General features: G+C 43.1%; 1 protein-coding gene across 5 annotated transcripts; it reads right to left on the reverse strand.

The window, feature by feature from the left end:
- Window positions 1-5,919: 5,919 nt before the first annotated feature.
- On the reverse strand, window positions 5,920-47,564 carry CSDE1 (cold shock domain containing E1). Of its 5 annotated transcripts, XM_075264135.1 has the most exons (22): window positions 47,457-47,564; window positions 38,758-39,139; window positions 28,676-28,804; window positions 27,943-28,138; window positions 26,598-26,707; window positions 26,340-26,432; window positions 25,326-25,423; window positions 24,215-24,299; window positions 23,483-23,611; window positions 23,234-23,359; window positions 22,942-23,154; window positions 21,995-22,135; window positions 21,613-21,774; window positions 15,745-15,852; window positions 12,052-12,227; window positions 11,825-11,937; window positions 11,507-11,626; window positions 10,951-11,037; window positions 9,633-9,811; window positions 7,418-7,581; window positions 7,064-7,196; window positions 5,920-6,893 (listed from the first exon to the last, which is right to left on the reverse strand). In XM_075264135.1, the coding sequence occupies exons 3-22, from the start codon at window positions 28,793-28,795 to the stop codon at window positions 6,846-6,848; spliced, it is 2,601 nt and encodes an 866-aa protein (XP_075120236.1). In that variant the 5' UTR covers window positions 28,796-28,804; window positions 38,758-39,139; window positions 47,457-47,564; the 3' UTR covers window positions 5,920-6,845. The 5 variants fall into 5 exon arrangements, with proteins under 5 accessions (XP_075120236.1, XP_075120238.1, XP_075120234.1 ...); XM_075264137.1 differs by lacking the exon at window positions 28,676-28,804; XM_075264133.1 differs by lacking the exons at window positions 38,758-39,139; window positions 47,457-47,564 and adding an exon at window positions 32,834-32,980.
- Window positions 47,565-72,089: the final 24,525 nt, after the last annotated feature.

A 72,089-nucleotide genomic window follows, 5' to 3' on the forward strand; every position in this document is an offset into this window, starting at 1 on the left:
ACTTAGAAGCCAGAGGGGACCCTACCCCTTTTTGCGGCTAACGTACTCACCATGTACTCCTTGACCCATGCTACCATATCACTAGTAACGGGTTCCTCCCGCAGAGGTCCCCTGCATTGCTGGCAGCGTGACCAGTCATAGCCTAGAGGCAAAAAATTACATTCAGGATACTCCCACCATTGGGAGAATTAGCAGACGAAAAACCACACCTACCATCAGGTAGTAGAACGTCACATTCCATGCAAGCCAGATGTCTCCTTTTAGAAGACTTCTTCCGTCTCACTTGGTCCCCAGGAGGGGTGGAAGAGGAAGACATGACAATAGAAAGACTAGCTTTCAGAGATACCTAGGCATGGAATACGGAAAAACATAAACGGAGTACATTCAAGGAACCATAAAGGAGACTCACCTAGCTTCAGTCAGACAACTTACCAAACTTCACAGAGTTTGCACCAAAACACAAGCAGTTGAAGCAGTAAAACACAAGCCACAACGTAGAACCAGCTAGGGGTTAAACTAGCAGGCAATGAAGCAAAGCAGCTATAACCCTTTTACAGCTCTGTGACCGGAAGGGGCGTGGCTTAACCAACAAATGTGAGCTCCGTTCCTTTGCCCTTGAGAGCACTCTTAACCCTTTAGGAGACGCTCCCTCCCAGAGCCAACCGACCTTTGGCACATACCTTACCCTCCTGTAGCCTCAGGTGTATTGTGCTGCTGTCTGCGTGGTCCCGGAGCGGCGAATGCCGAAACCGGAAGTTGCCGGTGTCACCCTATGACCGGCCGGCCGGAAACCTCCTAGACAGGGAAGGTTCCGCGCAACCGGAAGTTCCCCCTCATAGAGCCGTGCGCACAAGCCGGATGGGCTACGCACGGCTCCACAAGCCAGCAAGATGGGATGGCCGGGGAACACAGGAGGTAATACTGTGGGAGGGAGGCAGGGAAAACTGAAGTAATAAGGTAGTCTTAAACTTACCCTTCTTCTCCCTGCAGGATTTGTATTCACAAACCAGCTGGCAAAAGTGCTCACAGAAGATGACATAAACAGGTAAGTACTTGCAACTTCTTCCTTTACCTTTCTCTTTAGGAGGACACAGAGTCCTCCCCACCTGTCCGATCCTTTACACAGGACAGAAAAAAACACACAGGGGGGAGGTATCTGTGCCCTCTTAAAGGGAGCAAGCCATGTGAAATTAATACATGGCTAATTAAAACTCCGCCTGTCCTACCAGCACACAGGGGCACGAAATACCCCACATTGTGCCGCTGGTAAGGACGACAGGGAAATTGATTTCACACCTTTTCTCTTTATTCTCGCTTTTATGGCGGGTGAGGCGTCCCAGTCTCCCTCTCGCGTTCTTTCCTCACCCTTATCCCAAAGCCTGGTAAGGACCCTCTCGATTGTAGGAATTACAGGCCCATTTTACTTTTGAAAGCGGATCTTAAGCTGTTTACCAAGCTTCTTACGTCTAGAGTAAAAATGATGAAAATGAGGGTTCTCACGTCTAGACTGAACATGTCTCTCCCCTCCCTGGTCCATAAGGATCAGGATGTTTTTTGGGTTTTTTCCCCTGCCGTCAGCGTGGGGACAATACCAGAACTATTGATCTTATTGACCTGGCTTCCAGCTCTGGTTCAGAGCTCATGGTACTCAGCTTAGACACGGAAAAGGTGTTTGATCGCCTGGGCTGGACTTTCTTGTTTGAGGCCTCATTCGAGCCTTGTTCGACTCTCACTGTTTTCAGGGCCCTTGTCAGCTATTAAGAGCCTGTCATCATCCCCTTCGGCCACTGTTAAGCTCTCCACGCCACCTCTGCCCCATTTCGCTTACATAACAGCACTAGGCAGGGTTGTCCGTTGTGTCCTCTTTTATTTGTTCTTTGCGTTGAACCCCTGGCAGCAGCCATCAGTTTGAGCTCCGACATCTCATAGATTGTAAGCCCTTGCGGGCAGGGTCTTCTACCCCACTGTGCCAGTCGGTCACTGTTAGTTTTATATCTGCCTGCATAATTTGTGTACTGTATGTAACCCCCAAATGTAAAGCACCATGGAATTAATGGAACTATATAAACAATAATAATAATTTCCGGGGTTTGTGTGTGTGACCAGGAGTTTAAACTCTCACTGTCTGCGGATGATATTCTCCTCACCCTTACCAACACACGTCTCCCTCCCCAACCTCCATGCTCTCCTCTCTCGCCTTGGTGGCTTGCCTGGATACAAGGTTAATACCTCAAAGTCGGAAGCCTTACCTATACGTATTCCTCCTTCTAGTTTGGCTGGCCTTCAGGTACACATGGCAGTCCTCCTAGCTATGTACACTGCTCCAAAAAATAAAGTGAACACTCAAATAACATCTTAGATTTGAATGAGTGAAATATTCTCATTGAATGTGATGACAACAAAATCAAACAAAAGTCATCAGTGGAAATCCAATTTGGAGTCACCCCCAAAATGAAAGTGGAAAAACACACTACATTGTGATCCAACTTTGATGTAATGTCCTTAAAACATGTCAAAATGAGGTAGGTGTGTGTATGACCTCCCTACAATGCCTGGGCATGCTCCTCATGAGATTACGGATGCTCTCCTGAGGGATCTCCTCCCAGACCTGGACTAAAGCATCTGCCAACTCCCAGGTTAGACTGGGAAGACCAGAGACCCATGTAGCATCAGTGCCAAGCTACTTAAGACTTGCGGGGACCAGTTTTGTGGTATTATTACATGCATGTTCAATATGAGCCTGAAGCTGAGAATGGTAACAGGACTGTGGAAATCATCTTGTACCAGTTCCAAAACCATCTCATTCAACGGACCTTAACAGCTACAGACTAGTGGCCCTGACATAATACCTGATGAAGGTCTTGGAGAGATTGGTTCTCACACATCTCCACCCTCTAGTGAGCTCAGCTATGGACCCTTTCCAGTTTGCCTATCAGCTGGGCATTGGGATGGATGATGCCATCATCCACCTTTTACACAGAGCACTTTTTCACCTGGAGAAACCAGGGAACACTGAGAATAATGTTTTTGGATTTCTTCATTGTGTTTAACACTATACAGCGAGGGCTAAGAGACAAGCTGGCCCTTGCTGGCATGAACCACTACATCTCCACCTGGATACTAGACTACCTCACAAACCAACCTCAGTAGGTGAGAGCCCAGGACTGTGTGTCAGCCACTGTGATCTGCAGTACAGGGGCACCACAAGGTACAGTTCTTGCTCCTTTCCTCTTCACACTTACAGAAGTACTCTGATGGGGGCAACAGGGTGGCTCACTGGTTAGCACTGCAGAGCTTGAGTCTTGGGTTCAAATCCTGTCAGGAACATCTGCAAGGAGTTTGTATGTTCTACCTGTGTTTGCATGGATTTCCTCCCATACTCCAAAGACATATTGATAGGGGGAAAAAAATGTACATTGGAAGCCCTATATGGGGCTCACAACCTACATTAGAAAAAAACCCAAAAAAAGTATTCTGATAACTCTGCAATCGTAGGCCTCATCACTGACAGTGATGACAGGGAGTACAGAAAATTAAACCAGGACTTTGTGGATTGGTGCCCGCAGAATCACTTTAGGATTAATGCTGGGAAGACCAAGGAAATGGTGGTGGACTTTTGCAAGTGCAGTTATCCTCCAAAACCAGTGGACATCCAGGGCATGGGCATTGAGATAGTTAAGACCTATGAGTAACTCCTCATGAGTACCTGGGCTGATCATATGGATGCATTGTACAGAAAGGGCCATAGCAAGCTCTACGTGCTTAGGAGGCTGAGGGCCTTTTGAGTACAGGGGGCACTTCCTCGGGCCTTTCAACTTTTTTTTTTTTTTTTTAATGTAGATTGTGTGCCCCATATAAGGATCACAATGGACATTTTTTTTCCCCCATTGTAGAATGGGAGGAAATCCACGCAAACACGGGGAGAACGTACAAACTCCTTGCAGATGTTGTTCATGGCAGGATTCGAACCCAGGACTCCAGTGCTGCAAGGCTACAGTGCTAACCACTGAGCCACCGTGTTGCCCCTTTTTCAACTCTGTAGTGGCATCAGCTATCTACTTGGGAGTGGCCTGCTTAAGTAGTAAGGATTGGAATACACTCGACAAGCTCATTAGAAGGGCAGCTCCATCCTAGAGAGCCCTCTGGGCCCAGTACAGGTTGTGGGCGACAGAAGGATACTGTCCGTGGAGAGTTTCAGGCTGGAGAACAATTTCCACTCCCATCCCATGCATGAGACCATAACATTAGGCAGGACTGTCCGTAAGAGACTGCTTGACCCTGAGGGTCAGTTTGCACAGAATTTTTCTTGCAGATGGAAAAAAAAAAAAAAAAAAAATTTCTTCAGGAATTAAGAAACGGTATCTTGACAAGGTTTTTGGCACGACTGCTTTTTGACGCAGATTTTCTTCACATTGACTTAAGTTTGGTATATATATTGAGGAGTCATGGCACTTTTTTTTAGCTAGCAGTTTTCAGTTTTCAAAAAAACTGCTAGCAGAAAAACGAAAGCTAGCATTCTCCATAGACCACCAATGTATGGAGGTAGATTTTGAGGAGAAATCTGCTGTCAAAATGTGCCTCATTGCAAGTTTTTCTTCATGATGCCACCATTAATTATTCTGTATAGTGTACTGGGAAGCTGGAAAAAAATTCAGAATGGGGTGAATTTGAAGGAAAAAAAAAAAAATAAAAAAATGCATTTCTGCGACTTTCTTACGGGCTTCAGTTTTACAGCGTTCACTGTGCAACCAAAATGACAAGTCCCCTGTATTCTGTGTTTCGGTACGATTCCGGGGATACCAGATTTGTATGGTTTTATTTACGGAGACATTAGCGCCAGTTGTCTACTGCGTAAAGCAGTAGACACCCGGCGGCTATGGCGGCCGCCCAGCTCCCGGGCAGTCGCCATAGTTACATCCAGCATGTGCTGTACTAGTACGGCGGATGTCGGGAAAAGGTTAAGAATCTTTTTGCATTGTATACTTGGGATTGTAACTGTATGCCTAGGTGCTGGATTCTATGTACTTGTGCCAATAGCACTAAATAAGACCTCTAAACTCAAAGTTTAGAGGTCTGACCCTTTTCTTCACATAGGGTATGCATGCACAGTCCTCTTCACCTGGGTGTTCTGAAGATGGCCTAGACCAGGGGTAGGGAACCTTTGGCTCTCCAGCTGCTGTGAAACTACCACTCCCAGCATGCTCCATTCACTTCCATGGGAGTTCCCAGAACAGCAGAGCCCGTATGCATGCTGGGAGTTGTAGTTTTGCAACAGCTGGAGAGCCGTACGTTCCCTACCCCTGACCTAGACATACTCAGCTAGCCTTGAAGTCACATAGAAGTGAATCAAGAGCCACTTCTACACTCTACCATAGAAATAAGCAGTAGGCAACATCTGCTCTCATCAAGGGAACTCCCAAGTTGTTCTGACAATCACAAATTATGGAATGCTAACTTCACTTAAATTTGGGTTCTTAGTGCTTATTGCGCTAAAATGAAGACAAAATTTCAAAATTAATTGGTAAAACTTTATTCTATTTTTCATTTTTTTTTTTGCCATTAAACAGAATGAAAAAAAAGAAAACAAAAAAAAAAAAAAAATCAGAGCCAAGTCTTGTTTTTACAAATGTAAGAAGTTCCCAGAAAAACAAAAAAAAAAAAAAAAAAAAATGAAAAAAAAAATGAAAAAGCACCAACAGCTTTTCCAAGAACCCAGAAAAAAAAAAGAGAAAAAAAAAAATAATGAATAATAAAAAAAAAAAAAATTCTTGATCTTCCTGGTTTAAAATGTGTTGGAAATAAATTACTTCCTTACAGTAGGTGAAAGGGGAGAAAAAAAAAAAAAAAAAAGAAGCCGACCGAACATGGTTGAGTGAGCAGCAGGCTTCAAGTAGTGGCAGGTAAAAAAGGTATCAAGTGTTTATTCACCTTGATGCATATAGCAATGCAGCTAACAGTATGGTGAGTGGTTCCTGTAAACTTTAAGGAACAAGGAGGAGATAATGGGAAGGAGGGTGAGAATAGAAAATAACCACGCAGTTCAGGCACATTTTCTTCCTTTAGATTTCTATATTTCAAAGCTGCTGTGTCTCAGCAGCAAGAAAAAAAACAAAAAAAAAAAAACTGTGCGTTTTCAAAATATTTTTAAACTTCACACTGATGGCACATGTCACCTTTGTGGATATCTGCATTTCCAAAGTCACTTGCTTACAAAAACAAAAAGCAAATAAAATGCTTTAGAATCTAACAGCTTTCGTTCATACATTTGAATTAATAAAATATTCAAATCTGATATATAAAAAAAAGCAAACATTTGGCTGTTGTTAGATGAAGAAAATATGAGTGGCTGAATAGAATATATTCCACCGTTACTCTGTGGTCCTCTGATAGATGGGAAGGGGGAAAATAAAATCAAGTTTGAAACTATCGGAGGTAGAATATATACTACACAGTATCAAGTGCAGAGTTTTTAAAGAGTAAAGTCACAGATCATACTGGGTAGATTAGGGAAAGGAAAATAAATTTGTTGCTTTAAGATACAAAACTCAAATCAAGCTTAAGAAAAAAAAAATATTTTTTTTATAAGGCTCCAACTTAACTCCTCACTTGCAAGTGTGCATAATTTAAAAAAAAAAGGATTGGTTCAGGATTACCCTGACTTGACTGCAAGATGGAGATTTTTAAAACGGTTACAGAATATTTTATTTTCGGGCTGCAAAGAGACAAAAGATGTTGCTCTTCATAATATCCCTTGGTTTGATCATACTTGATTAGGTAATGTGCTTTACCGGATGGAAACATCAGAACAAGAAAAAAAACAAACAAAAAAACCCCCCGAAAGCAAATTAGTCGATGACACCAGCTTGACGGATCTTTCGCTCTATGCCAAATCCCTGTGAAGACAAAAGAAACCCAGTAAGTCAAATATTAAAACTTCAACACCCCACAAGGGGTGGGGAGAGACTTCAGATATCAAGTAGTATTAAGAATTGAAAGCATGTATATCAAAAAGCTGAAAATCCTGTTCCATCAACACAAAAAAAATAAAATAAAGAATACTTACCTTTGTGTTATCTGGGCCTCTGGGCTGACGCACAACCATGAGACGGGGTGCACTGGCATCATCCAACGTTATGCTCTTTAATCGACTCACTAACCTATCTGGGCGAGGAGCTGCCACCAATTCAGGGCCTTTACTGCAAAAAAAATAAAAAAAAATATTCAGGGAGTTAATTGTCGGCAAGTCATTTACATTACTATGAAACCCTGCACTTCCATAAGAGAGAGAGGCTGGAGTCCAAATTCCAAAGTGAACTACATCTGAATATGTGGATCAGTACATGCCTGGGATTGCTCACATCCGTCAAGTGGCATCTATAATTCTTGTACATTACACACAACATAAGAAGATACTTACCTTATTAGTGTAACGTTACAGCCACTGCACTTCCCAGTTCGCTGATTAAGAATAACCGAGAATTCCACTTCGTCCCCAGCCTGCAGCTCAACCCCATCCTGTATCTCTTTCACGTGGAAGAACAGTTTCTTGCTGTCACCAATTTCATAGTTAATAAACCCAAACTAAAAAAGAAAAAACCCCAAAAGGTTAAAGACGTTAAAAGCATTATTTGAATCCAAAATAAACTGAATTGCAAGATTAGACTAAAATGTGTCAATACGTAATACCATGCAACCAGTCATATGGCTAGGCTGGGTCTAGTCATCTCAAAGTCTTCAGCCTTTTGGTCATCCATAAGAGTATGCAAAACTTTAAAAAGGTACTGTGCAACTATTTAATGCTGCTGAGGCACACTCTCCTCACCCTGGGCCCTAGCCTACAATGGCGGCAGTTCCGTTTTTTTGTAGAGAGGTCACCTGTTTGACATCAACGACAAGAATGGGCTGCATTGGGCCTCCCATCACAAACACTAAGACTCAGGTCAGGACCTCTTCAGAAACAGAACATTATTTCAGGTATGTAGTTTGTACAGAGGTGATCACTGCAGCCATCTGGAGAACTGTATACAGACACTGAGCTGCCAGCACTGGAACTGGAGATGCAGGGTCAGGTGAATAATGGTTATGTTTAACCCCTTCCCGCCGATGGCATTTTTTGATTTTCGTTTTTGACTCCCCTCCTTCTAAACCCCATAACTTTTTTATTTCTCCGCTCCCAGAGCCATATGAGGTCTTAATTTTTGCGGGACAAATTTTTCTTGATGATGCTACCATTAATTATTCTATATAATGTACTGGGAAGCAGGAAAAAAAATTCAGAATGGGGTGGATTTGAAGAAAAAAATGCATTTCTGCGACTTTCTTACGGGCTTTGGTTTTATGGCGTTCACTGTGCAGCCAAATTGACATGTCCCCTATATTCTGTGTTTCGGTACGGTTCCAGGGATACCAAATTTATATGGTTTTATTTACATTTTGACCCCTAAAAAAATTTCCAAAACTGTGTTAAAAAAAATTTTTTTTTCTAAAAGTCGCCATATTCCGACGGCCGTAACTTTTTTTTATACGCAAGTGTACGGGGATGCATAGGGCGTCTATTTTTGCGGGGCCGGGTGTACTTTTTAGTTCTACCATTTTCGGGAAATGTTATTGCTTTGATCACTTTTTATTCAAATTTTTATCAGAATCAAAACAGTGAAAAAACGGCGGTTTGGCACTTTTGACTATTTTTCCCGCTACGGCGTTTACCGAACAGGAAAAATATTTTTATAGATTTGTAGAGCGGGCGATTTCAGACGCGGGGATACCTAACATGTATATGTTTCACAGTTTTTAACTACTTTTATATGTGTTCTAGGGAAAGGGGGGTGATTTGAACTTTTAATTCTTTTTATATTTTTTTAACTTTTTTTTTTTTTTTGCATTTATTAGACCCCCTAGGGGTGTTGAACCCCAGGGGGTCTGATCACTAATGCAATGCATTACAATGCTAATGCATTGCAAAAAAGCATCCTTTCTTTTGCAGGCTGCATAGACCAGCCTGCAAAAGAGAGGATCTGCAGACAAGCCTGGGAGCCTGTACAAGGCTCCCGGCTGTCATGGCAACGGGACGTCAGCCCTGGAGCCAAAATGGCCTTTGACCGCAGCGCCGGAGGGGTTAATGCCTCCGATCGGTCCGGGGATCGATCGGAGGCATTAGAGCCGGTTGTCTACAGCTTAAAGCAGTAGACACCCGGCGGCTATGGCAGCCGCCCGGCTCCCGGGCAGTCGCCATAGTTACAGACCCGACATGCGCCGTATTATTACGGCGCATGTCGGGAAGGGGTTAAGGGCCACTCAGAAACACTATTAAAAGTTGAGTTGGCCAACCCCTTTAAGGCCTGCTCGAGAAGACATTTTTTAGTAGAGCGACTGTTCAAGTGGCAGCTGCAGTCCACAAGTATGCAGGCACCTTATGACATTCCTTTGGATGCCAGACATCCCTTGACACGATCATTTTTGGACTACACAGATTTTAGTCTAAAAAGGTCCCATCCATATTTTGGCAGGGCTGACCATCTAATATATTTAGAGGTCTTCAGACTGGACCCTGACAAGATTATGCCAGGGGAAAGAAGAAATCAAGCAAACTATATTTGAAGAGCATTTAGAGGAGAAAGATAAATAGCACTCACTTGATCTTTTACACACTCAACAGTACCCCTGCGGAGCGGCTCAATGCCGCAGGCCATAGTCTGCCCATTCTGGCTCAGAACACATAGCTGGAACTTGACAGTTTCTCCTTTCTGCAGACAATCTGCTTTATTTACCATTCCCACGATGCCAAAGGGAAAAAGGCGTCCTTTCAAGCTACCTAAAATACAGTGTTAAAAGCATACAGATCACAAAGCGGTAGAATATTTGATCAGACAAAATAAGAAGAAGTTGTGCGTTGTGAAGCCTACATTATAAACCGAATCACAGTTAGCTTGTAGAGGTGACTTGAGTTTCGAAATATGCCTCTGTTCAGCTTTGCAGCCCAATTTTCATGTATACCATTTATTCATATGCAAGTGAAGGGAAAAGAGCATTGTCTTGGAGTCCAGAGCTGAGGCTTAAGTCCAGAAAAGTTAAGACAATGCACTAGTCCACTCCTAAGCATATAAAGCAAGTTACATAAAAGTGGGGCTCAAACTGAACAAAAGCAGAAACTGTAGAAAAAGACCATGTTATTTTCTGGGGAAAAAATGTCCTGAAAGCCATGGTAGAAACCAGTAAAGAATGCTGCATATATGAAATGCTGCAGTATTCCTTTAAGCAATATACACTTTTCCCCATTGTGTGAAAGGGGCTTTGTGAAACCTATTCACATACACTGTAGTTTGGAAATTTCTCTGGGCAGTGTACACAAAAATTTGCATCATGTGTACACATGGCCTAAGGCCGATGCCAAACGTGGCATAAACAGCAGAAAAACAAAACTAAAATAAAACAGCAGCGTTACTGTCACTGCAAAGTTGACAAGATTCTAGCAAATTCCATCCAAACATTGCAGTGTCTCCGCTGCGCGTAAATCTCTGCAATTTCCAAAACCATTGTTTTGGGGAAGGGGGGGGGGGGGGAGGAGAATGTCAATTATACCTACAGACAAAACACAGGCAGTTTCCTCTATAGGTATAATTGAAGCCTAAAGTCCGCAGAGGAGACTGAAAAGCACTGAAGAAAACCCATAATGCATTGCATTTGTCGTGGCCCGCTACGTGGCATGCATAAAGAGAACTACAATTTATTTCTTTAATCTTTAAAAGGACACTGACAAAAGACAATTTTTCAAAACTGACACGTCAGTTTATGTGGTAATAACCGAGATGGTTTAACTTGCCCAAACGATTGAAACTGTTCTGCTTAGCTAGTCAAACCAAAAGGGATTAGAGAAGAAAATTAATGTCATAGTATTTAAACCTTTAGTGCCATTTTATCTACTACAAAGTGCTATAAGTAGGAATTACAGACCTTGCTTGTTGGTTTCAGTGCTGGCTTCAGCTTCTGCTTCCTCAGCTTGTTGTGGAGTCTCCTCAGCAATCTTCTGTTTGTCCACAACTATAGAGTAGAAATTTTTTTTTTAAAATTTTTTTCCTGCCTGACTTTAGCAAGTGTAAAAGAAGCCTAATTTTTCAAAGCGTGAAGTACAGCCACAAAATGCTGCTTTAGCCTGCTTTGCAGATGACCGTATGAATGGTCAGTGTGCCATCTGAGGTTTTTCCCGAATAGTACACTGACCCATTCATTTCTACAGTATAGGCCCATACACATGACCGAGAATCACATCATAAAAGGTATTTGACAGAATATGCTGCATATGAAGTAGTATGAATGTAGAACTAGAGCTGTACGGAAACATGGAGATGCAAAATAGACCTTTATGAAAACTGCCTCTGTATATGGGGCCCATTGTATACAGCACTAAGACAGTAAAATACTTAAGTGTGAATGAGTCCTTGTTTCTGGAAAATATAAATGCCATTTCAACGTTTATAATTTGCAAGAGAGCTGTAAAACAGACACTTACCCTCTTCTATGAGCTCTATCATACCCTGGTATTCAGTCTGTGTTGGATCTACACTTCTTAAGGGTCGGACAACTTTACCCCAATATACTGTTGGATTTACTTCATCAGTTGATCCATTAACTAGTGATAAAGGAAAGAGACAAGGGGGAAGGGGTAGCAGGTGGGATAATGTTAGTCTATCAGCATGGTTTGGTCAAATTGGAAAAAATAAATCAATTTTAGAATGTAAATACAGTTTATTTGCAATTTGGAAGTGAATGATTGTATGTTTATTTATGACTATATTATCACCATTTCACACACCTATCCAGCTCTTACCTTGATGAACTCTAGTAACCCTCTCAGCGCTGACCTTGTTCCCCTTTCCTTTACACAAGCAGTAGTCAACCATATCCCCTAGCTCCAGCTTATCCACATCTCCAGTATACTCGCTGTATGTAGAAAGAGGGGAGAAAAAAAAAAAAAAAAAAAAAAAAAAAAAAAACACACTTTAGCATTTAGAATTTCAATTAAACATTAACTAAATTTACCATGTGAAAAATTACCTGTAGTGAAAAAAGATCTCCTTATCGTGATTTGCTGTTTCAATGAAACCAAAGTTATCTTTCAGTGTGGCCACATATCCATGAAATCTTTTACTGTTGGAATTTCGCCCAAGAACTTTTAAGTTAACTGCACTTTGCTGGCCGGTCCTTTTGGCCTCACAAATACTGAACTCCACCTGAAAACACAAGACGAACAGTCCTAAACATAATAGTCCAGAAAAACAGTCACCCACCCTCACTGCATGCTTTCAACCAAAGTGTAGACTTTGGTCTATACCAGGGGTAGGCAACCCCTGGCACACTTGTCATGCCAGCGAGATACGCCACACATGCCAAGACCTGCAGGAGTTGTGAGGCAGCGTCCCTTCACTGCTCTCAGAACGCTCCCCCTTCTTTGGCTGCCCTCTGTCCACCAAGGAGAGGAGAGTCCAGGAGGCGGAGCTAACCTTATACAGCACAAGGACTCTGCCTGCTGCATTCTGCACACAGGAGAAGGAGGGGAGCTAGCAAGCAAAAGTGAAAGTAAAAAAGGAAAATACCAGGCAGATGCTGGGATTACTATGCCTATTAATGTCAGGTATTTGGGGTTATTAATTTAGTTTTAGTAACTCCATGTGCCTCACATTAACCCCTTAAGGACACAGCCCAAAAGTATGTTAAGGACCAGGCCTATTTTTTTTCCAAATTGACATGTGTCACTTTAAATGGCAATAACTTTGAGACGCTTTAACTTACACAAGTGATTTTGAGATTGTTTTCTCGTAACACATGATACGTCATGTTAGTGGTAAACACTAATCAATATTTTTGTATTTACTTATTAAAAAAATAGGAAATTTGCTGGAAATTTGGAAAAAAATTGCAATTTTCAAAATGTGAAATTCTCTGCTTTTCAGGCAAATAACCATATCACCCAAATACATGAATAAATATTATCTACCATATCTCTGCTTTATATCGGTATCATCTTTTGATTGTCAATTTATTTTGGACGTTACAAGGCTTACAAGTGTAACAGCGATTTTCCAGATTTACAAGACATGTAACGGTTTGTTTTATACTTTTTTTTTAAAAAAAAAACTTTACATTTGTGCTGTAAGCACACTAGAACCAGCGATCAGAGAGGATCGCTGGTTCTATACTAACTATAGACTTGCAATACACATGTATTGCAGTCTATAGATGAAGCTAGCTATGCAGATGCATAGACTAGCTTCCTCTCGTCCCGATGGGGGGAGGGATTAAGGAGCAGCGTGTAGCTGTAAATTACAGCTAACAGACTCCTTATGCAGCCGGCAGCATGCTTTATAGCCGGCCAAACCCCATCATGTTTCTCACATTAACCCTTGTGTGCTTCACAAAAGGATTACAAATATGTGAGATATATGGAGGGACTAATAATGAAGTTACTTAATTATTACCTACATGCCTCTCACATATCAGTAACCCTTATGTGGGGCACACAAGGGTTAATGTGAGGGACATGATGTGGTTAACTGCTATTAATGTGAGGCACATGGAGTTACTAAATTGTAATGCACATGACCACCTTTTACACAATTGGGGATAATATTGTGGATTATTATATTTTAATGATCCTGTACATACGGCCATTGTTTTTATGGCTGTGTGTCTGGGTCAAAAATGAAGAGCTGAAAATTATGGAGCAGGTCCTAATGTAGAAGTCGGTGAAAACCACATCTGTGCTGTTTTTGTGCAGGAAGCCTAAGGGGAGCAGCACGCGACCATGTTTCACATGTGAAATCCGGTCCGTATGTCAGCCTGAGTTACTGGCTTGAACGTGCTGGACTCCTAGCAGTATAGTCATCTATGATACTAGGAGTCCCTGCCTCCCAGTGACATTATGCCCGTATCAATTACAGTATGGGACAATAAGTCACTGGTCGTGTGCTGCTCCCTAAGGGGAGCGTTTTCTTGCAGATTTTGCCAGAATTTTTTGAGCCTAAGCCAAGAATGACTACAAAAGAAATGGGAAATATTTAGGATCACCTTTGGCTCAAAAAACCACAGCAAAATCTGCAACATTTCTAAAAAAAACAAACAAAAACAAAACAAAAAAAATGCGTTTCTGCAATGTGGGAGCTTAGGTTGAGGCCCCACGTTGCCGAAACACAGCTTCTTTTGTGGCAGATTTTGCTGTGGTTTTTTTGAGCAAAAGCCAAGAATGGCTACACAGGGAATGGGAAATGTATAAGAAGACTCCCTTCTGCTGAGTCCAATCCTGGTTTTGGCTCAAAAAACCGCAACAAAATCTGCAGCAAAAGAAGCTGTGTTTCCACAACATGGTGCCTCAGCTTTTTAGGGTGTTTCTTTTAAGGTGGTGATACACTGTGTACCCAGAAGCAACTATAGCCAAATCTAGTCCCCAGGCAACAGTGCTGACACTTTGGTGTAAGTGTAACACCCATTAATTCCTGGTACTGTACTACAAGGAATTAAATGTGGCTGAAATTAATCTGCGTTTCACTTACAGAAAAGTGAAGGTACTGGCGTCCAGGGACTAGATGCAGCATCCAGGTACATTGTGTGTCTCCCCCTACAGGTGTTACCTCACTCTGCTACCAGTCACATTATCACTAATTGCGGATTACATATGTACTTTCATTGCTTCTAATGGAAAAGTACAGGTGTATCCAGGCAAATAGTGGTAAACTTACGTGGCTGGGAGCACAGTATGACAGCACCTATGTGTTACGGTTTGTGCTATATGACTTTAGTATAGGGATCATCATCCTTACAATTATTGCACGGCACTCTGAGGAACTCTGATTTTTTTTTAAATTTAAAAATTGTCACACCAAACAAAAAAGGTTGCCTACCCGTGATCTATACCATCAAGCAATTTGACACTTTATGAAACCCCAGTGTGCACCAGCAAGTCAGAATCACTCCATCTGAATTGTGAAACACTCCATTAACACCTTCCTGCCAGAGAATTTATTTTTTTTTTCACTCCCCATCTTTCAAAACTCATTACTTTATTTTTTCCATTATCAAAGCAGTATGAGAGCCTAATTTTGTGGGACAAATTGTTCTTTATGATGCCCCCATTTATTATTCTGTACAATGTACTGGAAACCTGGGGGGGGGGGGATTCTGAGTGGGTGGATTTAATTAAAGTGCATTTGTGAGACTTTTAGGGGCTTCATTTTTACGGTGCTCTCTGCAGCCAAAGTTACATGTTGTCTGTATTCTGTTTTAGTACTATTACAGGAATACCGAATTTATATTATTTTACTTACATTTCCTTAATTTCACCTGTAACTATTATATTTCTGTGTACGGGGATACATAACACTTTTTTTGTGTGGGGCCAGGTATACCTTTTATTTATGCCATTTTGGGGAATGTTTATTGCTTTGATCACTTTTTATTAAAATTTTTAAAAATCGGGCATAGTGAAAAACTGCGGTATGGAACACTTTGAAAAGTTATGAGATTTGGAAAGCTGGGAGTGAAAAATGAAAAAGGTTACCTGTGGGAAGGGGGTTAAACGTGCCACAGACTGGTGTAGATTGTGCTGGCATTTACACTACTTTTGAAAAAGCGATGAAGCCATTGCAAAACCACCATTTTAGACTTGATTAGTCTCAGCGACATCAAAAATTGGCATAACCAAACAAGAATTCCCCCATCACGTTTAAACGTGTAGTAAGAAGCCAAGAAACTTACTTTGTCTCCAGCTTGAGGAGCAGGTGAACCTTCCACATCTTTGAGGTGATAGGACACAGTAAGTCTGATCCCACAGTCTTCATAAGAGATGATTCCTTCTTCACCTTCCTATTAAGATCAAGACAATTCTTGAACAAGTTGTTACAAATTATCTTCCCTATTTTTTAGTCTGTTCACTTCCACAAAAAGAAATTAGTTTACTTAAAGGTTGATCAAAAACTTATATCAACAGGAAAGGTTCTAAGTGTCTGACTGGAGGTTTTTTTTTTTTTTTTTTCTTTCCCATCACAAATGTATTCAGACGTGTAGCTGAAGCTAAATGAAGGGTATTACCCAAGACATTGCTTTACATATAATCTTACACTATTTGCAAGATACAGCTAACACTATACTTATCGTTTATAGTTACTTGGTTGCCTAGTTTACAAGCCATGCTGCAGGTTACTGCATATTGCTTTAAGGGCTAGATAACACATGCACTGATTAAAATAAAGAAATAGATATCTTTCTTTATATATCTACATCATCTGTGTATGTAAATCCAGAGAGAACTTCTGTTTACAAAGCAGGAGCTTCTTGCTGTAATGAGCTGAAAATCAGGAAGTGGATGGGGAAGGAAACAGGATAGCAGAAATACTAAGACCAGAAAACCCCTTTAATTTTGAAGGGATTTATGATAGTGCTGATCTTAAAGGTAGGATAAAGTAATCACTCTCATACAAATCCCTTTGCCAGTTGATGGCCCATAAATTAAAAATTGTGCCAGAATCATTAAGCACCATCATGTTCCTAAACCTCTCAGCTACCCTTGATTTCCTGGCAGCATGTACTCCCTCCCGATGTGAGACTTACAGCCTATCTGCAGATACCCCGCACAGCATGGACAGGTCTACAGTCCTGGTTTTACCAGCACATTGTGCTGCACCCTGTACTACTCTCCTTAAGAGGGAGCGAGCTAATACGAGAAGCTCATCGTCACATAAAAAAACCATAGACCACGCACCCAAACTAAGCAGTGTCTAGTGCTCGATTGAATTCACGAGGTTTGCAACCATGTATGCTGGCCATAGTACATTTGGTATTGCTATACGTTTGAGGGTGAGATGATTACATGCTGGGTTTCCCCCCCCCCCCCTTTAGGAAATTTTATCCTTTTTAGACTATGGTGGAAATAACACCACTATCCCCATATGTGTTTTTGTTCTGCAGAATTAGTATTGCATTTAAAAAAAATTATATGAATGAGGTATCGCCGTAACTGTACCGACCCGCAGAATAAAGGTCACATTGCTTATACTGTACACTGCATGGCAAAAATTTAAGGTAAAATGCAATGCCAGAATTTTTTATTTTTTTTTAAATCAGCAAGAAAGAGGTAATAAAATGTATTCAATACGTTGTAGGCACCCCAAGATGGTGTCATTACAAAATGCATCTCATCCCGCAAACAAGCCCTTATATGGCCTCGTCTCCAGAAAAAAAGAAAAAATATATAGGATCTAGTAATGTGAAGACAAAAACCCGCAAAATCACCAGATCATTAGAACATAACTGGGTGTGGCAAGAAGGGAATATATAGGCTGTGTGAGCGGATACCAGGAGACACCCCAGATTTACAGCTTACGAGTGAAAAGACACCGGAAGTGGACCCCCCCCCCCCCCCCCCCCCCCAAATCATAGGAGCTACTGGGATATAGTAGGGAATTTGGTGTCTGCAAAGTTCTCCGTACAGTTTACATATTCCCTCTTCACCATCCGTTGTGCAGTCACGTCTGGGATACTAATACTCACGACACCCCCTGATAAATTCTTTGAGGGATGAAGTTTTCAAAATGAGGTCACTCCTTTGCAGAATGCACTTTTCTGGTACCTTACAGGCTCTACAAACATGACATGGCGTCCAGATACCAAACATCTGAACCTGTACTCCAAAAACCACATCGTGCTCCTTCCCTTCTGCATCCTGCTGTGTGCCCAAGCAGCAGTTTATACCCACATATATACAGTGGGGCAAAAAAGTATTTAGTCAGTCACCAATAGTGCAAGTTCCACCACTTAAAAAGTAATTTACATCATAGGTAGACCTCAACTAAGAGACAAAATGAGAAAACAAATCCAGAAAATCACATTGTCTGGTTTTGTAAGAATTTATTTGCAAATTATGGTGGAAAATAAGTATTTGGTCACCTACAAACAATCAAGATTTCTGGCTCTCACAGACCTGTAACTTCTTCTTTAAGAGTCTCCTCTTTCCTCCACTCATTACCTGTAGTAATGGCACCTGTTTAAACTTGTTATCAGTATAAAAAGACACCTGTGCACACCCTCAAACAGTCAGACTCCAAACTCCACTATGGTGAAGACCAAAGATCTGTCAAAGGATACCAGAAACAAAATTGTAGCCCTGCACCAGGCTGGGAAGACTGAATCTGCAATACGCAACCAGCTTGGATTGAAGAAATCAACTGTGGGAGCAATAATTAGAAAATGGAAGACATACAAAACCACTGATAATCTCCCTCGCTCTGGGGCTCCACGCAAAATCTCACCCCGTGGGGTCAAAATGATCACAAGAACGGTGAGCAAAAATCTCAGAACCACGCGGGGGGACATAGTGAATGAACTGCAGAGAGCTGGGACCAATGTAACAAAGCCTACCATCAGTAACACACTACGCCGCCAGGGACTCAGATCCTGCAGTGCCAGACGTGTCCCACTGCTTAAGCCAGTACATGTCCGGGCCAGTCTGAAGTTTGCTAGAGAGCATTTGGATGATCCAGAAGAGTATTGGGAGAATGTCCTATGGTCTGATGAAACCAAACTGGAACTGTTTGGTAGAAACACAACTTTTCGTGTTTGGAGGAAAAAGAATACCGAGTTGCATCCATCAAACACCATACCTACTGTAAAGCATGGGGGTGGAAACATCATGCTTTGGGGCTGTTTCTCTGCAAAGGGGCCAGGACGACTGATCCGGGTACATGAAAGAATGAATGGGCCATGTATCGTGAGATTTTGAGTGCAAACCTCCTTCCATCAGCAAGGGCATTGAAGATGAAACGTGGCTGGGTCTTTCAACACGACAATGATCCAAAGCACACCGCCAGGGCAACGAAGGAGTGGCTTTGTAAGAAGCATTTCAAGGTCCTGGAGTGGCCTAGCCAGTCTCAAGATCTCAACCCTATAGAAAACCTTTGGAGGAGTTGAAAGTCCGTGTTGCCAAGCGACAGCCCCAAAACATCACTGCTCTAGAGGAGATCTGCATGGAGGAATGGGCCAACATATCAACAACAGTGTGTGCCAACCTTGTGAAGACTTACAGAAAACGTTTGACCTCTGTCATTGCCAACAAAGGATATATAACAAAGTATTGAGATGAAATTTTGTTACTGACCAAATACTTATTTTCCACCATAATTTGCAAATAAATTCTTTCCAAATCTGACAATGTGATTTTCTGGATTTGTTTTCTCATTTTGTCTCTCATAGTTGAGGTCTACCTATGATGTAAATTACAGACGCCTCATCTTTTTAAGTGGTGGAACTTGCACTATTGGTCACTGACTAAATACTTTTTTGCCCCACTGTATGTGAAGGATAAGGAAATCTTTCTGCCAGACCACAGAAATTTCCTGCATTCTTAGTCATACTCACTAGCAACCAATTAAGATAAAACACTCCCCACTTGGATGGTTAGGGAAAATCTCAAGATACAAATAAAAAAAAAATTTATATATAAAATTTAGTTTGATGATTACTTTGAGATATTAGTAGGGAACAACTGAAAGGCTTCCATGCAAAAAATAATGCATGCTAGTAAAAGAGGACCCTTCATCACCTCTATTAAATGAAGTGCTTAGCATATATCTTAATAGGGGGACACACCAATGATTTCAGCGTAGTTGGAATTTTTTCTCTAGCCAACCACCATCCCTGAGTAACAAGCGCAGGTAGTTTTTGTGCCAGCTGCACTATTTAAAGAGGACATTTCATGTCCTTTGGCATACGTGGCTTTATATACTACTAGAAATTCAGCAGTCAGTTTATCCATTATGTGCCCCGGGTGAAGAACCATCGGTGCATTTTCCGATAGCTCTTCACTGTCAGAAGGGTGTTCCTGACAGTCTAACTTGGAACAAAGCCCCTCCTGACAGTACAGCGCTACAGACAGACTGTGAGGGGTGTTTCTTACTGCCTAGCAATGACGAACACAACACCCCCACCGATAGCTCTTCACCTGCTGCGGGTAGATTTTGCAGCGTATCATCTCCCTGTTGATTAGGCCTATTCATCTGGACCCAAAAACCCTTAAATTAACATCCTGTACCTGAAAACACACACTGCAAGTCTATTTGTACTACCATGTGGGCTGGATTTTCCAGAACATATTTTCCTGGCAGAATTTGTCCCAGAGAACAATAAATTCAGGCAATGACTGTGGTCCAGTATTCTGGAATGTTCATGCCCATGTGTAGGAGTTAGTATATTAAGAGGATTCACTGTAAGCATCTCCTAAGGGAACACCACTTAAAGGGGTATTCCCACAAACAGTTATTTTTAAATTTGAAGATAATTAAAAAAATGTTATAAGTAATTAAATATTTTGCAGTTTTAAAAGATTTTCTCTAAATATCTAGTGGTCACATTCTGTTGATCGGTTGCCAGTTGATACGACCATAAATCCAAGACTTTTCTAAAGTCAGAAAATCAGCCATGATTTCCTTATTGTAGCCGGGATATCTTCTGATACATGTAGTGTCTCTGCCTCATAACCCAGGTGCAATAAGAAAATCCTGACAAGTCCCAGACCACAGAAAGTTTCAGAAGTTGTGTCAAGGCAACTGGTCAAGACAACAGACTCACTAAAAGTTAAGAGAAAATCTTTAAAACTCTGTAGTTTTTAACTACTTATATTTGCAAAAATGCTTAACTTTTAATTATCTACAAATATAGATATTATATTCATGGGAAGGTCAGCAATATTTCACAAAGTCCGTCACCATGGGACTATTTTAGTTGTGCCCTTGCTAAGGACGCCTCCTGAGTATGACTGACCCCCCCCTCTCTCACTCAGATATCACATCCAGGGGATGAGATCAGTAAAGGGACTAGGCTAAAGCTGCCCCTGCCCACCGAGACTAACTAGCTTAATTTCCCTATGACTTTTTAGGCTTTCAATCATCTGCTGCAACAAAGGTTATAGAAGGCCAACAACAGGAAGGTCATTACTTGACCTTGCACATGGTGGGGCCAGTTTATCACGACAGGTTCTCTTTTAAATGTTACAAAATAAAGCACGGCAATTTAAAAAACACTTCATTAAAAGATTAACAATCTGACAATTAGAACTAATAAATATGAAAGCAGGCAAAAAAAAGGATCAAGTCCAATTACTAGACCAATATCCATTAAGATTTAACCCCTTCCCACCGACTGCATTTTTTTTTTTTTTTTCGAGGCTGCCATAGTTAAAACACCTGGCATCCGCTGTACTAGTACGGCAGATGTTGGGGAAAGGGTTAAAGGCAGCTTGTTACATACAAAAAAGGTAGTTTAGGCTATACTCTTCAAGAACACATCACACCATGCTAATAAAACTTACCTTCTCTTTTTTCTAAATTAAAACAAAAAAATAAAAAAATTACTTTTAAATTCTAACGGTAAAAATCCTGGATTTCATAGGTGCTCACATTAGGAGTTTACAGTTTTTTCCTGAAGGTTTGAGGGAAACCTTGGCCATAATGTTAGAGCACATGACTCTTACTGACTAACACACAAAAGGCCATAAATATGAACACAGTACAAAATGCTTTTTACTTTCCATCCACACTTCACTATTGAACATCGGACAGGGGGATGAAACGTTACCTTTTCCTTTCCTTTGTTAGGACTGCTTGACTTGGGGGCAGCAGTGGCTTCTTTATCCACAATGCCAACAAAACGATGATCAGACTGAGTGTGGAATGAAACTGTTCCTTTGGGGAGCCTTTTAATTCTGATAGCATGATTTCTCTGAGCAGAGAGCATGTCCTGTAACAAACAGGGTTACGGTTTAGGGCTAGTACCATTTACTCTAAAACAAGTATCAAGTTCTAACACACAAAGCTCTGCAGTTTGTACACCTTCAAACACTAGCAACATGCATATTGATCACAGGTTCGGAAACCACAAAACAATAAATTAATGAAGTCTATTTAGGTGCAGGACACAGGAGGATGAAAACCCGCGAGTGGGGGAAAACACTACTTACAGGGACAACAGTAAACTCCACTTCATCTGAAATATGAAGCTGGTTTCCATCCAGGACTTCACTGAAGTGAAAGAACATTCTGGCATCCCGATCAACGCATTTTATAAAACCAAACCCATCCCTCATTGCCGCAATCACACCCTGTGAAAGGGAAACGGCTGTATCAATGCAAGTCACCAGATTCTCAATCTCTTTAGCCTTATAGTCTGCATGGCCTTGTCCCTAGGTTGTCTGAATTGCTAAAACAATGGCACTACCACAGGAAAGATTGGTTCAAGGGGCCATCTTTACAGAAGTTTTTATTGCTTCAAAGCATCTAAAATGTTGTAAGTCTTGTTGTGTCTACAGTTCCCAAGGCAGCAGAAAGTACTTTAGATTCTGCAGTCACATCCACCTCCCCACAGCATATTCAACGGTCACCACTGATTTACAGTGATAAACTTACCTTTGCTATGCAGGTCACTTTTACATATCACTCAAAGTAATTTTTCTCCAAATGAGGCAGTTTGTGCACTGAGGGCGGGCCTTCAGGCCGGGGAGCATTGCTCTTGATGCTCAAGTAGGTTGGGTGAAAGCAGGAGGACCAACTCTCACTGCAAGTGTTGGCTCAAGCAGGAGCAAGGGGTCTGAGCAGCAAAGACAGTGCTCCAGGGAGCCGATGGCCTGCCTTATTTTCATAAGCCTTCAAAGTTGTTTTTCTCCAACATCTACATTACATGGTGGTAAGTTGAATACGCCTGGGCAAAGGTGGTAGATTCTCTTTAATTACCAATAAATTTGGTAGGTAATCATGAACTTTGACAGATTGCCATACACACACAAAGTCTGCAGAGAAGCTATAGCTGTAAAAATCCCACAAATAAAGTTGGATACTTAAATTTTTAAGTAATAAAAGCTACATGCAAAATTTTAAAAGTACATAAAGTTTAGTCATAAGCAATACCAACCATTTCTCTTGACTCATCTGTAAACTCGAAGGTATCTGGAAGAACCTCAATATTTGTGGCACGTTCCAATTTGTCCCGACGATCCGTTGAAATGTTGAAGCGCACATGATCGCCTTCTAAAAGGGTCACCTTGGATTTTGTATCTTTATCTCCAAAAGGAAGCTCTTTAGGGATCACAAAATCGACTTTTATACGTCCGGGTAAAGGATCATTCTGGAAAAGTTACATAGTTTTTTTTACTTTTCACTTGAAGAAGAAGGACAGAAAAATTAGTCATTATTCATACCCTTACCTGGTTTTTATTAGGTACTTTAGGGATTACTTTGGTAACCACTCCTTCAAAGTGTTCTATGCTGATATCTTCAAAAATAACAGTTCCTGGAGCTAGGAGCCTCACATCAGTTGCAACCTCTTTACCCTGCAAAGCAAAGCCCAGTTCAAGTGACTGTTTATGGAAACATAAATCAAAATAATTTTTAAAAAAATGTATTTTTTTTTTATTTTTTTTTAAACCTGAAAGTCAAAAGTTTCTACCACATACATTTCGATCCTTTATTGTGAACTCCACATCATCTCCAGGTTGTAAGGCTTCAAGGTCTCCCTTAAATTCACTGTAGTGAAAGAATATCTCCTTTACAACATCCCCCCTTTCAATGAACCCAAAGGCTTCCTGCAAAGAGCAAAGAAGTGTATATGTAAAAATACACAATACATACAATTTCAGATTTTTATTTTTAAGGGAGTCTTGTCAGCAGTATTAACACCTCAATGCCGCTGACAGATCTATAAATTCATTTGTAAAAGTATTGTTAGCGCATTGTTTTATGCTCCTGGAACGGAGACTGCAAGTACCTAAGGAGTCAGTCTCTTGTGCAGGGCAGCAGACTATAGAATGCATCCCAGGTCCTCACCTCTAGTGAGCAACTGCTCGAGAAATCTATCAACTTGACACCAAGACAATCACTCAGAATACAGTAAGGTCTGGGGAACATTCAGAAATTCAGGAATAGATTAAATCTCCATTTAACTAATGTGTTAAACACAAACTTGCCCATGGAGACTTGCAATTTCAGCAGCAGGAACATTAAACATGCATTTCTTGTTCTAATGCATGACCATACACCGGTAGATTTCCCTGCCCTTACAGCTGTCACCAGTTTTGAAGTAGAGGTGGGGTTTGGTGAAGGAGGTGGAGGTTGTTCAAGGGGGAATTGGATAGAGAGGATGTCAAGACTGCTAATAAACTCCTTTATATAAAAGCAATTCAACTTACCTTCATGGCACAGACCACACCCTGACAACGCATTTGCTTCCTTTTCATAAGCAGCATGATGTTACGAGCACTTACCGCACCAGTGCTAAATCCAAAAGAAAATGGGCATCAAAACAAGAACACAAAAAAAGCCAAAACAAAATCCACACATTAGGTTTTAGGGCTCGTTCACATCTGTGCCCGGTCTCTGTTCTGCAGGTTTCCATTTCCGGCACAAAACTGAGCAGGAGACCGAAACCTGCAGGACTCTTTCAAACCCATTCATTTGAATGAGTTTGAAAGACGTCCGGCCGTGAGCGCCGGTGAGCATTTTATGCTCTCTGCCGCGAAACCGTTTTTTTTTTTTTTTTTCCCTAAAAACCGGACACAGAGTCGGACATGCAGTACTCTGTGTCCGCCGGACCCGGTCTGACAGCTTTCTGTCTTCTGCATGCAGAAGACGGAAAGCTGAGAACGGACTCCGGGCGCTAGTGTGAACCTAGCATCAGCTATACACTAGTATTATTGATATTTATTCTTGTCAGAAAAATAGATGAGCTTTTTTCGATCAGTGGAAAACAATCTAAAGTAAAATGAGGATCTTTGCTCATGAAGTCAGTGCCTGCTAGAAGCCAAACTGAATTAAGGCTCCATGCCAAAGGGTTTCCTAAAATTGGGATGGGATCTAGAAGCCCGTTCAAGGCTGGGGCCCCACTTGGCATAAACACTGCAGCAAGAACTGCGTCATTTTACAGTCCCTGCAAGGTTGATGAGATAACTAGCAAATTCCATCCACACCTTGAAGAAGCAGACACTGCGATTTCCAAAACCATCGCATCATGTCAATTGTAACTATGGAAACACCAGCAGTTTCCCTTTAAGCATGATTGAAATAGAAAGTCTTCAGAAGACACCTGTGCGGACTTTGGGAAAAGTGCTGTGGGAAAAACTGCTATGCGTTGCCGCCATGGTTTCTCCCACAGCGCTTTCTTCTGCGGCACACTACATGGGGAGTTAGCCTATAAAAGGTATTCATTGAAAAAATAGGCCTATGCCCCTTTAAGAAGAGCACCCAACCACCACACAGAACAAGAAAATACTTATTTGCATTTTTACAAAGGGTAACACTTACTGTTTGTTAGTTTCAATAATAAAATTAATTTTGTCTCCAGTCTCAAGCTGAACATTACCATCCACATCTTCTGGGGTATAGGTTAGATAAAACACTTCCTGTAAGAGGGAAAGGGTTAATATTCAACCCTTACATAGGCATCCAAACAAGATAAGTGACCAATTACAGTGTAACTGCATTAAAGACACTTCATTTTTCTACCTTTTCAGCATATGTAGCGATACATGGGTGTGCAGTACCGACCTGTTTCGTGCTAATTTGGTGGCCCTCTAAGACATAAGAAAAACTACAACTGCCAAGCAAGACAGTTAGGATACATGCTCATGCCAGGTTTGCTCAGTTGCCATGGCTGGCACTGGCTACTGAATGTACATTTCTTTGCCTTCATTTTCGTTTTAATCTTTGATGTTGATCAAATGATTTTCCTTGTTTTAATGCGCACCTCCAATTATAAAGACAGCTTCTCATAAGTTCAAGTTAATACCAAAAACGGTGTCATTTCACTTAGTATCAATAATAGAACCCACATCTAAAAAAGGAGACTGTCAATCTCACAAAAAAATTTCCACTCTGCACAGTCTCTTGCCTTCTTCCCAAATGTTAACCACTTTCCTCAGTTTGATAAACGTGCTACAACTAAGATATATGTAAGTTTTTTTGTTTGTCCCCCCCACCTGCACTATTGATCTATGGCAATTTGTTCAATTGGAAGTATGCTTTAAAAGAAATTGATAGTGATAACATGTTGCGCTATATAGTCAAACTATGGCTACGTAAAGGCAGCAACACACTGCACGGCCAAGGATCAGCATTGTGTCATCTTCACTAGTCACAAAACTTAATAGCAGCATTGCAACCCTACCCGCCTTAAACACACACAAAAAAAATATATCCATGAAGTGTGGATTTCTTGTTGATTGTGGCAGAGCAATGAAGGTAGCTCACCACAAATGCTTGGCTGTACAACGTGCCTTAAGATAACATTAGGTTTATCAATAAGGCCATAGGACTTACTCCATTACGTTCATAGCACACACTCCCTGAGGGGCTCTGGCCTGGAGCAGCTGGGGACTTGCTTTCCAAATTATGAGGCACAGCACAGACGACCTGTTGAGACACAAGGGAAAGAAACACATGAAAAATGCTTACATTATACACCAAATTTTCAGCACACAGATTTTGGCCTCCCATAGATCTGCAGCCCATTGCACCCAATAGATATGGATAATCTGGACACAGACCACAAAATTGCACTGTCAGTTATACACGCACCTGTCCATTGATTCTCTCTTCTGGCATAATTTCTGTTTTAATCTTGACCAATTTAACGGCTATTGGTTTACCAGTACGTCGGTCTGATGACACTTCAAATTCAACATCATCTACAAAAACACAAAAATTTAGTTTCATGCAGCCACTTCCATAAAAGTCTCAAAATAGAATTGTATCAAGTTTTTCTGACAAGATGTACAACATCTGAAGAGCAATTTTCAAATAATTTTTCTTTGCCAGGCCATGGAAACTGCTTAGCAGCAAAGAAAAGACTTCAGAATCTAGTTAACTGCATACGGATAACTAGAATTTCCTACGCTAATGTAAGCGCACCCTCCCCTCTCCTGCTTTCTAAATAATCAAAAATGTACAGTAACCCATATGCGTGGGACGGTCCAAGGAGAGAGGAAGGAGGGGGGGGGGGGGACACACCCGGAAATCGCACAAAACATGGCTAAAGGTATATAGGCGCATGCCTTCCCACCGATGGCATTTTTTTGATTTTCGTTTTTGACTGCCCTCCTTCTAAACCCCATAACTTTTTTTTATTATTATTTCTCTGATCCCAGAGCCATATGAGGTCTTAATCTTTGTAGGACAAATTTTTCTTCATGATGCCACTATTAAATTATTCTGTATAATGTACTGGGATGATTTGAATTTAATATTTTATATATTTTGAAATTTTTTTTGGACTTATTAGACCCCCTAGGGGTCTTGAATCCCAGGGGGTCTGATCACTAATACAATGCATTACAATGCTAATGTGTTGCAAAGTATCAGCACTTCTATAGCAGGCTATGTAGCATAGCCTGCTATAGCAGCAATATAATCACAAGCCAGGGAGCCTTCACAAGGCTCCTGGCTGTCATAGTAACGTGACGCCTGCCCCGGAGCTTACTCAGGGTGCTGTGATCACCAGGAAAATGGCAGCACACACACGCCGCCGGGAAAATGGCGCTGGAAGAGTTAATGCCTCCGATCGGGCCGGGGACCGATGGGAGACATTAGCGCCGGTTGTCTACTGCGTAAAGCAGTGGACACCCGGCAGCTATGGCGGCCTCCCGGCTGGTCACCATAGTTATACACCCAGCATACGGCGGATGTCGGGAAAGGGTTAATAGCTCAGATTAAAAAATAAATATATAAATTGCCTGGAAAACGTATTTGTAAATGAGTATGTAATACATCGTTATGCCGAGTACATCAGCCATGGCTCAATTTTGCCCACTTGCTCTACACAGCTGGGACTATAGAAGAAAAGACCTACATGATGCTCATTTACTATAATGGGTACACTGACTTGGAGTTCATCAATCGGGAGAAAATAAGATTTAATAGTTACCTCCTACTTTCAGCTCTTGTAAGTTCCCATTGTATTGTGAGCAATGGAAAAATAACCTAGCTTGACGTTCAGAACACTGTATAAATCCATAAGAGGTCAGAAGTTTCTCAATAACGCCTGTTTCACGCAGTGCTGAAGTACCATTGGGGTACCCATTGTGTCCATTGTTGTGAAGGAGGTTTGGGTCAAAGCTCATCTAATAAAAAATACGACATCATTAATTTAAATGCCTATTCAAACATGAATATACCAAAATGTAACAACTTAAGTAGTGAATATGCTTATAAATCAAAAAGACAACAAATAAATGCAGAAATTAAAAGGAAACATTAAAACAAACATGGAAACATGATGTGAATGAGGGGTTGCAGTAAAGACAGGGTTTTGAGCTAAACTTTAGAATAGAGCATTTATTGAAAAGCATTTATTTTCCAGTGGGCCCAAAGTAAAGTGGCCTTCACAACACGGATTAAAATTGGTCAGACAGAAGGACAAAACTTGCCAAAAAAAATAAATAAAAAAAAAAGATATTGGTATAGGCACAAAAGCCACACATGCAACAATATCAAGTCTTTATAAACCGACAAGAGGTCACACAAGATACCCAAAATTGGCACAACATTTTTTAGGTTTTCTGATGCCCGCATACTATAGTTAGTGGATTAATAAAACCAGAGCAAAGACCTTGTGCTAGCAAATGCTCGTGCTGGGGGCAAAACACTCCCTGACTTACAGATCTTTGATACAAAGGAGTCCTCTTCTGCTTTTTAGACCCACATGAGGTCGTGGCAGGACTTATAGGGAGTGCAGTAGATGGTGTAAGGGACTCTGATACAGTAAAGAGCTTCTCCATCACATATAACTGGGACAAACAATTAAACATGAGTCAGAAGATGGGCTAGTTTACCAAATGTCAAGCAGACAGGGGCCAAAAACAATTTAAGAAAAAATAAAAAAGTTTGTTAAAATATCAGGAACTTTATCAAGATTCTCTACTGCTAGGCTTTTTTTAGGGAATGGTATGAATTTTACTACGGCCAGTATTTCAAGCCTACGTTCTCAGTAATCTGCATGCCTGTACAAATAGTACTTTATTTGCTAACTTATATATTGCTTCTGTGATGGACAAAACGGTTTCCTAAAGGATAAGGTCAGGTGTGGTAGCCACAGACCTAGGCAAACCCCAGACGGCCACACAAGCTGCCAGTTTACTAAGACTGTTCATTGTCAATGGCCACATGATTTTTCAGACTCAGTGACCCTAAACAATCAATATCACAACCCATAAATCAATCAGTGGACTGGATTCTTTGCTATATCTTGGTTGCCACATCATGCCCTAGCCTAACAGAAATGCTTCTTAGAGAATATCTCCAGGTAAAGAAAGTTTAGGTTTGCCTTCTGCTCACATATCAGAAATGCCACACATTTTAGGGCTTACTTTAGCTCGCACAGTGAAACCTATGGATAACGCTTGTAAGCAAACCAAAGGCAGTGGCTGTGTCCTCTACTTTGCAAGTAATGAAAGTTCTCAGCAGCAGGAGGAGGAGGTTTTGCTGCTTGTATATGTGTACAATCGTTTTTAATGTCTGCAGTGCAGGTCGAAGCCAAATCCATCTTGGAAAGCCACTGACCCTGAGGAGAGTCACCATGAAAGCAAAATTAAGCCCTAAATAGTTATAACATTTCGTATGCCATTACATATTGTACAGCAGGTCTGCAAGATGAGCTGAATGTAGACACTCTTACAGGTGGAACATACGGGTATATAAGTAGTCAGGTTTGAAAACCACATTGAGTAGCCATGCGACCTGGCCCTGTACAGTCACACAGAGCTGTAGGCAATACTAAACTGACAAACACTGGGGAAAGCGGAAGCAAAAAGGTTCAAACTATATCCAGTCTATTCATCATTCAGTATGTCAACAGCCTTGACTACAGACCCATACTGTAACAAACTATGTACAAGGTTCTCATTCACCAAAAACAAGTGAAAACATTCATAAGAATTTATAAATATTCATAACCATTATCCAACAGATGTAATTGTGCTCAGCTTCACAAAGTAGATGCTAAAACACAGGCAGAAAAGGTAACATTTGAGCCAAATAAGGCAACCCCTATTATCACAGTATTCATTTTATAGGATCCACAGCAACCATCATAGTATAGTGTACTACATGGTGTACCACTAGAGAGAACCTGACAAACCACAACATTAGCATGAACAGAAAGCATCATACCACTGGGAAACATATGGACTAAGAACAGGTTGTAACCACACAGCATGTTCTCATGCAAACAGCACTTATCCAGTCAACCCAAGTCTGCAGTGTGACAGTAGTAATGTATATGTACAACCACCTCCACCTGTGCTTAATGTTCTTTAACTTACAGCCCCACATAGAAAGCCAAAGCCAAGACATTGTACCAGTCTAAAAGGAATGTATAGCAATTTTGTTGAGTTTAAATTATTAAAACCAGATTGTGAAATATTAACTATTCTTCAGTTTTTACTTATTTTGCCCAAGCTTCTCCTCTGCTTTTTTAACAGCATTTAGTCATTTGCTGCCAATGGTCATGACTATGCAGTCAAGCATTAGACAGGAGCTGAGTCACTGAGGTCTATTGGAAAGTTTTCGAGACATGATCTTCACAGGGAGGACAAGAAGAAGAGCTGTGGCATCTATTACCAGTAGTGGATTCACTGATGAGTCAATGGGTTGGTTTCTAGGAGTTACTCTAGTATAATCCTGTTTACCATGTAAAATGAGGTGAGAGTGCTGTAGAGAAACCCCCTACAGAATGGGTAAGCATTAGTCCATAATTAGGTTTAGGGGCCAGAATGAAAATTCTTGTTTCGAGTAATTGAACACTTTACATCGATCACTGGACAACTTTTGGACACTATCCTTTTCACGTGCCACTGAATTTTGGTTATTCCAATGTCTACAATCCTGGCTGGATAGCATCCAGCTCTATTGGAAGGCTTTTTTGGAGGCTGATTTTAAAGCAGATTCCTGACGGAAAAAACTAAAGTGTGAACTCAGCCTAAGAATGACTGACAGCAAGCAAAGATCTAGAAAACGGAGAATTCGATAGAAAGTATATTGGAAAATTGTGCAACTTTATTACACAACTTTCGTCTCAGTAATGGTCTGAAGGTGGCCACTTTAAGCATTGTGGTACAATGAGCATTCAGATTAGTCATTGATGCATCACATACTAAGTTTTGTAAGGTAGGTGGTCAATAAGACAACCTTCCACGTCAGATATTATTCCTATGGTGTAGGATACACAACTAGACTAGTAGAGAAATACGGTGGGGTCACATTTGACCACGAGTCAAAACAATATAGTGACCTCAATAAAATAAAGTTCTCCACTGTTCAAGGCTCTGTCACTTTAGCAAGGGACTAACTGCATTCAGCATATGTACTGGGAATTTTCCTGCTGAAGACAAGAAAGGTAGTGTATAAAACATAACATGCAAAATGAATGTAGGGTGCTGCAACCATCAGTTGCTGAGCAATTTTAACAAACCTGTGTGTGTTATCACTAGTGAGCCTACATAGAGTACAACTTGCTCTCACATGTACGACACGCAAACCCAGTCTGCAGAGATTCAGTTGGGAGGCCTTTACAGCAATGAACAAAACCACTAGTAAGGCCCGATTCACATCTGCGTTTGGGATATTCTGTTCCCCTATTTGCATGAAATGTGGTGAGAGAAGTCCTGGAAGCAGCACGTTTTTCTCTGCAGAACCGCAAACCGAGCAGAAACCACATGGACTCCATTATCTATAGTACCACCGGTTTCCTAAGGTAACTTTTTTTAAGCAGATAGGCTTCCAGATGGGGGGGCGGAATGGAACGACTCCCCGAAGGGAAACCTAAACGCAGGTGTGAACTGGGCCCAAGTTACAATTTGTTATATTGTTAAGACAAAAACTGCATGGTGTGTATTTTCAAGTGACCTTATGACATTAGGCAGGGTTTACATCAGAGACCTGTGCTGCAGATTCTGCTTGGGGGAGGGAACCCTCAGGCAAAAACAATGCAGCATTTTATCCAGTAAGATGACCAGACACCATGACAAATGCAGACTGCACTGTATTCAGCAGGGCAGCTGGTGTCCATAGTTTGCATTCTACCCCAATAACAGTGGAGGTAAATGGGAAAAGTTCCTAAAAAAGGGGGGGGGGGGGTAGAATCGAAGATTGCCCTTGTATAGCACATATAATCCAACAGCAGCAGGGCTGTGGAGTCGGTAGAGGGGGTTGGGGATTTAGAGACTCAAGCCTCAAAGTGATTATTTTTATAGTTATACTAGATAATCTTTCAATGCATCAATATTTACTGGTTCAGACCATGGTTGTGAACAATTTACGGAGGAGTTGGGAGAGAAATAGGAGTCAGAGTTGGTTGTTTGGTCTACCAACACCACAGCCCCGGCCAGCAGTCAGGATTTTCTGTAGAATTTTCATTGTACGTAGGAAGCCATGAATTGATTTTTGTTAAAAAGTAAAATAAAAACTTTGTATATTTTGAATAGCATATTGTGGTAACGTCTTACAACCTGGGGGGGGGGGGGGGGGGGAGACAAAAAAACCAGCTATTTAAATAGATGAAAGTGATGGGATTAAAAAAAAAAATAGAGATGAAGAAACTAAAATTAGTAGTAACCGATTTGCACAAAAGGTGAGTGGGAATATAAGATCAGGTGAACTCAACACAAGGAGAAGGCAAAAAAGAAAAATCTATATAATAATGAGATAAATGAAGTAATGGGGGGGAATAAAAAAGCCATTGTTTTAAAGCATGTGTCCCAACTCTATATGGTCTAGAGCAGGCGGTTAATCATTAGAACTGGTATGGTGGAATAACTTACTGAGCGGCCATAAGGTGATAAAGTCAGTCCGACTGGAGATGCATTGCCCAGGTTGGCACTAACGTATGCAGTAGGGGGAGAAGACGGCATGGAAAATTCAACAAATTCTTTCCAGGTGCTTGCCATATTTCTACTCCTGTTTCAACTTAATTTTACAATGCTGCATATAACAAAATCAAACAAGACAACCTTATCAATTCCAGTGTGGCTGTAAATGAGAAAAAGCTCATTGCAAGATGCCAGCCCTAGGAGGTGAACACATATTAGACGTCTAGGCTACGATGGACAGCAATAAATGGAAAATCATTTTGTTATGGATGGATGCAGTATAACTGCAAGACAAAGAATACACAGTTACAAATTCTTGAAAAGAAGTTCTCAGATTAAAAAAATGTCATGCAAGACAGGTAGATGCTCATTCCAGACCCAATCCGCCATGGAAAAAATAAAAAAAGAACATTTGTAGATTTTCCACATAACTTTGCTGCCAGTATTTCATGCACCTGGTATAAGACGTACATTTCTAGAGCACACATCAATCATGTCTTACTTAGAAACTTCTACTCTGACATGTGCCAGGCATACATGTTAAACATCAGGAAGCAGAAAGCAATACAATATATAATGCCTACAACACAGAATGTAGTCTGTGCAAGGCTGCCATGCACACAGAGCATCTTTAGACTGGAGCTACACAGGCAGTCGCAGCAGGTTGGCCACCATGAACTTTTTGGCAGCCAACCCTCTGCTAAGGATGGCAGCAGCATAGTAGACAAGACACCAGCCACATGCTGTGACAGAGTCCATCACCATCCTCAGCTATCATGTTACAGAATAGATTAGAGTAGTGATAAACATTGCTTTGTTATGCAAGTCCTTTTTATAGATTTGGAGAAAATCAGCTTTAAAGTTCTATGTAAATGAAGCAGTAGGTGGATCGGGGCTGGCACGACTGCTCTTGCCACTCAGACCCTTAGCACCTCCTACAGTGATCCAACGGCTGACACCCCAGTGCACCAATTGTCTCTTTTGCATAGGCTTCAAAGTGCTTTTCTCCAAATCTACAAAAGTGACATACATAAATGTGTTTTATCAATGTAATGTGCTCTGTAAGTTGCGGGTTCTTATTTTCTTGAAAGCTGTTTGAACATTACTGCCATATTTGTGTTAGGAATTCTCTGCAGAACGTTTGCCATTTGTGGCCCCTTGCCTTATGAAAACCCTGTGCATGGAACAAAGATTGTACGACAATAAAGTAGAGTGTGAGGTAAGCCAACAACTGTATAACACATGTGGCTCCTACAAAACTAAAACGGCAGTGTCAGTGGGGACAACAGGGTGTATTACCTACTTTCTCCATCAGGGAAGCCTGGGAGCTGTAGTCTAACCAAAGCACTTGCCCAGAGTAGAGGCCTGTGTACAAACTTTTACTGATGTGACTTTCTAAATAATTTGCAGTAGATGGATCCCAGTTGCATTTTAAAGAGGTGACCACAACAAAAGGTTGTGCAACCAAAGAAATGTATCCTCTATCCACAGGTTCAGGGGGAAAAAAAAAAACAAAAACAAAAACCTCAGATCTCTGGGTGATCTTATCACTAGCTACCCCCACCCCCCATAAATCAAAAGAATAGGGAGAAAAGCAGTCCACCCCCAATGTATTCCAAGTGAATGAAGCATTGGCACGCTTGCATAACCAGTGCTCCAGCCACATCTATAGGGCTGCCAGGAGCCCCAGCAGCAACATACATGTGCACAGATCACTGTCTGCATACTGGGTCTCCCAGCAATCTGACATCCCCTATCCATAGGGGACAAGTATTTGGTTGCACAACCTAATATTAAGTTTCTCATCAGACAAAACAATTCTTCAATTAGAATAGTTGAAAGTGGTTATTCAATGGGAAAGCCATTTATCGCCTATTCACAAGAGGGTTGGTATATTATTACACCTTGATAGCTAAGAAGGAGCTCACCAAGCTAATGTGCTTCCTTTCACTGCATGACAACAGTAAGGATGAGTGAATGATGCAATGGTCACACAATGCACTCCACCATTCATCGGCCCCATACATACTGAGCCCAACAGCAGGGCAACATGCTCAGTCACTGCGCCATTCAGTGTCACTGTGGTTATGCAGTGAGGAGGAAGGTGGATGGAATCCCCAACAGTGGAGGCCCCCTTAATCATACATTGAACACATCACATTTCATGCCTGAGGCTAGAGACCAGGTAACTGCAGCTTCATCAGACACCAAATAACCCAATAATCACTTATGAAAGGTACCATGGTTAGTTGGCTAAAGTTACCGATGATGCAAAGCATGCCCTCTGAGGATGGATTCATGCGAAGCACACATGTGCACCACAGACAAATTCACTACTAAATCTGAACTTCATTGCAAATCCATATCAAACACTGCATTTAAAGACATGTGAATTTTGAGGCGGCTCTGGTTGTGGCAAAACTACGCCACGTAAAAATCCAATCTTATACACACCAAGCAGTCTGGTAACAGGACTTTCATTTGTTAGCCCAAGTCTAAAATGACCACGATTCTAAAAGGTCAATTATTTTCATTCTTCACAACTAGTTGCTGTACGATTCATTTAACCAAAAATCAACAGGATCTGACAGTAAAGATCTGCCAGGACCACATACTTAAGTCAAGGAAGCTCATCTGTTAGAAAGGCCACATGAAGATATACAGATTAGCTGCTTCATTACCCTGCTGAAATTTGTAGGAGATCTGAATTTTTAAGGTAAGGCTAACAAACGCACAGGATCTTCCATCTTCCCTGTCAGAGAGGCAAGTATACTTAACCGTGGATGACCCGTCAATTAACTTGTGTTGACACAAGCCAAATGGTACTGTGTTTGCAGTGTAAGACATGACCACTGGGCATAACCATGCTCATTTTACCATAATTTCCTGAAGTGGCTTTTACCTGCACAGCTTCTACACATGACAAGTTGAAAGCACTTGTGTCACTTGCAGAAGCAATTCAGAAGATATCAAAATGGGGTGGAAGAGGGAGTGCCTGGTGCAGTTTTGGAATAAAGCAAGAAGGGCTAGTTCACATGTTTTTGGTCCGGATTTTAATGCGGGAAGCCACGTCAGAATCCAGACCAAAAAGCGCCTGCCGCAGCTAGCTGCAACTCTTGCGCAGCTTCAGACAGTCACTGCCTTCACATCACGTTATATAGGTCCACCTGACATCCGTTTTTATAAGGTAAATAGCTTAAAAATTAAAACATTAAAAAAAAATTAAAAAGTGTGTCAGCAGACACATTGCTCGAATATTAAACACCCCCCCCCCCCCCCCCCCCCAAAAAAAAAAAAAAAAAAAAATTCCATTATGGTCTCGGTATGCCCCTAACCACGTTTTTCTGTCCTTTAACAGCAGATCTGCAAGTTAGAAAACTAAAGTAAATTGAAAATTATGTAACTGTATGCAAGCGATTTGCAGCCACCATACAGTTATGGCTTTGTCAGTTCATTCCCTGAAGAGGGAACCCTTCCCGATTAGTCACAACTCTGCCCCTTTCTGAAAACATGCACAGTTTTGTAAGAAGGACAAGCTAGCAGAACTCTCCATAAAGTAAGCCCAAATTCCCTCCTCCTTTCCTGGGTCCCAGCATGATTGATACTGCCATTGTGACCCCTTCAAAGAAACGGCTGCCGCGTCTTCCCCACCTCTCATGGGTCCCGAATGTTTCCATCGCCATCCCAGTCCTATCTTCAAGAGTGCCGCCCCTCTCTAACCTCATTCAAGAGCTGGGACGTGCGAGTGGCGAAAGGTTGGGGAGGGGAAGATAGGATTGGGGTGATGCTGGAGACATTTGGGAGCAGGGACACACGAGAGGTGGGAGAGGGGAGTCGAGGGGATGGCAGCAGCAGCCATTTCTCTAATGGGGATTACAGATAGCAGTATCATTAATGCTGGGACCAGAGACAGTCTTTAGGGGTAGCACCCACTGGGAAGGCAATCAATCCCTAATGGCTTACTTCTCCACCGATGCTACAACTAATGGTATTAGGTGAAGTGTGTGTGTGTGTGTGGTAGCCGATCACATGTGTATATCTATGGGGCATGTTAGGCAATCTTTTATAGGTATCCCCCTTGCCCATATTTAATGTTTAACACTGAGCAACTGACTATTGTTCCTACCACTGTGATGCACTGACAGTGGAGGAAGCCGTGACATTTCCCTTTCTATTTAGCATCAATACAATGTTTGGGCTGATTTGTGATTAGAAAGGGCTTCATATATTTTTATGTTCACTAGTAGTGATATTATATATGGTTTTAATATACTTAATAAGAGTTGAGTTTTATCGATTTCTATCAACTACTCTAACCATTTTTTGTATGCATTCAGATTGTAAGTTGACCACACTAGTTTCCTCCATTTTGATTGCCTCCCCATCACCAGCACATGTGCCACCCCTTATGGTATTAGGTGAAACATGAGGGGGGAGGGGGAGAACATCAGTTTTTTTGATTAAAATAATGGATTTGTTGAATTCACGTAAAAACATGATGTGAAAGGACCCTTATACTGATCTTTCCAATTGGAACCACCTCTGGCTTAAACAAAAAACCCTGCAAGTACTAGCATATTCCACTCAGCATTGTAGGGGAGACAGTTTGGTAAGTTCTTAAGTATCTAGTTGGGGTGGGGGCTCCAACAACCTGGATCATTTGTTTGAAGAGAACACAAACCTCACTAAAGCCCCAATTGCAGGCTGCAGGAAAAACCGTGGCAGCAATGCATTGCGTTTTTTCCCCAATGCGTTTTCACAGAAAGTGCGCAGAGGTTTCCTCTGCACACTTTCTGCTTCCATTATACCAATAAGGTAATGCCAGCGGTTTCCATACAAGTAAAAATGACATGCGATTTAATAAAACCCACAGTATTGCACGTATATTTCTGCAAGGTAGGGTGGGAGTTGCAAGAATCCCATCCACCTTTCAGTGACTGTAAAATGCCATGGTTTTTCCCTGCAGCATTTCTGCCCTGGTGGCTTCCCAGCCTTAAACAGCTCCTCCACTGCTCAATTTATTATGTGTGAATCAGGTGTTGAAAACTACCTCCACATGTTGTACGGCAGCACAGATAAGTGGCAATTCAACCACATCTGAAGGTGGCCTAACTTTTCTCTACTTATTTTCTATCTGTACAAGAGTATACACCACACAACCTCCTTGTCATGCATTGTTAAGGGGCTCTCAGACTCAGTGAAGCAGTCTGCAGCCATCCTGATTCTAGTAATCACACTTTCACTGGGAACTAGTGTATAAATACAAGGCAGCGACTTAAGCAAGGGATGCATCAAATGTTGCACAATGGTACAGACACACTCACTGAATGTACTTGTACAGATGAGGAAAAGTGAGGAGGGTAGTAGCTTTAGGCTCGATTCAGATCTGCGTTCGGGGATTCCGTGCCCCTCGCTACATAAAAAGACCGCAGAGAGAAAAGAGCTGCAAGCGGCACTTTTCTCTCCACATTTTTAGTGCAGAGACCACACGGACTGCATTATAGTCTATGGGGTTCGCGGGTTTCCTAGGGTAACCACTTTTTTTTATGCGGATTACCTTTCCGTTCAAGGATTCCCAAGCGGACCCCCCCAAACGGAAACCCATGAGAAGATGTGAACCGGCCTTAATTTACATAATCTACAGAACTGGTAACTTCTGACCATATGAGTATTTAAATAGGATATCAAAATATACACATCAGCAATGTAGTCTTTTGGGAACAGCCAAATTTATGGCTCCAGCTTCAAAGAAGGCTAAGTAACACTGGTTTAAAGCAGACATTCCCATATTTTTTGGCTTTTTAAGATCAAATAGTCTGTAAGATAATAGCAAGCATCAAGGAAACACACATTACACCATTTAGAAGAGTACCCACCTTGTTGAGATATTCAGGTATTGCACTCAGTAGTATTACTGATTTGTGTAGACAGCAGATGGTACAGAAGGTTGCCGGTTGCTAGTTTAAAAAGAGATAGTGAGAAAATGATCTACTGAGCTAAGAAAGACGACTCCCGCTACACAATGCAAAAGCAGAGTGCGGCGCTGAGAATAAAACAAAGACTAATAGCAGCGTTGGGAAGTGCTCTTGTGTAGCTGTTGAGTAGGCACAAACTTCTTGTTTCAGATCAAGTGTTGTGTCTTCAGCGCAAGTTCTCTTCTTTGGTCTTGTAGGTTACTATTGTGGCAGATGTTCCTTGACTGATCTGAACTTGAAGCAGCAGTTTCAGGTGGTAGTTTCTGTTCTGTTACACTTCATACTGAAAAACAGCACAATGAATGAATAACAAAAAGTCATGGGAAAATCGGCAAACCTATAGGTTTATAACCAATCTCGTTATAAGTGTATATACAACTTGTCCATAATAAATTAAAGGGAATTTCCCCAGAGAGCAGCGTGCCAAAGAGATTGTCCAGCTTCAGCAATTTATTGTATAATAATGTAAACAATTTCCCAAAATACTTTATGTATCAATCCCTCACAGTTTTCTAAATCTCCGCTTGCTGTCATTCACAGTTTACTTACAGTCCATGGTCATGTGACAGACATTGTTACAATCACATGACCTTCCTGCAGGGAGGAGTTCTTACTCTCAGTACAGTACTGAGGACAGACTTCCTTTACCAGGAACAAAGAAGAAATTTTTTAAACTATATTAAACAAAAACATTAAGTGGTAGGTGTAGTATGTAGTTTACTATAAAACCACTTTCAGCTCAATTTAATCTTCCAAGCCTTTTACCAGACATGAAGATTGGACCACACCTTCCATATAGAGGCGTGGAATCCTATATGCCGAGTACTATTACAAGAGCTGACATGCTGGCTATACCACTTACAGTAGAGGAAACCAGTCACATGCAAAAAACTGGAGCATGTTAAAGGGGTCCTTTAATGGGTTTGGGCACAGGCAGTTTTATATACTGCTGGAAAGCCGACAGTGTGCTGAATTCAGTGCACTGTTGGCCTTCCTGATCTGTGCCCCGGGTGAAGAGCTAGTAGTGCCAGACTGGTACCGTAGCTCTTCAGTCAGTAGGGCGTTCCTGACAGTCTGTCAGGAACGTCCTTCTTCTCAGTAGTGCCTATAGCGCTGTACAGTGTGAACGGGAAAGAAGACCCTCTCCCCTCCTGATAATACTCATCTATGGATGAGCATTATGAGGAGAGGGAGTGGCGTTCCTCCCCGCTCACACTGTACAGCGCTATAGGCACTACTGAGAAGAAGGACGTTCCTGACAGACTGTCAGGAACGCCCTACTGACTGAAGAGCTACGGTACCAGTCTGGCACTACTAGCTCTTCACCCGGGGCACAGATCAGGAAGGCCAACAGTGCACTGAATTCAGCACACTGTCGGCTTTCCAGCAGTATATAAAACTGCCTGTGCCCAAACCCATTAAAGGTCCTCTTTAAAGGAGCTGAGCAGACTGAGATATAATTTTGTGGGAAACTATTTGGCGCAGCTTGTTATTTACAAACTCAACTTTCTTCTCTGAGACGTCAAGAAGGCAGTCCTACTCAATGACTGACAGTTCTCTCTACATGGACAGTCATTAGGTGCTGTCAGTCACTAGTTAGGAGCTCAGTCTTGACTTTGTATAGAAAGAGCCAAGATATAAAGAATAAATGGCAAATTATACAGAAACTGTCCCAAAAAACCTCAACCCCTCCTACTTTAACATGGTACCTGAAGATTACTTTGCTTTTTCCACCAATTTCAGCAGGATGTACTGTGTATGGGAGCAACCCAGTAATCCAAAAGTGTGCCATCCGGAGGACAAAGGTGGAGCACGTATGAAGTGGAACAACTGAATCCACTGTAAGTTATATCAGTAATAGCCCTTCCTTTATAAAAGGTATGCCAATCCGACTAAGGGAAAGGAAGTGACTAGCTAACAGCAAGAGAACTTGCAAAACTGTAACTACTGGGCTTAACCTACAGTAATTTCAGATATTTTTTTTGAACCTTCAGAGTACCTTCCACATAAGTTATACAGAGAATCTAACCTATAAGTCTCCAAAAACCATTGCTTTTCTGAAGTTAAATCAACTAGATACAGACCTCATGTATATTTTTACCCTCCCCCCCCCATAAAAAAAAAAAAAAAAAAAAAAAAAAAAAAAAACCCACACACACCTTATTTGTATAGGTGTAATGTTACTTAGGGCCCATTAAAACATCAGAAAATGAAGGGTATTTTGGAGGTAGACATCCACCTCTATTTCCTCTTCATTTTCTACCCGAGGCTCCCCACAGCTGAATGTCACAGCAGACATCAATGGGCCTAAGGGTCCATTTACATGGAGTTTACGTGCGCAGAATATGATGCGGAATTTGCATCAGAATCCGCCCTGTGGAGTTTTGGAAGGCGCAGGAGGAAGAGAATCAGCACCAATGCAAACAAGATGGCATAGCTCCAACGCCTCTACATGGTAGCCGATGGCTTAATGAAAGACCACAGGGCTGCCTTAGTATAATCCTTAGCTGACACGTTCTTAAAGGGCATTCCTTCAGTCTCTGATCTAGAAAATGACCCCTGCTGCTTTCCTTTACTACTATTGCATGAGTGAAATTTCCTACTTTGTCTGCAGTTGGTCATCTACGCCAGAGAGCAAAGCCCTGGCAGGAGAAGAAACAACCCTGAAGCCCTTATCGGCTAATTTACATACGAATATAGGAAATTGGAGCTGCAATCCTACTATTATAAATGTGAAAGTTTGTGGGTTTGCTACTCACATAAAAACGGCTTTGAATGAAATTTGGCACATAGATAAAGTGTAACCTCGATTAACACATAGACCACTTTTTATCCTGGTAAATGACATGGCTTCATGACTGTTATGAATTTATGTTCACATACTATATTACACTGCACTTGCTTATCTCAGCTTCCGATAAAGCCAGGTCTGTTATCTCTCTACTCAGCTAACCCTCAGTCCATTCTGTACAAGCATTTGCATATTATCTGATCCAGTGCTGACACACTGGATGGGAAAACCCCTTTAATCCAAATTGACAGTTTGCTACTTTTAAACATGCTGGGAAAAAGAAAGTTAAATTCTTCGCAAAATTCTAAAACGACAGCTATGAAGGTAGCCAGAAGTCAGAGTTCTCCTCAAGCGGAGCTAAGGGGGATCATTGACGCCAACAACACACTCATTATATGGCTCAGCAAGCTGCTGAGATGCCGAAACAATCACGGGCACAGCGCGAGGAACGAGTTCAGCGGCAGGCCAGTGTGGCAGCTGCCAAAAAACACCGGAGCAACGACACCAACAGCACGGTCATTATATGGCGTCGCAGCGAGCTGCCGGAACAATGACGGGCATAGCGCGAAGAACAAGTTCAGCGGCAGACCAGCTTGAGAGCTACCAAAACACGTGGATCATCAACGCCAAAAACATGCTTATTATATGGCTTCACAGAGAGCTGCTGAAACAATCACGGGCATGGCGTGAGAAACAAGTTCAGCAGCAGGACAGCTTAAGAGCTGCCGAAACAGGCAAACCATTGACGGCAACAATTTGCTAAATATAGGCGGATCATCAATACCAACAACATGCAGACGAAAATCCGCCAAAAATCCCTTTTAACCCCACACTCTCATACCTCTACTGCACCCTCTGACCTGGACCATTTCACAAGCTTCCACTTTCCACTATACCCCACCGGTAAGATTGTACAGGATTTGTGATACCAATGTATTCATAGGACATAACATTTTGTCTAGTAAGCTGGGCACCATTCCTCAGTAGAAGCACGGCGACATATCCTATTCGGTTTGGCAATATATCATCTTGTTGAATACACCTACTTCACCTGTTTATGCATGCTCTACTATTGTCTGCTCATCTTATGGTGTTACCCAGATATGCATATGTCTTATAAACCCTATACCTTTTGGGCTATATATCTAACACCATTGATTACCTTGTTGTGTACTATTGTCTGTATGTTATTTGTATATTATTTGTACTATATTTATGAGATGGAATCACTTATATTTTGTTATTTCCTTTTGTATTTTTAAGACAAACTGAAGAAGGTCTATATAAGACCGAAACGTTTTTGTCGGATGTTAATAAAAGTTCACAATATTTTGGAAGCATTAATTTGAGTGCAGGAAATTTATTTCTAACATGCAGACGAAGTCACGGGCAGAGGCTAGTACAGAATAAGGCAGGCATCTTTGGAAAGTGTAGATTTACTGAAAGTCCCAAAAGGACTATGCATCTAATATCGATAAGTGTATAATATAATATTATTATAATTTAAAATAATTATGAAGCCAGGAGTTGAAATAGTCCTTCCATCCTCCACAGCAGGTAATATGTGAAGAAGAGACACATCCAAACAAAGGTAAAAAGAAGGAAAAGAGGACAAGTGATGCATAATGGCCTGCCAGTGATATATGCCTCTTTTGTGCCTTTAACAGCTGTTGACTCATCTGAAGGAATTCTTATGCAGTTGTTCTGGACGTCCCATCCAGTAACTATTAATAGGTCGTCAATTCGGAGTATTGTCCGCAGCAGCTGTGTGTGCACGCCGGGAATGTGAAGTACAGCAATACACGTACAAGAGGCGGCTACACTACTGAGGTCTCAGCTTTAATGTTAAGGAAACAGGATTAACAGACCAATTTGGCTCTTTGCATGTTTTTTGGTGAATATAGCCCAAATATACGTTTCAGCTACAGTCTCAGATAAGGATATTTAATGTAAAATTCCTGAATAAACTTCAATTAGGAAATAAAATTAAAAAAAAAGCTGAAAGTATTGCTCACAGGGTTTGATGGGGGAAGAGCATTCACATATGGCATCTTGCAGCAGTTTTTTTGGAGGCAAAAGAAGGAAAACAGCAAATTTTAGGGCTAGTTCACACGTGAACTGCCCGCGCGGGTTTTGACACAGAGAGAGACGCGGCGAGCCGCGTCTCTCTCTTGTCAAAACCCGCCCGCCGCGACCATCGCTGTCGCGGCTTAACCCTCTGCTGTCGGCTCAAATGAATGAGCCGACATAGGAGGGAGCTGCGGGGGGCGGAAGCCGCGCGACTGAGACAGCGCGGCTTCCGCCTGAAGAAAGGACATGTCCTTTCTTTTCTCCGCTAGCAGCAGCTCGCCGCTAGCGGAGAACAGAAGCCCGGCGGTCTCCATAGACCACCATTATAAGGGGAGGTTTTGGACGCGAAATCCGCTGTCAAAAACCTCCCCTTATACTCACGTGTGAACTAGCCCTTACTGTTACTTCTGATGTATGAGTAATACACAGACATTACCATTCCACTTGTTAGAAGGGTGTGGCCATACAGAGACTGAAATGAGATTTGATTGGGCAAGGTGCCCATGTACATGAGGGTGAGGATGGTCAAATCTGTCAACTGATGGGTATGGTGATGTCAAAGTAAGGCTAGGTTCACACTTACTCCGGCCGCTAAAACCGTGGTTACCCACGGACCTCAGTCTATAATAGGGTCCCCCGTTTTTATACCGAAACACAGACAAAAATGTCCTCCAATGCAGATGTGAATCTATCCCAAGACTATCAATGCTATGCTAGGTTCACACTAGCGTTTGGAAACTGACTGCAGCTTTACCCTATGGAAGTCAGAACAAGACTCCCATAGGAATGCATGGAATTCTGTTTCACCAAGGAGTACAGTATAAATTGGAGCATCTTTGCTAATAAGACTGGGTGGTGGCATTCAACCATTATTCCTCCCAGAGCTGTAGGAATAAAGTAGGCATTGTGACTCTCCTTGTCAAGCCAATACGTCCCAGCACAGTGATTGTCTTTAAGAAGGTTAAAGAGGTTGCCCAGCCTACTTTTTTATGCTGGGAAAAGTGGATAGGGAAGGGGGGAGGAACAAAAAAATAAAATAAACACACACACACACACACACCTGTCCCCAATGCCTCCCAGCACTGTCCAGTTCCGGTCCTGCAGCTCTGCTGTCTTTTGCCAGAAGTCCTCGGCGGTTGTGAAGTCCTGGTTCCATTTCTTTAGACCACTCAGCCTAAGGAAGGGACCTGGGAACATCACAGGTAAAGATGTTGCGTGTCTTTCGTTGTGACCACTGAGGCCAACTAGTGGCCACATGTGGCTGGGACTTCCACCAGCAGAAAACAGTCGTAAGACTGGACCATGCTGTGAGACGCCAGAGCACCAGGGACAGTTATGGTTTAGAAATAGAGAGTTATAAGACGTTGTGTGTTTACAAACTTTTCTATGCTTCCCGTTAACCACTTCCACATGAAGCTCCTATGGTTAAGTATTACAGATATTGCCACTGGATAAGCAGTAGGGCTCAAAAGTCTATGGGTGAGTCTATGGGTGCCCTAGAAGCCCTACACTGAAAATAAGCCCTACTCTAAAAATACCGTAGTTATAGTAAGCACCTCCAGCAGTAGGTTATGACAGCTAACAAAGAATAGGCATACCGTAGCTCCCTATCGTCCAAGACCCAGAGCAGGGCAAAACCCGCTCACCCTAACCAGAGTCCAGCCTCCTACTATGCTGTGGCCTTGGCTACCTACACGACCAGATGTTAGGCGTCACCCCCTGCTTGCTCCCACTCCACTACAGCACCTACTCTTATAACACTGTATTCTCTCCAATTGTTTAGAGAGACTGTAGTTAAGTTTGAGACCCTCTGACAATGCACTACCAATTGTGAATGTAAGCTAGGGTTAGTAACCCTAACTAGCGTTATAAGATGCATCCAGAGCAACTCAGATTCTGATTCACCCCAACGCCTAAACAAGACATACCCTAAAAATAACCCTTTAAAAGGGGCTCTATCAGCAAAATTATGCTGTTTGAGCCCCACATATGCCTGAATAGCCTTTAAAAAAGCACCGCTAATAGTATTTCAACCCTCCCCCCCCCCTCGTTTTAAACTAAGACCATAAAAACATATGCAAATTATACTTGCCGTGCACGGTGGGCGGTTCAGGCACTGGTGGTTGTCATCTTCAGTCCCGCCTTCCTATGGTGTCTTCTCCCAGTGACATCCTCCTTCCATAACTCCTCCTTTTCACCGGTGGGTTGTGTTTAAAAATGGCGCTGCAGAGTGCCCAGTAACGCTCCGGCAGGAGCACTACTGAGCACACAAGGAATTTAAACACAACCCACCAGTGAAAAGAAGGAGGAGACATGGCAGGAGGACGGCGCTGGAAAAAGAGACCAGAGGAAGGTGGGACCGAAGATGACGACCACCAGTGCCCGAACCGCCCACCATGCACGGCAAGTATAATTTTACGGTCTTAGTTTAAGACAGGGGGGCTTTTAGAATACCATTAGTGGTGCCTGAATAGCCTTTTTAAAGGCTATTCCGGCATATGTGGGGCTCATACAGCATAATTTTGCTGATAGAGCCCCTTTAAGTAAGACCCAGTATTATTTTCAGAGAAACACAGTATCCATATCGCTGGTTGTACAGGCTTTATTCAGGTGACCAGACTCTGATCTCATGTACTGGTTCTCTCATCCACTGACCACCACATATCAAGGTTTCTGCATATCCACTATACTGCTGAATTTACCAGGGAAATCCTCCACTGACCTAAAACACATCAATATATCTTCAAATGTAATAAACTGACTGGGTCTGTCAGATAATCCATAAGGGGGGGGGGGGGGGGGCAAAACAAAAACACACTACAATGGAGACAGATCACCCATGCCTGAAAACAATCCCTCTGTTCATAGTTCCAGCAATGTTAGGGTTACACAGAAGTCTAGTCTGTTGACTTAGCCCTGGGAGTGTAAACAGCCCTCTAGGTATTGGTGCAGTCTAATGCACAGGTTTTATGGAGATACACTACAGCTAGCAGGAAGTGGATGAACCCCATGATCAGGTCTTGGCAGTGTAAAGCCAGCGCTGCTCAGGTTCATTGCGCCCTTGTAAACAGCCACATCAGGGATTCCTCTGGGCCAGTAGATTGCGACACTCTGCTGACTGAAAACAAGCACACTGCATTTCACAAACCACGTTCCCCTCCAGCGCGCTAGTCATTCTGGGAGACGTAGTGCCAACGTGCTGCGTATGAAAAGCAGCAAACAGCTCAGGACTACAAGTCCCATCTCCCCCCGCGCCGATCACCAGGAGACAGCCAGTTCGCACCCTGCCTGCCAGCTGCGGACTAGCCGCTCCACCCGCCACCTGATTGGACGCCCAAACACCCGATCCCCGCCCCCACTCCGCATCGTGAGGCTCTTTGTCCACCCGCTACATGCATCATTGCGAGATACGTACGGGCGCTGCCCGAGACCCGGGCTGTAGAGTACAGGCGGGAACACCGGGCCTCCGGTGACCAGTCACGTTTTACCACAATTGACGCGCCTCGCGTATGTCACCTCAGGTCGGCACTTGTGGCTATAAGGATAGGACAGGCTTGGGGCCAGCCGCGTATTATCCCGCTGACGGGGCAAGACATGACAAAGCAGCTCTCCCCACATAAAAGCCCAAGTTGTGCGACAACACCCACCACTTCTATACCCGTCTAACTCCCGCCAGTAGCATGCCGCACCTAAACTAGACATTCCCGGCCCGAAAAGGCAGAAATAAGAGCAAACTCACCCCAACAGCTCACAGCACTATCACCAGCGCCGCCATAAGCAGCACGGCACATTACGTAGGAATAAAACACAGCGTTATCGCGAGAACTTGTATTCCCACGGGAGGAGGCGGGCAAAGAGCACATGCGCAGTCTCAAATCGAGAATGCGGCGCTGGCTGTGTCCCCACGCACGCGCTGTGGAAAGCTCCAGCGCGCGCTGGGGTGATGTCATTGTATTGGCGCAAACACAGTGCCCTGTCCTGAAAGTAACCCCTCACGGAAGTAATGGACGTCTGTGAGATGTGACGTTGACTTTGGTTTAGCCTTCAGTTTTAGTGAGCTAACCATTATAGCTTAATTTTCAGATAACAAAGAAACCTGCCTGTCATAACATCTGTCTTAAATTTCTATGTGCTTTTAGGGGCCCCTTAACTGCCACCACCTGGGGCACATGTGTGGTGTAATACACTGCTTAGAAAGCCGATAGTGCGCTGAATTCATTTCCCGTTCTGTCCCCAGTGAAGAGCCATCGGTGCCAGTTCCGTAGCTCTTCACTGTCAGAAAGGCATTTCTGACAGTCAATTAGGAACGTCCTTCCTCACAGCAGTGCCTATAGCGCTGTACTATGAGAATGGTGAGGAACGCCCCCCTCCCCTCCTGATAGTACTTGTCCATAGACGAGTACTGGGGGGTGTTCCTCACCGCTCAGCGTCATCCTTTGTCAGTAAGTAACGCCCCCTCTGACAGTACAGCGCTCTTAGAAACGCCCTTCTGACAGTGAAGAGCTACGGTACCGGCACCGATAGCTCTTCACTGGGGCACAGAACGTGAAAGCCAATAGTACGCTGAATTCAGAGCACTGTTGGTTTTCTAGCGTTATATTACACCGCATGTGCCCCAGGTGGTGAAAGGTCCTCTTTAAAGAGGACCTTTCATCAGATTGGGCACAGGCAGTTCTATATACTGCTGGAAAGCTGACAGTGCACTGAATTCAGCGCACTGTCTGCTTTCCCGATCTGTGCCCTGGGTAAAGCGCTATCGGTCCCGGTACCATAGCGCTTTACAGTCAGAAGGGTGTTTCTGACAGTTAGCCAGGAACATCCTTCTGCCCAGCAGCGCCTATCGCGCTGTACAGTGTGAGCGGGGAGGAACACCCCCTCCTTCTGCTCACAGTGCTCGTCCATAGATGAGTATTATCAGGGGGGGGGGGCGTTCCTCCCCGCTCCGCAGTACAACGAGATAGGCGCTGCTGGGCAGAAGGACGTTCCTGGCTAAGTGTCAGGAACGCCCTTCTGACTGTAAAGCGCTATGGTACCGGGACCGATAGCGCTTTACCCGGGGCACAGATCGGGAAAGCCGACAGTGCGCTGAATTCAGCGCACTGTCAGCTTTCCAGCAGTATATAGAACTGCCTGTGACCAATCTGATGAAAGGTCCTCTTTAAAGAGAACATGTCAGGTCGATATGGAGCACTAAACCACCACTAGGTCCTTATGACTAGTGATTTAGTATTCCAAATAGCCATGTTGTACAGCTGTCTGCGCCTGTATTCCTGCTCAGTTGTTTAGTGAAGTTGGGGATTGTGCTGGAAGTACAGACGCTGGGTATGTGTAATGGGAACAGATCATGTTACAATAGGGTTATTTGGGACTCTACGGGTGGTTCTCAACCTTACTAATGCCGCAACCATTTAATACAGTTCCTCATGTTGTGGTGACCCCTAATCATAAAATTATTTTCGTTGCTACTTCATAACTGTAATTTTGCTACTGTTCTGAATTGTAATGTAAATATCTGATATGCAGGATCCTATACTAGCCCCCCTTATAGATAATGGTCCCACTTTATAATTCCTCTCTTGTATTAGCACTTCTTATATAAATCAGTTCCTCAATTATAAATAAAAGCCCCATTATATATGTCTCCCCCTTATGTATAATTGTCCCCCCATTATAATAGCCCACATATATTTAATAGCCCTCCTTATATTTAATAATTCTTCTCGTATAGTGCCCCTTATGTAGAATAGTTCCTCCATTATAAATACTAGCCCCTTTATATTTAATAGATTCCCCCACTATAAATATTAGCCATCCTATAAATAATAGTTTACCCCCTTAGCAGGTGATTCCTTTTCCTTACCAGGAAACAATAAATCTTGTACTCAACCTTACCTCACTCCCACGATGAGCGGAGCAGCCGAAGACTCTCCCTGTATTAGTGGCACAGGTGGTGCAATGCAGTGATGTCATCAAGCCACCTGCGCCGCAGCGTCCTGTGCACTACTGGCGGTCATCTATGGCGGAGCAGGGACATTTCAGCTCTCTGCTCTGTCATAGAATTAAACAGTAACGGCAGGCACAGAATGCCAATACAGCTGTGGAGCTCCCAGGATTTAGCATTAGCTAAATTAGCTTTTAGCCTGATGCTTCGGATTCTAGGGCCCCCTTTGATGCGGTGTCTCAATTCCTTAAGACTGTCGAAAATATCTGTTTTCCGATGGTCTTAGGCAACGCATATGAAAGGGTTGTTCGACTCCAAAAGGGTTTGTGACCCACAGGTTGAGAACTGCTGATCTAAACCCTCGCTTCATAAGGAACTGTGGGTGGTTTAATGTCCCAAATTTCTCTGATTGGTTCCCTTTCACTGCTAATTGCTGCCACCATTTTTCACTCTACATCTTCCAAACCCGAACTTTTTTATTTTTCACATAGTGGTATGGGCTTTTTTTTTTTTTTTTTTTTTTGCAGGAATAAATTGTACCTCATAATGGTACCATTTAATATTCAGTACAACTTATTGGGAAGCTGGAAAAAGTTCGAAAGGAGGTGGAATTAGAAAACAAAAATGCATTTGTGAGATTTTCTTATGGGTTTTATTTTTTCTGTTGTCTACAGTACACCAAATGCTCAGGGATGACGGGAGCTACAGAAAAAACTTCCAAGTATGCCAAAATCAGTAAAGTGGTATATATTAGGTGGTTTCAGTTTTAAAATGACAGACACTAAATGGACCATATTATAGTTATTGGGGTCCATCAGACTCTGTGTGTTACCGCTATGTTAGCAGTCTGCCTATCCATTGTTCTGCTCCTGCAACGGATTAAAATAACAGAGAGGCAATGGTAGTGTGAACTTGGTGTCATATTATATTATTAGATGATATGAGGTTCATATTTTTAATATTATAATATATATATATATATATATATATATATATATATATATATATATATATATGTAATATCAGATGTAGCAGGGTTAACATGAACTTCTGCAATTGTTTAGACTGCTGCACTATGATATCTAGCCACAGAAGACAACAAAAAACAAACAAACAAAAGAAAAGTAATTGGAAAAGCATTTTTCAGTGTTGTCTTTATGATAAGATATGCTGCAGCAATGGAGAACATGAACTTACATGCATATACAATATGCTGTACTTAGATTTTGTTTCTAGGAGGCTGAAAATTCTACTGAAATTCACGTAATATGTATTGTAATCGGATCATGGTGTTTCATGAGATGTTTAATACTACTGTATTATAAACTGATTAAGATGTTTGGGCCTATTGGCTTTTTGATTGATGTGTTGTCATTACTTTAAAATGACGATTCTTGAAGTATTTTTTTGTGTTGTGGCTACCATAAATCTGTGAATATTCATGAAACCATGCCCTGATGATCCTTCTACAGCAAAGCCTATACATACTTTAGTATAGAGTATTTGGGGGTGAAGACAAGAGGGATTTCTTACATAGCACCTCCTAGTTTAAGCACTTTAGTACCGGGTCAATTTCTCTGATTCAGGACGCGACACATTTTGTTTGGGTTTTTTTTGTATGTGCGGTTTTGAGAGCTATAATATTTTTATTAGAGATGAGCGAACGCTATTCGAAACTCCCATTTCGAATATAACAAATCCATAGGAATGAATGGACGCAGTCGGCATGCAGGGGGTTAAGCGGCCGGCCGCCGGCAAAGTCTTTGCCGGACGCTTTCATTCATTCCCATGGGTGCGTGCTATTCGAAACGACCGTTTCAAATAGTGTTCGCTCATCTCAAATTTTTATCATTTCGGTTATTCAACTAATTTTTGTGTCTTTTTTTCAGTGCCACTTAGGGCTTTATGTTATTTTTATATGTTTTCTATTTATTTATTTTTTTATATTCGGGGAAAATATAAACAAAAGAAGAGGGAAAACGTATCTGTTTTTCATGTTTCACTTTTTTTTTTTTATTATAGCACAGAGTGCTACTAAAAAAAATTTAATTATTTTTTCCTCTCCATTATGGTAATTTTAATTTTGTATTGTGTCTTCGGGGGTGAGTCTATTTATTTTACATTGTTTCCCCATAAGATCATAATAGACCTTTGGGGAATCTGAACACAATTTTTTTTTTTTTTATACTCAGTTACAGGAGGAATGCAGCCTTCTGCCTATTACTGCTAAGCTTACCTGTGTCCTCTAGGAGTAGACGTGCGTGTATTTTGGCAAAGTACGGGCTAGTTTACACAGGAGCAAAGAAGCGGATTTTGACGGCGGATTTCGCCTCAAAATCCTCCTCATTACAATAGTGGTCTATGTAGACTGCTAGCTTTTTTTTTCTGCTAGCAGTTTTTCGCCGCTAGCAGAAAAAAGAAGCGACATGACCTAATAGAAGTGAATGGGAGGTGAAAAACACGCATTTTTTTCCGCGCGTTTTTTTTTTTTTTTTTAAACTCATCACAGTTTTTTGCAAAAACCCGGGCGGAAAAAAACGCTACTCGTTTTTTGCGGCCCATTCTCTTTACGGGAGTGGAAAACCGCCTGGCTTTTTTAAAAAAAAAAAAAAAAAAAAAGCTCCTAATTAGGAAGCGGTTTTTTCAGTACCAATATAAGCCACATGTAATTTACATGTGAACTAGCCCTAACAGTCTATGATTCCCAGAGGCTTCTCAGAGAAGAACCGCATCATGGCGGTTCTCATAGCTGTGTATGCAGCACTCATTGAGGTAATTTATCATTTGCCCCTGTTTTGCCCTGCAACGGCTTTGCAAATCGCAGCCTGTCTGCGCTGTGATCTTTTCTGGAAAGTGGGGATGGGATTCGCATGAATCCCATCAACTTTGCCTGCACTGTACAACGCCGCAATTTCTCAGTGTCTCTGCTGCGGGCAAATCGCGGCGTTTCCGGTCCTTGGGGCCTTAGGCTTAGGCCTTGCAGTTTTTTGAGCCAAAGCCAGGAGTGGATTGAGTAGAAGGGAAAGTATATGAACTTTTTTTAGAGTACCCATTCCTTTTGTGGCCATTCTTGGCTTTGGCTCAAAAAACCGCAACAAAATGTGCAACAAAAAAAAGCTGCGTTTCCGCAACATGGGGCCTTAGGCTGGGGCCCCACATTGTGGAAATGCAGCTCTTTTTGTTGCAGATTTTGTTGCGTTTTTTTGAGCCAAAGCCTGGAGTGGATTAAGCAGAAGGGAGAAATATAAGAGCTTCCTATATATATCCCATTCCTTAGATAGCCATTCTTGGCTCAAAAAACCACAACAAAATCTGCAACAAAAAAAGCTGTGTTTCCACAACGTGGGGCCTAAGGCTAAGGCCCCACGGGCCGGAACTACTGCGCTAAAGCGCTGCGGGAACAACCGCGGCATGAACGCATTGCGGTTCTTCACGCAGCGCTTTGAATAGAAAGTTCACAGAGTTTTCCTCTGTAGACTTTCTGTTACAATTATATCTATGGGAAAGCTGCCGACGTTTCTGCAGATATAATTGACATGCTGCGATTTTCAAAACCGCAACGGTTTTGGAAATCGCAGCGTGTCCGCGCTGCGATTTTTCCACAAAGTGGGCATGGGACTCGCATGAATCCCATCCACTTTGTAAGCACTGTAAAACCCTTAGGGTGCATTCACACTGAGTAAACGCTAGCTTATTCTGAACGTAAAACACGTTCAGAATAAGTGGCGTCTAAAGCAGCTCCATTCATTTCTATGGGAGCGGGGATACGAGCGCTCCCCATAGAAATGAATGGGCTGCTTCTTTCACTCCGTGCAGTCCCATTGAAGTGAATGGGGAGTGCCGGCGTGTACGCTCCGGCATGAGCAGAGCTTGCCGTATACGCCGGCGCACAAAAAGTCCCCAAAAAGGTATAATTTACTCAAAAACAAGGCATAAGCAGCTCAATTAATGTGCCTCATTGAGCACTGTCCACACAGCGATTAGGAAGGCAGGGATGTTAATAAACTGTCCCTGTTTTCTCTAAAGGAGCTTCAGCTAAATTTAGTTAACTCCCTGCTTTTGCAGCTGCACAATTTTGTGCAGCTGCTTAAAACTGCAAGGATGTTCAGGTACATCCTTGCAGAACAAGAGAATCACCATCTAAACGTATAAACTGTATGGGTGGCCCGGAAGTGGTTAAATTGGTTTTCCAAGATTTTTTAGATTTTTTTCTTCTAATTGAGACTGCATAAAAGTTGTGTGAGTAACATAGTCCCTGTTACTTTTATACTGGTCCTGATCATATACCATTCATCTTTCAGTTGTTAGGCAGGGTTCACACTACCGTTGAATTCCGTTGTGAAGATGTTTGTTAAAAAAAAAAAAAAAAAAAGCAACACCTTTCATAACAGACATTAATGGACACTAACTGATGTTAATGTGTTCGTTTTTTTTAACTGATCCATTTAATGGATCAATTTAAAAAAACAGACACACTAGCATCATTAGTGTCTGTTTTTTTTGGGGGGGGGGTTTGTTTGTCTCTGCTTTCTGAGCATGTCCAGAAAAAAACGGACACAAAATAATGGACAGTAACTGATGGCTGTGTTCAGACAGTGTGTTTTTGCCGTAAAATTGGAGAAAAAAAAATCATGTGTAGATTTCAAAAACCACATGAAAGCAAAAATACACTATGTGAATACAGCCTTAGGGCCCCTTCACATGGAGTTTACGCTCCGCTCATTCAGACATGTATACACGAGCGCTTCAAAACACATCCCATTCACTTCAATGGGAACGCGCGTAAAGCCAGCCAACGTGTATACGTGTCTGAATGAGCGGAGCGTAAACTCCGTGTGAAGGGGCCCTTACACAGATACACATACATATTTCTATATAATACTGTATATATACACATACATTTGCATATATGTAGATAAAAATATATACTGATGCGCATATGTATATTTATTAACTGTACATATATACTGGGCGTGCTTCACTAAGCGATTGCAGTATAAGTACAGTTAAAAAACGGAGTTGGTTGTGTTGAGTGTGATATGGTAAACAGTTTGAATGATTGGACATTAATTGTACAGTCTATAGTCCGTGTGTAACTGCTTTTTAAGCAGATTGGGTTTCTGTTTCTCGGGTCCCAAAGCAGACCTGTGAAACATAAACCTAAGCACATTTTGAACCTAGAGCAACACGATTGGATATTTACTGAAGTGCACAGTATTTTCTTTTAATTCTTTAATTATACAATATAAATAAAAAAATATACAAAAACAAAACAGGCCAATGTGCAAACAGATATATACATAATATATACATATATATACATATATATATAATCAGGAAGGAAGGTCACAAGGGAGGAGGAGCCGGTGGTCAGAGCAAGGGAAATGTGGTCGGAGTTAGCAGGAGACAGAAAAAAAAAAAAGGGGGGGGGGCGTGGCAGCAAACTCAAAGAGTCCAAGTGACCCAACCAATGGAAGAAGACCCAACTATCATATAGTCTATCTTTATACTAGAAAACACCAAAAGACGGCACCTAGTGCATTACCCTCAGTAAGCACTGTCAATATTTCACAACATATGGGCTGCTCACCTGGGGGAGGGTTGTGATAGAGTCTCAACTCCCTTAGTAGTTCAACAAAATAACCTTTCGAGACAATGGCAATCGCTGGCATACCATCACCAGGACGTAACACAAGTAACTCAGTGGACTAAAAATTAAACCAAATAGCCTGCCAATAAAAATCAACCGCGCTTACCAGAGGTCTCTTGGAAATATCCTTCATTATGCCAAAAACACAACTCGTTTTGGGACTGGGCACGTCCCTTCCTCAGGTGTACAATGGACAAATGCCATTGTCCATCATGTTATGCTAATTATACTAGTCCAACCTGTTCTTTGTCTATACACTATACTTAAACTATCTTTTTTTTTCCCACCATTAAATCAGAACCCACTATATACTCAATAGCTGTGTGTTTCTCTAAGCTAGCTTATACAACAACTTTACTAATATGGACCTCAATACGGTGATATAGATTGCGCTCTCAATAGCAGTACACCTCATTTCACTTATATGGGAACCTTTGATAACAGTCCTCGCCTACGAGCTCTTACACTTCATGTCTTCTCTCAAGAACTATGACTTACATAACAGATTAAGTACAATCTACAGCACACTCCACCTTAATGCCTTTCCTTTTCACTTTCCAAATATCTGACAGTATCAGCATTGGCATGGTTAGCTTGTGGCTAGAGGACTTTTTTAGTCTGGGAGATATTATAGACCCGTTCATTTTTAAACTATTGTTCTTCTTTACATATTATACAATCAAAATTTCCTGTGTTTCAAAGGATAGCCTATAGCTACCTGCAGCTAACACATCTCTATTAAATACTAATGCGCTTCCTAGGCCTACAGTATTTGAACACCTAAGCCTCCTTGCCTCTGAAACCCCAGGCTTCAGTTCCAACATCCATCAAACCCTGTTGGAATACATACTGTTGCATCTAAGCATGGTTATAGCACCGATGGCAGGACTAGTTAGGCAGGGAATTCCACAGGCACAATGACCAATTATAATGGTCCTGTTCTAGAAAGAGTTCACAAAGTATCCCATACAAGAAACCCAAATGAAGTTATTTATGACCTGGTGAGAAAGACTTGTGCCAGATTGCTCTTACAGCAGTCAAGTTTTTGATATCTTTCTTTTTAGTAGAGACAGGCCCAACCAACCTGGATGGAGCTCTACACACAGATCAAAGACTCCATGGACACCTGACAGCCATCCTCCGTAACACTGTTGATAAATTTAGGGAAACTGGTTCTTTAAGATCAATACTTTATGGATTGCAACATATTATGGTATTTTGCTTTTGTTGCATTACTCCTTCACCTGATCCATCTCAACTTCACTTAGGGCTCGTTCGCACGGGGCAAGAGGGGGTGGATTTTGAAGCCGAATCCACCTCAAAACCTGCCCCCTCACAATAGAGGTCTATGTAGACCGCTAGTGTCCTTTTTTCGGTAAGCGGTTTGTTCCCACTCACAGAAAAAAGAAGCGAGCTGCCCTTTCTTCAGGCGGATTCCGCGGCTGATTCAGCTACAGGCTCCACCTTGCAACAGCACCCTCCGGACTAGGCCCATTCATCTGGGCCTACTGGGAAGCTGCAACTGTCGGAAGCTGCTACAGTCACATTTTGGTCCTATTTTGACGTGGCTTCCCGCGTCAAAATCAGGACCAAAATACGCTGACACTAGCCCCATGTGAATTAGCCCTTATAGTTCTTTTCTTGAACCACATCCACCCTTTCCTTCCTTACAGTTCTTGTGCTGATGAAAACTGATGGAACTCCTGCTGTTTGTAATCCACCCCCACTGTACATAGACCAAGAGTAAACAAAAGAACTTGGTGACTTGATTACTATGTAGATGGTGCCCTCAAGACAAAGGGACTCACCAGTGAGCAGAAATGCTGTCCTCATTAATATCAAGGGACTGAGTTCCTTCACAGAAGAGCTGTTTTTTTTCAGTGACTTTGTTCACTTCACTTTGGCTAATAAAGGGTAGTCCTCTATTATATCCCTAAACCTGTATATATGCTTGTACATCCTTCTAAATATGTCTCTAAGGGTGCATTCACACTGAGTAAACGCTAGCTTATTTTGTAGAGTAAAATTACACTTGTAAATTTTGCTATCCCATTGACTTCAATGATATTTTTTTACAAGTGTAAAAATACGCCTGTAAAAAATACGCCTGTAAAAAATACGCCTGTAAAAATACGCCTGTAAAATGTCATTGAAGTCAATGGGATAGCAAAATTTACAAGTGTAATTTTACTCTACATAATAAGCTAGCGTTTACTCAGTGTGAATGTACCCTTACAGAGAATAAATTAATATGTTATGTAAAGTGCTACAAATCAATAATAGAAATAATTAAATGTAAATATTTAATGGTATTCATAACAATTATGCAAATAAGTTCTCTTTTCCTACTTTCTTTAAGCGCAATGAAAGTAGCTTCTGTTAAGTCGATTCCCAGTTTTCAAAAAGGCTTTGGGATATAAGCCAAACCAGAAAGGCTATTCCTAAAGGAAAGATACTCACCCACAGACAGCTGTTTTGGGGTTCTTGCTTCTCATCAGTGCACAGTAGAGCAATACTTACCTAGGAGAGAGGTTATTGATGTGGGTTAATACTTTGTTTCACTTAAAGGGATTCTATCATTAAAATCACATTTTTTTGTCGATCACACGTAGGAGAAAACCAAACACAAAGCAAACACGCATAAACAAATAAATGCGTGTGTCTCCTGTATCTATTGTAGGCCCTACCACAACATGTCCTTACCAAGGAACCAAGAACGACAAACCACAAACAAGGTAAGTATGACATCTGGTATGCAAATATTATAACACCAATACACATAGTATAATGTTAAAATTCCACAATTTTTATTAAATACCAATATACAAAATACAGAAAAAATATATATATGGACACTGTTAAGGACAAAGAAGTACAAATACAAGAAAGCTGGGTGTTATGAAGTGCCAGCTGGAATAATAGTCCCTGAAGATACTGCTAAGTTGCTATAGAACTCAAGTGCATGTAGCTGAAATATAGTCTCACCTGAGACTCAATGAATGTGTGAAAACAATTCACATATATGGTAACAGATCAAGAACAGGATTAGAGCAAGTGCAAATAATGATACCAATATCAAAATATATTGTATACAGCCCCGTAACTCGATATCAGTTGTAATATGACTCACTGTCACTACAAAAGGACTAGTAGATCTATAGTAAACGTATTATCCATGTAGAAGTATCACACACTGGAACTTACCCATAGTAAGGGACACTAAGCAGACCCACAGGGACGGGCACCTCACTACCCAGACCCCGTAGAAAGGCTATTCTTCTCCTACCTTTAGATGTCTTCTCCAAGCCTCCATTTAGTAGAAATCCCAGTTTTTGTCTGTTTGCAAATGAGTTTTCTCGCAGCACTGGGGGCAGGTCCCAGCGCTCAAACAGCACTGGGGGAGTCCCCAATACTGCAAGAGAAATCTCCAGCGCCGCCTCCATCTTCTTCAGGAACGGCCTCTCTGCGCGTCTTCTTCCAGACCTGGGGTCAAACTTCTAGGACCTTGGGCAGAGCCGACTGCGCATGCCCACAGTCCACAAGAAAATGGCCGCTTACACAGCGAGGTGAAGACATCTAAAGGTAAGAGAATAGCCTTTCTTAAGGCTATTCCTACGTGTGATCGACAAAACTTGTGATTTTAATGATAGAATCCCTTTAAAAGGTCAACATATCAGTCCCCCTTGAGCCACTTCAGGCGATTCCCACGAAATTCGATGAATATTTGAGGTTCGTCACTCCAGTTAGTTTTGGCATCATTATACACTGGGGTCGCCTCGGACCCCAGAGTATAATAATCGGAGGAGGTGATGGAAGGGGAGGTGATGGAAAATAATAAACACTTATAGCATTCATAGTAACTCTTACCATAGTTAGTATAAAAATATAGACTTGACCTAGTAACAACTCTGACTTTATGTAATTTTGCACATCTACCTTTTCTGACATCTGATTCCGTACTTTGATAATTCTCTTGTTCCCAACAACTGTTGAATTAACCGCTGGTTCCGATATCTTCTAATTGTATAAACTGTTGAACTGGGTTGTATGTCTGCACCTCTTGTCCTGTTGTCATGAAATCTGCCTAGTCCACCCCCTATGGTGTGCTGAAGTGTTTGAGCAGTGTTGGAGCACTGGTGACCCGGAGTCAGAGTGTAGGAACTACACTGCAAGTTTGGTCAAAATGCACATCGGAAATAATGACCGTGAATGCAGTTACATTATGCCTCAAGGTTGCAGTGACAGGGAGGTTACAAGAAATCCATCAATTTGGGAGTTGCAACACAACTGCACCCGTTTTTATTACTCGTGATGAAGCGGTTGTGTCACTGCAGTATATGTCCATTAGACGTCATGGCCAAAGTTGCTTCGTAACCATAGCCTATAGTCTTGAATCAATGCCTGCCCATTTATTAACACCACCAATGCAGTTTTAAGATGTGCTCTGGTACAAACTATAGGGTCCATTGCTCACAATGTTATGGAAAGTGTTTTCTTCTACTCTACACCTGTGTCAATAAGCCTATTTATAGCCATTGACGTGCTTAAAATGACTCCAAATGTAGGTCAGTGTCCTGGAAAACATACCATGTGCTGCAGCTTATTTACAGAAGTGCTTGTTACTAGACAATAGTTTGCCCAGCATTATTTGGGATTCCTCCAGTGTGGCACATATAGATTTGGAATTTTCTCAGTATATAACAGCTGGGATTTGTTTTACATACTGTCAGTTTTACATACTGTGTAGTTTGTGACGTCTTCTGTTTAATCGCATTTAATTCTTGTACACGCTGTTCTGATTTTTCTTGGAACATAGACAAGGAAACCATGCCCTTTTCCAGGTTGCACAAACCAGTCCTCGTATTCAGCTTGTTAAAGTTAAAACACCTATTTAAAACAGGTGCATGATGTAAATTTTAGTGAAGATAAACTGGGGTTATCCACTCCCTTCTGTTCCTCAACTGTGCCACTTGACCGACATTCTGAATCTGCATCTGACACAGAGTCATATGTGTGAACAGGAAGTCAGTTTTCCTTTTTGTTTCTTTAAGATTTACATTGACGCTCCCAGGGCACCTATACTGAGGTTCATAGTTTTTCAAGCACAGTTTGGAAAATAAAGAGTGACCATCACTTTAAGGCCTTCTTTATATAGCCGTACTTTTGATCCATACTATGATACACATTTGTATAGTAACTATAACCGGTTTTGCATCTCTCAACATACAAAATTATATCAAACTAAAAGTAAAATTGTAATCTGTAATTATGTATTTCACATAATCACAAGGATGAGAAGGTAGTCTCGGACAGTCACTACAGAGGTGTTTGGGAAGGATTTCACAGACAGTCACTGTAATGTTGTATGGGAAGGCTGTCTCGAACAGTCACAGTGGAGGCATTTAGGAAGACTGTCTTGGACAGTCACTATGGTTGAATTCACTATGGTTGAATTTGGGAAGGCTGGACAGTTACTGCAGAGGCATTTGGGAAGGCTATATTGGACTGACGATGAGGTGACTTTTGAGAAGGTTGTCTCGGACAGTTACTACAGAGGCATTTGGGAAGACTGTCTTTGACAGTCACTGTGGTGATGTTTGGGAAGGCAATCTCGAACAGTCACTGAAGGTGTTTGGGTATGCAGTCACGGACAGTTACTGAGGTGGCATTTGGGAAGGCTGGACAATTACTGCAGAGGCATTTGGGAAGGCTGTCTCGAACAGTCACTGTGGAGGTATTTGTGAAGGCTATCTTAGACCGTCAATGAGGTGACTTTTGAGAAGGTAGTCTCGGACAGTCACTGCAGAGGCGTTTGGAAAGGCAGTCACAGACTGTAACTGCAGAGGCGTTTGGGAAGGCTGTTTTGGACTGTCACTGGTGATGTTTGGGAACACAATCTTGGGCAGTCACTGTGGAAGTGTTTGGGAAAGAACGACCGGAGCGGGCTACGCACGCACAGGGAGTGTGACTAGGGAGTGGGCAGTAGGGGAGCCAATCGGCGGCTCCCGCGTGGTGTGGGCAGGAGGGGGCGGGACCAAGTGCGGCAAGATTGAATATGCTGCGTGGCTGGGGAGCCGGAATTTTGGAGCCACGTGACCTAACTGACAGTTTTCAGCATACAGGGTTGGACTGGCCCATCGGGGAACCTGTGAATCCCCCGGTGGCCCCCGAGCCTTGACTATTAGTCCTCATTTCCACAATGCAGATACATTGGCCAGGGGCCCGATCAGGATTTTCAGGGGCCGGTTCGGGCCCCTGAGCAATGCATTTGCATTGACAAAATGATCACTGATAGTGGCAGGGGCCGGATTGGTAAGCTCGGGGGCCCCAGGCTTCCAGGGCCCTGACATACACAGAGGCCTCCTGACAGTGGTATACTTTCTCTATTAGTATAGGAGAAGTATACATCGGGAGCACACTAGGGGCAGCAGCTGCATCTATCACTGCCATCTTATGAAGAGCTTTCTCTGCAGCCCGGACTTCCCCCCTCCCCTCCCCTCCCAGCAGTGAGTCATCGCTTAGATCGAACTGTGTGGGGACTGAGACAAGTCTGCTGCTGCGATGCTTCACAAATGTGAGTATATTTTTTTATTTGTAAAATGTAATATGTAATATGTATATGTGTACATTTGTTTAACCCTTAAGTCTTATCATGGTGTCTCTCATGCACATATCATTATGATAGACACCAAGATAGTACTTAAGCATACCTCACAACCGTCCCGATTTCCGCGGGACACTCATGCTTTCCTACCCCTGTCCCGCGGTCCCGCATAGCTCCCTACATGTCCCGCTATGTCCCTTTAATGATTTACTGATCAATCATTCCTCCAATCACCGTCTGCTCTTATAACAGATAAGAGGCTGCGGTGATCAGTGGAACGCTCGACTATGGTTCAAGGACCTTGTGTGACATCACACGGTCACGTGACTAGGTGGGCGTGTCAGTGTCCTGTACAGTGAAGAGATCATCAGCTATTCAGGTGTATTACCTTGTGGACAAATTACCCTTTATTGAGTCTGATGAAGGGTGGGTTACAGCTGAAAATGTTCACGCTTATCTTGTGTTTATCTATCACCAAATAAAAATCTTCATGCATTGAGAAAACCATACCTCTGTGGCAGGGGCGTAACTACCGTGGTAGCAGCAGTAGCAGCTGCCACAGGGCCCGGGCCATTAGGGGGCCCGGTGACAGCCGCTACCGCTGCGGTTTGTTTTTTTTTAAAGTCTGTTACGGGCCCTATTCACTTGCCGATCCTGGCTGGGCCGGGATCGGCAAGTGACACCGCGGGGCCCACAGAGGCTATCATTATACTCGGGGGTCTTTGCAGACCCCCGAGTATAATGATCGGCGGACCGGAGAGGTAAGGTAACATAAAAAACAGTGTTACTTACCTCTCCACGATCCTGTCAGGCCTCCGTCATTCGTGTCTGACGTCTCTGACGTCACATGACCCAGGCCAGCTTCCCGGGTCATGTGACGTCTGACGTCATTAAAGCTGGACAAGAGCAGCGGCCGACAGGAACAGGTAAGCAACTGTTTCTGTTCTTTTAATGGTTTTAATCCCCCGGGTCTCCGATTATTATACTCTGGGGTCTTTTCAGACCCCAGAGTATAATAAATGTTTATAGGTGTCCACAGTGGGACATATGGGGACACTATTGGGGATAATACTTTGTGTAGGGGACACTATGGGGGATAATACTGTGTGCATTGGACACTATATGGATTAATACTGTGTGTGCATTGGACACTATAGGGGTTAATAATACTGTGTGCATTGGACACTATAGGGATTAATACTGTGTGTGCAGGGGACACTATAGGGGTTAATAATACTGTGTGCATTGGACACTATAGGGGTTAATACTGTGTGTGCAGGGGACACTATAGGGGTTAATACTGTGTGCAGGGGACACTATAGGGGTTAATACTGTGTGTGCAGGGGACACTATTGGGGATAATACTGTGTGTGCAGGGGACACTATAGGGGTTAATACTGTGTGCATTGGACACTATGGGGGATTAATACTGTGTGTGCAGGGGACACTATAGGGGTTAATAATACTGTGTGCATTGGACACTATAGGGGTTAATACTGTGTGTGCAGGGGACACTATTGGGGATAATACTGTGTGCCGGGGCCACTAATGGACATAATACTCATACCTCCCAACTTTTGAAGAACCGAAAGAGGGACAAAATGTGCGGCGCGCGTAGCGCGGCGCGGCAAATTTAGCCCCACCCACTTTTGTGTTGACTCCGCCCACTCGTTAATTTTTCATGTGCCCGCACACAGTATAATCCTCCTACAGTCACCCGTAAATTATATGTCCCCCCTCTATCTCTCCCCCAGTTTCATATACACCCTTCATCTGCCCCCAGTTTCATGTCCCTCTTACATCTCTGCCCCCAGATTCATGTCCCTCCATCTCTGCCCCCAGATTCATGTCCCCTCCATCTCTGCCCCCAGATTCATGTCCCACATCTCTGCCCCCAGATTCATGTCCCTCCATCTCTGCCCCCAGATTCATGTCCCCTCCATCTCTGCCCCCAGATTCATGTCCCTCCATCTCTGCCCCCAGATTCATGTCCCTCCATCTCTGCCCCCAGATTCATGTCCCTCCATCTCTGCCCCCAGATTCATGTCCCTCCATCTCTGCCCCCAGATTCATGTCCCCACATCTCTGCCCCCAGATTCATGTCCCACATCTCTGCCCCCAGATTCCTGTCCCTCCATCTCTGCCCCCAGATTCATGTCCCCCATCTCTGCCCCCAGATTCATGTCCCTCCATCTCTGCCCCCAGATTCATGTCCTCTCCATCTCTGCCCCCAGATTCATGTCCCCACATCTCTGCCCCCAGATTCATGTCCCACATCTCTGCCCCCAGATTCATGTCCCACATCTCTGCCCCCAGATTCATGTCCCTCCATCTCTGCCCCCAGATTCATGTCCCTCCATCTCTGCCCCCAAATTCATGTCCTCTCCATCTCTGCCCCCAGATTCATGTCCCCCATCTCTGCCCCCAGATTCATGTCCCCCATCTCTGCCCTCAGATTCATGTCCTCTCCATCTCTGCCCCCAGATTCATGTCCCCCATCTCTGCCCCAATGTCATGCCGTCCTCTCCTTCATCTGCCCCCAGATTCACGTTCCACCTCCACATTAAACTTACCTTCTCCTCCGCTCCCTCGCTGACACATGCGGCTGAAGGAAGGAGCTGACACAGGTCAGCTCCTCGCTTCGCCGCTGCCCGCCTCTCTCCCTGACACACGCGGCTGAAGCTGCTCGCGTGCTCGCTTCGCCGCTGCGTCTCTCTCTCGCTGACACATGCGGCTGAAGCGAGGAGCTGACCTGTGTCAGCTCCTCGCTTCGCTGCTGCCGCCGGCTCCTGGCGTGTACATCGCGTCTACAAGCCAGGAGCCGGCGGCAGCAGTGAAGCGAGGAGCTGACATAGGTCAGCTCCTCGCTTCAGCCGCATGTGTCAGCGAGAGAGAGACGCAGCGGCGAAGCGAGCACGCGAGCAGCTTCAGCCGCGTGTGTCAGGGAGAGAGGCGGGCAGCGGCGAAGCGAGGAGCTGACCTGTGTCAGCTCCTTCCTTCAGCCGCATGTGTGTTCAACTCAGATCTGCGTCCTCTGGACGCAGATCTGAGTTGAAATCGGGACATACCTCCCTCCAACCGGGACCGCGGGACATGTCACCCAAATCGGGACTGTCCCGCGGAAATCGGGACGGTTGGGAGGTATGAATACTGTGTGCAGGGCTTACTAAGGGACATAATAGAGTGCGGAGGAGGGGGTCAGTCGAGGTCTTTAGCATCGGTTTGGGGAGGGGGGGCCCCATGTCAAAAGTTCGCCACGGGGCCCCGCCATTCCTAGTTACACCACTGCTCTGTGGGATCAATATTTTACCGTAAGGGTTAAAGAATGTGTCTTGTATATTGTGAGTGCTGTATGTTTGTATACAGGTGTATGTGAGTATATACAGTACTAGCAGTACCCGCGACTTTGTCCGCGGAACCCTGACCCCCTGCGCAAGAGGGCAATCGGGAGTTTGTGGCTTGCTATGCTAAAAAGTGTGTGGGATTGCAGAGCTGGTGGTATGAGTTGTGGTTTTGTGGGGGTCCTGGCAAAAACGTATGTCTGCGATTGTGACGAAAAGTAGCCTATCGTTCAATCCTGCCTAGGAACTATGTTTGTTGAAGATTTGAGCCAAATCGGTTGAGCGGTTTTTGCGTGATTGAGGAACAAACATCCAAACATCTAAACATCCAAACACACAAACATCCAAACACACGTATGTGTGAGTGTATGTATATATGTGAGTATATATAGTATTCATACATTCATATCCTATCCTATTAATATTATAAATGTGAAATGTTTGTGAGTTTGTGGGTTTGTGACTTTGGATGTTCGGATGTTTGGCGGTCAATCACGCAAAACCCGCTCCACCAATTTGGCTGAAATTTTCCACAAACATAGTTAATACACACGATTGCGCAATAGGCTACTTTTGAACACAATAACCCACATACATTTTCCACACGAACCCCACAAAAGACAAACTGACATCACCATCTCTGCAATCTCACACACTTTGGACCATAGCAAGCCCCTAAACTTCACATTACCCCCTACAGCCTAGCCCCTAACCCCACACACTCACATTCACATATACTTTCCCACTTTCACCCTCACCTTCACCATCCTGCAGGAGCCTACCTCTGTCACTCTCCGGACCAGCCATATTTGCTGACCCCCACCGCTGGGAGGATCTGTGCCACCGCTCACCACACTACTCCACTAGCTTCACAGGAGCAAGCACACTTTGCACACATAAACAACGTGTTTCTAGCATGCCACCATTTTGCATCTCCACCTTAGGCCGCAGCACACGAAATCCTGCCTCCAGACCGCAACAGTATCCGACGCTGCTATCACCTCCCTGCTGTTTCCTCTGCACGATCCATCCACCAGCTCGACACTGGTAAGTTCACGTACGCCATAGCCCTTCCCTTACACAATCGCGCATACACTGCGCTACCTCCGTCATGTCTCCGGTTCCTGCCAACTTTGCGTCCTCCGCCGCCTTCTCTTACCTGCACCATGGCTCCCGTCTGTCCCTCACTGCGCGGAGGCATCCTCCTGCTCATCTCCGCTGCCTACACTGGGCTGGGCTGCTGCCGCGAAGGTTCCTATAGCAGCCGCTAGCTCTCCCACGCCTCCCACACAGCTCAGTGTGTCCAGGCTGCTGCAGGCTATGCTACGTAGCCTGCAATAGCACTGGCACGATTATGCAATACATAGCAATACATTACGATTGCAATGCATTGCATTGTTCAGGACACCCCCTGCTGGTGTACAACGGTATTGTTTTGCAAGCTGCTGGATACAGCCTGCAAACCTCATTAGCATTAAAATATAAATAAAAAACAATACTGTGAAACACACACATTACCTATCCCCGCCTCCGAAATCCCCCACTCTACTAACTAAACTGAACATTACGCTTGCATACACTTACACTATTAGACAATGCATTGCAATACATTACTATTGCAATGCATTGCATTATTCAGCGCACCCCCTGCTCTCCTTCACACTCACTAAACGCCCATGTATTTGCTGAAAATACATGTCTACAAATACACGTGTAAGGGTCCATTCACATGGCGTAACGTGGCGCTCATTTGGTGCTTATTTTTACGCCGAGCGCCGCGTTATGGGAGCGTTTGCGGCGCGCTATTTATGGTGCGCGTTTACGATCGCGTGTACGCGGCATTAACGTCGCGTAAACCCGGTCGTAAAATTTCACCCGCGACTCGATTTACACACTTCTACAATCACCACAGACGAAGTCGCGAGTAGCAGCTAGTAAGTATATATTTGACTTATACAGTCCTATGAAAAAGTTTGGGCACCCCTATTAATCTTAATCATTTTTTGTTCTAAATATTTTGGTGTTTGCAACAGCCATTTCAGTTTGATATATCTAATAACTGATGGACACAGTAATATTTCAGGCTTGAAATGAGGTTTATTGTACTAACAGAAAATGCGCAATATGCATTAAACCAAAATTTGACCGGTGCAAAAGTATGGGCACCCTTATCATTTTATTGATTTGAATTCCCCTAACTACTTTTTACTGACTTACTGAAGCACAAAATTGGTTTTGTAACCTCAGTGAGCTTTGAACTTCATAGCCAGATCTATCCAATCATAAGAAAAGGTATTTAAGGTGGCCAATTGCAAGTTGATCTCCTATTTGAATCTCCTCTGAAGAGTGTCATCATGGGCTACTCAAAACAACTCTCAAATGATCTGAAAACAAAGATTGTTCAACATAGTTGTTCAGGGGAAGGATACAAAAAGTTGTCTCAGAGATTTAACCTGTCAGTTTCCACTGTGAGGAACATAGTAAGGAAATGGAAGACCACAGGGACAATTCTTGTTAAGCCCAGAAGTGGCAGGCCAAGAAAAATATCAGAAAGGCAGAGAAGAAGAATGGTGAGAACAGTCAAGGACAATCCACAGACCACCTCCAAAGAGCTGCAGCATCATCTTGCTGCAGATGGTGTCACTGTGCATCGGTCAACTATACAGCGCACTTTGCACAAATAGAAGCTGTATGGGAGAGTGATGAGAAAGAAGCCGTTTCTGCACGTACGCCACAAATAGAGTTGCCTGAGGTATGAAAAAGCACATTTGGACAAGGCAGCTTCATTTTGGAAACAAAAATTGAGTTGTTTGGTTATAAAAAAAGGCGTTATGCATGGCGTCCAAAAAGAAACAGCATTCCAAGAAAAACACATGCTACCCACTGTAAAATTTGGTGGAGGTTCCATCATGCTTTGGGGCTGTGTGGCCAATGCCGGCATCGGGAATCTTGTTAAAGTTGAGAGTCGCATGGATTCCACTCAGTATCATCAGATTCTTGAGAATAATGTTCAAGAATCAGTGACGAAGTTGAAGTTACGCCGGGGATGGATATTTCAGCAAGACAATGATCCAAAACACCGCTCCAAATCCTCAGGCATTCATGCAGAGGAACAATTACAATGTTCTGGAATGGCCATCCCAGTCCCCAGACCTGAATATCATTGAACATCTGTGGGATGATTTAAAGCGGGCTGTCCATGCTCGGCGACCATCTAACTTAACTGAACTTGAATTGTTTGTCCAAAATACCTTCATCCAGGATCCAGGAACTGATTAAAAGCTACAGGAAGCGACTAGAGGCTGTTATCTTTGCAAAAGGAGGATCTACTAAATATTAATGTCACTTTTCTGTTGAGGTGCCCATACTTTTGCACCGGTCAAATTTTGGTTTAATGCATATTGCACATTTTCTGTTAGTACAATAAACCTCATTTCAATCCTGAAATATTACTGTGTCCATCAGTTATTAGATATATCAAACTGAAATGGCTGTTATAAACACCAAAATATTTAGAACTAAAAATGATTAAGATTAATAGGGGTGCCCAAACTTTTTCATAGGACTGTATATGGTACTAGCAGTTACCCGCGACTTCGTCTGCGGGTTGGCGGTGGCGTTGAACCGCTTATATGTGTTGTCCCCCCATCTCTGCCTCCAGTTCCTTGTCCCCCCATCTCTTCTCCCTAGTTTCGTGACCCCCCATCTCTGCCCCCAGTTTCTTGTCTCCCCATCTCTGCCCCCAGCTTCTTGTTCCCCCATCTCTGCTCCCAGTTTCTTGTCCCGCCATCGCTGCCCCCAGTTTCTTGTCTCCCCATCTCTACCCCCAGTTTCTTGTCTCCCCATCTCTGCCTCCAGTTCCTTGTCCCCCCATCTCTTCTCCCTAGTTTCGTGACCCCCCCATCTCTGCCCCCAGTTTCTTGTCTCCCCATCTCTACCACCAGTTTCTTGTCCCCCCATCTCTGCCCCCAGCTTCTTGTTCCCCCATCTCTGCTCCCAGTTTCTTGTCCCGCCATCGCTGCCCCCAGTTTCTTGTCTCCCCATCTCTACCCCCAGTTTCTTGTCCCCCCATCCCTGTCCCCAGTTTCTTGTCCCGCCATCGCTGACCCCAGTTTCTTGTCCCCCCATCGCTGCCCCCAGTTTCTTGTTCCCCCATCTCTGCCCCCAGTTTCTTCTCCCCGCAGTTTCTTGTCCCCCCATCTGTGGCCCCAGTTTCTTGTCCCCCCATCGCTGCCCCCAGTTTCTTGTCCCTCTATCTCTGCCCCCAGTTTCTTGTCCCCCGATCTCTGCCCCCAGTTTCTTGTCCCCCGATCTCTGCCCCCAGCTTCATGTTGCCCCATCTCTGGCCCTAAGTTTCTTGTCCCTCCATCTCTGCCTCCAGTTTCTTGTCCCCCCATCTCTGCCCCCAGCTTCATGTCCCCCCATCTCTGCCCCCAGCTTCATGTCCCCCTCCTACATAGGCTCCAGTGTAGTAGCACTCACCCTGGCCACACTCCCTTGCCGCTGCTTTCTCCGCTCGCTCAGTGCATCTAGTTCTCGGGCTCCTGCCTGTGTGTGGCGTCAGGTTGCTATGACGTCGGGCTGTGCTCTGCTGCATCTACGACACACACAGGCAGCAGCGCGCGAACTATGTGCACTGAGCGAGTGGAGACAGCGGCAGGGGAGCGTGGCCAAGGTGAGTGCTACTACACTGGGACCGATGTAGGAGGGGGACATGAAGCTGGGGAACATGGTTGATCCCTGGGGACACCCTTCCCCCCCCCGGGACACATCCTCCCCCCGCTGCACTGACCTGAATGTGGAGTGTCGGTTGTAGCAGCCTCCTCCGTCCGCGATGTGTGCAGGTGGCCTAGTATAGCTGCGGATGATGTGGGCTGCCGCCATCTTGTTCACGGTGTCCCTGCTCAATCGGCACGCCCACATGCAGCCCCCAACCTATGGTGCCGCAGCCCTGGCTCTATAGCCTGCCCACAGCCTGCCATTCAGCAATAGGAGGTGCGTGGACAGACCAGCGCTGGCAGAATGCCAGCTTCTACAGCCGAGCCCAGAGGTGTCTTTGGAGGGTCACGGTGGCGATTTGGGGTGAGTACTACCTTTTCCTGGCAAATGTGTGTGTGTGTGTGTGTGTGTGTGTGTGTGTGTGTGTGTGTGTGTGTGTGTGAAATTTCCCCAAAATCCATTCAGCCGTTTGGCTGTGATTAAGAAACAAACATCCAAACACAAAAACCACAAACTCACAAGCTTTCACCTTTATGATATTAATAGGCCACTTTATTAGGTACACCATGCTAGTAACGGGTTGGACCCCCTTTTGCCTTCAGAACTGCCTCAATTCTTTGTGGCATAGATACAACAAGGTGCTGGAAGCATTCCTCAGAGATTTTGGTCCATATTGACATGATGGCATCACACAGTTGCCGCAGATTTGTCGGCTGCACATCCATGATGCGAATCTCCCGTTCCACCACATCCCAAAGATGCTCTATTGGATTGAGATCTGGTGACTGTGGAGGCCATTGGAGTACAGTGAACTCATTGTCATGTTCAAGAAACCAGTCTGAGATGATTCCAGCTTTATGACATGGCGCATTATCCTGCTGAAAGTAGCCATCAGATGTTGGGTACATTGTGGTCATAAAGGGATGGACATGGTCAGCAACAATACTCAGGTAGGCTTTGGCGTTGCAACGATGCTCAATTGGTACCAAGGGGCCCAAAGAGTGCCAAGAAAATATTCCCCACACCATGACACCACCACCACCAGCCTGAACCGTTGATACAAGGCAGGATGGATCCATGCTTTCATGTTGTTGACGCAAAATTCTGACCCTACCATCCGAATGTCGCAGCAGAAATCGAGACTCATCAAACCAGGCAACGTTTTTCCAATCTTCAATTGTCCAATTTCGATGAGCTTGTGCAAATTGTAGCCTCAGTTTCCTGTTCTTAGCTGAAAGGTGTGGCACCCGGTGTGGTCTTCTGCTGCTGTAGCCCATCTGTCTCAAAGTTCGACGTACTGTGCGTTCAGAGATGCTCTTCTGGCTACCTTGGTTGTAACGGGTGGCTATTTGAGTCACTGTTGCCTTTCTATCAGCTCGAACCAGTCTGGCCATTCTCCTCTGACCTCTGGCATCAACAACGCATTTCCGCCCACAGAACTGCCGCTCACTGGATGTTTTTTCTTTTTCGGACCATTCTCTGTAAACCCTAGAGATGGTTGTGCGTGAAAATCCCAGTAGATCAGCAGTTTCTGAAATACTCAGACCAGCCCTTCTGGCACCAACAACCATGCCACGTTCAAAGGCACTCAAATCACCTTTCTTCCCCATACTGATGCTCGGTTTGAACTGCAGGAGATTGTCTTGACCATGTCTACATGCCTAAATGCACTGGGTTGCCACCATGTGATTGGCTGATTAAAAATTAAGTGTTAACGAGCAGTTGGACAGGTGTACCTAATAAAGTGGCCGGTGAGTGTATATACTGTATGTGAGTATATATGAATGTATATATATGAGTCACAGCATGTCACTTATACCTACAGAAACACCTACAGTATCCCTATAGGTATAAGGGATAGTTCACATAGGGCTAGTGACTGCCTATTTTGGTCCTGATTTTGATGCAGGAAGCCGCGTCAGAATAGGACCAAAATGCATCTGCCGCGGCTTCCGACGGTTACGGCTTCCCGCTCTGGAGTAGGCCCAAATGAAAGGGCCTAGTTCGGAGGGTGCTGTCGCGAGGAGGACGTTGGGGCTGAATCAGCCGTGGAATCTGCCTGAAGAAAGGACAGCTCGCTTCTTTTTTCTGTGAGCTGCAACATACTGCTCATGGAA

The sequence above is a fragment of the Leptodactylus fuscus genome, chromosome 2, assembly GCF_031893055.1.
Source record: "Leptodactylus fuscus isolate aLepFus1 chromosome 2, aLepFus1.hap2, whole genome shotgun sequence".
Classification (NCBI taxonomy): domain Eukaryota; kingdom Metazoa; phylum Chordata; class Amphibia; order Anura; family Leptodactylidae; genus Leptodactylus; species Leptodactylus fuscus.

Coding starts and splice junctions, on each gene's coding strand:
- CSDE1 (XM_075264133.1), bottom strand. CDS start 32,959: ATGGCAAGCACCTGGAAAGAATTTGTTGAATTTTCCATGCCGTCTTCT. Junction 15,853..21,612: donor CTAACAAAGGAAAGGAAAAG/GTAACGTTTCAT, acceptor TGATCTTAATAG/GAAGGTGAAGAAGGAATCAT. Junction 7,582..9,632: donor TTGAGTGTGTAAAAGATCAA/GTGAGTGCTATT, acceptor TTTCTTTTTTAG/TTTGGGTTTATTAACTATGA.